The 72,089-nt window shown below is 37.5% G+C and overlaps 3 protein-coding genes across 3 annotated transcripts; 1 reads left to right on the top strand and 2 right to left on the bottom strand.

The window, feature by feature from the left end:
- Positions 1 to 24,513: 24,513 nt before the first annotated feature.
- On the top strand, positions 24,514 to 28,101 carry LOC120088655 (transferring glycosyl group transferase). The gene is made up of 3 exons (XM_039046069.2): positions 24,514 to 25,399; positions 26,684 to 26,847; positions 26,934 to 28,101. The coding sequence occupies exons 1-3, from the start codon at positions 24,796 to 24,798 to the stop codon at positions 28,020 to 28,022; spliced, it is 1,857 nt and encodes a 618-aa protein (XP_038901997.1). The 5' UTR covers positions 24,514 to 24,795; the 3' UTR covers positions 28,023 to 28,101.
- Positions 28,102 to 31,636: 3,535 nt separating this feature from the next.
- LOC120088654 (pentatricopeptide repeat-containing protein At3g16610-like) lies at positions 31,637 to 34,698 on the bottom strand. The gene has a single exon (XM_039046068.2). The coding sequence runs from the start codon at positions 34,527 to 34,529 to the stop codon at positions 32,037 to 32,039; it is 2,493 nt and encodes an 830-aa protein (XP_038901996.1). The 5' UTR covers positions 34,530 to 34,698; the 3' UTR covers positions 31,637 to 32,036.
- Positions 34,699 to 36,994: 2,296 nt separating this feature from the next.
- LOC150033050 (protein FAR1-RELATED SEQUENCE 4-like) lies at positions 36,995 to 37,378 on the bottom strand. Its single transcript, XM_090305910.1, has one exon. The coding sequence runs from the start codon at positions 37,376 to 37,378 to the stop codon at positions 36,995 to 36,997; it is 384 nt and encodes a 127-aa protein (XP_090162036.1).
- Positions 37,379 to 72,089: the final 34,711 nt, after the last annotated feature.

The following is a 72,089-nucleotide window of genomic DNA, read 5'->3' on the forward strand; positions in this document are numbered from 1 at the left end:
GGAATGGACATAGGCAGAAAAGTGGAAATGGAAATTATCAAGACATTCAATAATATTATTTAGCATCTGATACATGATTTGTGAAATGAAAAGATTACGAAAATGAAATACAGTTGATGAATAGAGTTAGAAACGAATATAAATAAACGCCAACGTCTTGGCGCCGATTTAGATGGAGATTTGCTTGCCAGCGTGGATGGATCGTGCGGAAGGATGAGCTTCCCTCTAAGGCTTACTCAACTAGTAGCACGGATCTAAGCACAGAGCTTCACGGTAGGGATTTGGCAGAATAGAACTGAGACTCACCTCTCGGCCTTGTCTCTTTTCTTCCCGAATTTCTTCCGATTAGTACTCAACTCAGCCTCTCTCTCAGTAATATAGCATCAATTAGCCCTCGTATCAAGTATATTTTCTCTGAATTCTATAAGGGTATTTATAGGTGAAAAGCTTTAACTCTTGACTTGTGGACCCCACTTATTGTTATGGAAATTCCGAATATAGAGGAATAAATATTCCTTTTGTTATGCAATCAGACCATCAAATCTGCACAACGGTTAGTTGTACACATGTCACAATCCTCCGTATTTACGTTGCTCAGCTGCATCTTTTGGTCGTGTGCTCGCATGCGATGTTGTTTTTATTACCGCATGCAGCTGAAATTCAGCTCAAGATCGACTGTCGCATTACGCCATCATTGCGTTGATCGTTTCTTCATTATGGTTTGACGGTCGCAATGTACCGGAGATGCGTTATTCAGTTTCTCGTTGAGCCTTGATCGCAAGCGGTGACTTGGTTTCCTGCAAAACATAGTAGAACTATCCTCTTCTACCATTTTGATGATGTTAGTGGGTGTAATTGCAATAATTTATATTTATTGTATTTTTGAGCTAATTTTCATACAATCGACGCATATTTTCTCTCTTTTGGCCGCAATATCTGAATAAGGCAGCATAAATAACTTGTATTTCTACAAGTTATCAGTCGTTATTACGAACAACCTGTGAAGGGTTAACTTACTAATCATGGTTATATCGAGTGGATATAATATATCTACAGTGAGGGGAGTTCAACTATGGGCTTTAATGGAGTGATCCATTAGTTAATGAATAGGGGTTAATTCGGTGTAATGAGTTTAGCCAATTAATCTCGGATCGTTGGAGCCCATGATCTGTAGGTCCACGAGATCCCCCTAATAGCTCGTAACTGGATTAGCTTTAGAGTAGCATGATAATTTGAATAACGTGATAATTTGAAACGTTCAAATTAGAATTAAAGGAATTAGTAGTTATATGAGATATAATTTCACGTTTAATTTTAAGAATTAAACAGAATAGGAGAAGTAATATTTAAATATGATTTAAATACATGAAGGTGGATTTGTGTAAAATTAATTTAATATTTGATATTAAATTAATTAGAATTAATTAAATTGTTTAAATAATTATTTATTAATTTTATTAGAAAAATTAATTTACGAAATTAATTTTGCAAAATTAATAATATTTTCAATTTTTAAAATCAAATTAGTTTTTTAAATCATTTGGTAAAAATTGAAAAAGTTTGAAAAACACAAATTGGAATTATGGTTTTTTTCCAACACCTTCAACTAGCTCACACAAAACCCACCTAAGTTTGGCTTCAATAACTCCAAACATGAGCTGCATCTCATGTAGTCATCTTCTTTACATGAAAGTCCTGCAATATATTAAGAAGATTGGAGTGGAATTGTGGCATGCATCTATAGAATTTTTGCTAAAAAAATCGGGTTGAAGAAGTTGTTCTTCAAATGGGTTGTAGCAATGAGTTATTCTCCAAGTTCCCTTCATTCAAGCTTATTTTAAGTTCCACAACTCAATCTAAAGCTCCAAGAGAATAGTGGGGAAGATCTTGAGGTGTTCACAGCAAGATTCAGAGAAGTTTACAGTTAAGAATCAAGATTTGAAGAAGTTCTACAAAGGTATGGCTTGAAACCCTCTTGTTATTGTATGAGCATGCTTTAGTTACTGCCAAAATTTATGAATTAGAGTGCTTATTGATCCTTCTTTCTTCCACTACTTGCTGATATATTCTAATATGAATATGGGCCTTCAAACTTGCCGATAATAAAACCACCTTCTTTTTGTTAAACTGGATAAATCCCAATATATATATATATATATATATATATATATATATATATATATATTATATATATATCAATCTAACCCAAAATTTATTAGATCTTCTCAAATGCTATGTGTTTAGTCCAATCTAAAATCTAAACTTCTTCTCCAAATTTGGCTTTTAAATCTTAACCACCTTAGATTATTTATCTATAAATTGAACTCAGAAGTCTCATAAAATTCACATTGAGTGAATTACCTCCATTTCATCTCTGAAAACTTCTTCATGAGTTTTTATGATTTCTTCAACTTTTTTTTATGCTTCTTGTTTTTCTTCGCTGCGTCGATGAAAACAAAGCACTCTCTCATGATCGATCTTCTCTTTTTCTTTCTTTTTTTTCTATTCTCTCATGACCGATCTTCTCTTTTTTTTTCTTTTCTAATTTCTTCAGCACGCTTTCAACCTTTCTTTTTCCTCACCTTTTTTTTAAGGCCTTTGTGGTTGATTAATGCTTGGTTTTATGAAGTGAATTATAGATGATATGTGATGGTGAAATTGCGTTGTGCACTCAAGTTTCCTCAGCGGAATCCAAGTGTAAATTCCACTAAGTTTCCTGGTAAGTCCAAGGTCGAACTCAGGGACTTGTGAAAACAGGTTGCATTGGTAATTTTTATGAAAACCTTGTGGTAACCGGATAAATAAATAAATTGTTGGAATTGTTGTTTGCGTTAATGAAAAATAAACAAATGCAGCGAATTTGAGAAAAGTCAGTTATGTGATAGATACACTGAGTATGCGGATGAATGGGTTGAGAAGATCTTTAGCTAGCGTTACTTGGGAATGCGTCAGACTATGCGATCATGCTACAACCATGCACAGCAAGTCATTTTCCAATGCAAATGTGATGCTCCTAATTCTAGGATGCATGTGTTGAATGCAAAAGTGTCCATAGAGCTTATCCCTAAGTCTCTACTCTTTTCCTATGCGATGATGCAAAATGCATAAAGGCAAGATGACCGCACACAATCATATCCTATCCTAGGATGCATGCGATGCATTAATAACAAATAGTGCTTATTCCTAAGCTTCTATCTCTTGATTATGCGTTCTAATCCGACTCTCCCGAGCCTAGATTCTAACCTGACCTTCCCAAGCCTAGATCCTGTCCTTAGACTATCCTCCCGAGTATCTCTAATGGACAAATGAAGCATACATAATACAAGATAATCGCATAGAATGAAGATGCCCTAGTTGTGCTAGCTAAATGCTTCTCAACCCATTCAACTGATTTAGCTACTCATGTGTAAATAACAGGGAGTGAATAGATATAGAGAAGTAGATTTCATTTCGATAAATAAGTGGAGTACGAAATAACAATGGAAGTTAAAGGTAGAGAGCCTGGTGGCAATTCCTTGCTGACCGAGGCTTTTACACTGTAAATCTCTATTCGGTTCCAAAGATGTTTCTGCTTCTGCAGGCGTCGGTCCTCTCTCTGTCCTTGAAGCTTCCGGCACTCTCTCAAGCTTACCGAAATGATCTGTCGGCACAACCGCCTTTCTCACGCCCGCCTTGAAGTAAAAGAAAATCTAAGAACTAGGCTAAACTTGTGAGATGGTGAACTTGTGAACTGGTGGAACCCCTTTTCTGAAGGATGCCTCTGGTATTTATAGAACATCCAAGGTAAACAACGGCTTCTCTCTCATGATTACACAGATGGGACAGCTTTAATTCCCCTGACTGATTCGCCAAATATTTGTCACCGAAAAGCTGAATGTACTTGTTATCGTTAGCGGCTGTCAACTTAATTCGGATTCGACTGTCATCAACTTTCTGCCCATCGCGATTAATTAGCCTTTCACCCAGATGTACCCACCAAGTTGCGTTGACCAGGTTGCGGCAATCCTTCTTGAACAAATGTTAGTGAGCACAATCATCGCAAAGACCTTGCAGTGAAGTTGCGGCAACTGTTCTAATGCGATGAACGCATGCGACCGCAATATTATGAATCTGATGCTTTTTAGATGCAATTTAACATGTTTCATCAACGCAATCCAACATTGTTTAAGAACTTAGCACTATGATAACGTACATTTCTGTCCGTTATCACACCCCCAAATTTAAACAATACTTGTCCTCAAGCATAAGCTAAAGATTTTCTTTAGCAAGTCAACCGCATTGTTCTTTTCCTAGATTTCTCAAGGACACTTTATTCAAATCCTATATACCAAAGTTTCCTTAGATAATGTTCAAGTCTTCTCTCAAAATATTTCTAAGACCTAGGGACCACAAGATTGACCTTCAAAAAGACTTTACTAACTTCTGGAACATCGCATGATTTATTTCAAAAAGAAACAAAATTTTTCACCAGGGTGTCAAATGATTTTATCCTTGCATATTTCTTGTCATTATTATTTTTTTCTAACCTTGCGCTGATCCAAGCGCCTTGCCTTCGTTTTGGCTTGCCCCCACGGGTGTCATGTGGACATCAAACTACGAACAATGCACTCTTTCTCAGACTATACTCATACCTACTTGGTAGTGGAGTTGCGGTCATTTATTTATGCGTTACACCTGGTGACTTACTTTCATTTTGGCTTGCCCCCACGTGTGTCATGCAGACATCCAACTACAGGTAAGTGCCTTTCAAAACTTAACTCTTATCAACATGGGTTTCCTATTGTGTTGACAGCGAAGTTGTTATTCTTAAATTTTTTTTCTCTTTTTCTCTCTTTTTTTCTTTTCTTTTTTTTCCTTTCAAAATAGCAATGTCGAAAATAAATACCTCACCCCCAAATTTAAAATGTGGCAATGTCCTCATTGCCAAAAGAATGGAATAAGTCATGCGATGTTCTTAGAAAGCTTTGTAAAGAGAGTTTGAAAGAAAGCTAGCAAACCCCTAACTTCTAGAAATATTTCATGAGGTGACTATCTTAAAGTTAAGTTGACTTTAGTATATATGAAAGAAATAAAAGCATATTTTTCATCATTGAAGTCATAATTGGCAAAGAGACAGCATGCGGTAACTTACTAAATTTATCCATGTCAAATGATTGCGGTAATCAAAGAGGATGCGGTGATAAAATCTTTTAAAACTAAAATGCAATGCGCTAGTGCAAAATTTGAAATAGAGATAAGGAAGAATACACCCCCAAATTTGGTGTATTGACACATCCATCTTTGTGGCAATCTATCTTCTTTGGATTGCAGTGATGAAGTAAGATAAGTGGCTTCTTCGCGTATCATCTCTGCAATCCAGCGCCTTGATCATTGCAAGAAAAATAGAGAGAGGGTCAAATGATTTTAAACAAAACAAAATTCTTTTACCGCAATTATTATATATATTTTTTAATTTTTTTAGAGAAGAATAATGAGTAAAATGCAGATAGATAATTGATGATTAAAGTGACGAAGGAATGAGAGTTCAAGAACCAAACAAAGGGTATTCCGGGTTTTTCAGCTTCACGAAGGCCTTTTCTGGCTGGAAATCACCTCTGTAATATGCCTTAACTCGCTGTCCATTAACCTTAAATGTACGGCTTCCATCCTCAGTGATCAGCTCCATAGCATCATGTGGGAATAATTCTTTAATGATGAAGGGTCTGGACTAGCGTGATTTTAATTTTCCTAGGAAGAGCTGCAGACGTGAGTTAAAGAGTAAGACCCTCTGCCCGAATTGGAGGTTCTTACTGCATATGCATTTGTCGTGCTAGTGCTTGGTGCACTCTTTGTAAACCTTCGTGTTTTCATATGTGTTAATCCTCCATTCTTCTAGCTCGACCAGTTGTATTTTTCGCGCTTCTCCTGCTTTCTTCAAATCAAAGTTCATCTTCTTTACCACCCACAATGCCTTATGTTCCAACTTCAGAGGCAAATGACATGCCTTACCAAATACCAACGCATATGGGGACATACCTATGGGTGTTTTAAATGTTGTCTAGTATGCCCATAACGCATCGTCAAGCTTTGTTGCCCAAACTGTTCGTGAAGGCCTTACTACCTTCTCAAATATCAACTTAATTTCTCGATTGGACATTTCAGCCTGACCATTCGTTTGTGGATGGTATATGGTGGCCACTTTGTGGAGAATGTTGTATTTGCGCAACAGCTCCTTGATATTATTGTTGAAAAAGTGGGACCCTTGATCACTTATGATGGCACGGGGAGTGCCAAAACGAGTGAAAATATGTTTCTTCAAGAACTGGGAGACTACCGCCGCATCAATTACAGTGCATGCTATTGCCTCACCCACTTGGATACAGAATCGATGGCTAATAAAATATAATGTTTACCATTCGAAGGGGGGAATGGTCCCATGAAATCAATTCCCCATACGTCGAATAATTCAAGCTCCAAGATGGTGTTCATTGGCATTGCATGTTTCCATGAAATGTTACTTGTGTGTTGGCACCGATCACACTTCATTGTGTAGTTAGCTGCATCCTTGAACAATGTAGGCCAAAAGAATCCACTCTGTAAAACTTTGACTGCGGTGCACTGCCCTCCAAAGTGCCCACCATATGGTGAGTCGTGACATTGCGACAATATGCACTGTTGAGCAGCATTTGGTACGCATAATCGAAAAATCTATTCTGCCCCTCTTTTATATAGATTCGGCTCATCCCAATAATAATGTCTGCATTCATGTTTGAGCTTCTTCTGTTGGTGGTAGGTGTAATCTTCAAGAAATTGCTCGCAAACCAGATAATTGACTATGTCTACATATTAGGGCAATTCTTCAATATGGAACAGCTGCTCATCCGGGAACACCGCACTCACCTCAAACTCATTGCAGTCAACCTCAGGATTTTTCAGTCTAGACAAGTGATCCGCAGCTTGGTTCTCTATCCCCTTCCGGTCAATTATTTCTATGTCAAATTCTTGAAGGAGGAGAACCCATCTGATCAACCTCGACTTTGCGTCCTTCTTTGTCATTAAGTACTTTATTGTCGAATGATCAGTATAGATGAGTACCTTTGTCCCCAGCAGATATGCTCGAAACTTTTCCAACGCAAAAATTACCGCCAGAAGCTCTTTCTCTGAGGTGGTATAATTTATCTGAGAAAGGTTTAATGTTTTACTCGCATATGCGATGGGATGCAAGATTGCTTTTCTCTTTTGTGCCAGAGCTGCTTCCATCGTATACTCATTTGCATCGCACATAATTTCAAAAGGAAGTGTCCAGTCAGGTGCAATCAACACGGGTGCGATAATCAGCGCATTCTTCAAAACTCTGACTGTGTTGAGGCAGTTGTTGTCAAACTTAAATTTTTTGTCCGCCTCTAACAACGCACTCAGTGGTCGTGCTATTTTGGAAAAGTCTTTGACAAAGCGTCTGTAGAATCTAGCATGCCTCAAGAAGCTTCGTACAGCCTTCACGCTTGTTGGAGGTGGAAGTTTTTCAATTGCTTAGATTTTTGTTTTATCCACCTCTAACCCATCCCGGGAATCCTTGTGTCTCAACACTATGCCCTCCTTCACCATGAAATGGCATTTTTCCCAATTAAGCACCAGATTCGTCTCTTCACATCTCTTCAGTATCTTCTCCAAGTTGGCTAGACATACTTCATAAGTGTTCCCATAAACAGAGAAGTCATCCATAAAGATTTCGGCAGAGTCCTCAAGATAGTCTGAAAAGATGGCCATCATGCACCTTTGGAACATGCTTGATGCATTGCAGAGGCCGAATAGCATGCGGCAAAAAGCAAAGGTCCTATATGGGTAGGTGAATGTGGTCTTGTCTTGGTCTTCTAGAGCTATCATAATTTGGTTATACCCGGCATAACCATCCAGGAAGTAGTAAAAGTCATTTCCAGCTAGACGGTCTAGCATTTGGTCAATGAATGGCAGAGGGAAATGATCTTTCTTTGTTTTCATTCGGGACTACCGTAATGCCACCCTTTTTCAACATATACTGCACGGGACTGACCCACGTGCTATCTGCTATAGGATAGATAATGTCCGCATCTAGCCATTTAATGATCTCCTTCTTGATGACCTCTTTCATCGTAAGGTTGAGTCTGCATTGATGTTCGATTGTTGCTTTGTGGTTCTCTTCAAAACGAATGCAGTGCATACAGTACGCAGGGCTAATTCCTCTAATGTCGGCGAGCATCCAGCCAATTGCTCACACATGTTTCCTTAGAATGCTCATCAATGCATTCTCTTAGTCTTTGTTGAGCTCAAAGGAAATAATAACAGGAAACTTCTCATTCTGCCCAAAAATGCGTACTTTAAATGGGTCTGTAGTGTCTTTAATTCCAGTATTGGTGGTTCTACTAGGGATGGTTGCGTTGTTTTTCTTTCTTCTTTTTTTGTTGGCTCTTCTTCTTGATTTTCTATCATTTCTTCTTCTTTGTTTGTTTTTTTTTATGATCGCATTACAAGCAGCAACGGATGCGCTGGCATCCTCTTCTTCATTCTCTTCATCAAACTTTTCTTCTTCAATCAAATTCTGTTCATCATCTGAGTCATGTAGGTCTTCTTCATTCGGAAACTTCATGGCACGAATTATGTTAAACTTGAGCTTCTATCCATTAATACTCAAAGTGATTTCCCCTTTATGCACATCAATCTGAGCACGACCTGTTGATAGAAAAGGTAGCCCCAGAATGATCGGCACATCTTTGCCGGCCTCATAGTCCAAAATGATGAAGTCGGCTGGCAGGATAAATTTGTCAATGGTTATCAGCACGTCCTTCACCTTTCCCTTTGGATGCACCAGAGATCTATCGGCCAGTTGAAGAGTCACCGTTGTGGGCACAAGTTGCCCCACATTCAGCTATCTAAAGATTGACAGAGGCATCAAATTTATGCTGGCTCCCAGGTCACACAAGGCTTGTCCGATGTACAATCCTCCTATGGAGTAAGGAATAGTAAAGCTCCCAGGATCGCTCATGGAATGATTGATTTTGAACTCTGAGTTAGCGCCACCGTGGTAAACTTACCAACTCCCCTCTTCTTAGTTACCATATCCTTCAGAAACTTTGCGTAGGTAGGCATTTCCTCAATCGCTTCACTGAAAAGAATATTAATATATAATTGCTTTAACATAGACAGGAAGCGTTGGTACTGTACCTCTTTGTTCTTTTTCTTCCTTAGTCTCTGCGGGAAAGAGGGTAACTGCACTTTCACGGTTCCTGTCTTAGTTGGCTTTGAGGTGGACGTAACCTCTGGTTCTACTGCTTCTTTTTCTCTTTCTTCTTCTTGTGTCACCGCAATTTCAAGTTCAGCTACAATGAAAGTTGTCTGACTAAGCTCCTTCTTTTCTCCCTCCACAGTCTTCTCACTTCACAATGTCACAACCTGATATTGCTCTTTACCTGATCCCCCCGGGTTGTGTGGAAGTTCAGTTGAACTCGGCAGAGCCCCTTGCAGTCTACTCTTCAGCTCACTCGCAATCTAGCCCATCTGTAATTCTAGATTATCGATGGACGTAGCCTGACTTTGAAGCACAATTTCGTTTTTCTCTATGTACTACTTCAATAGGCTTTCCAAGGAAAAGGATTGCGATGGTTGTGAGCTACTTGCTTGATTGTTTGTCAGACCGTTGTTGCGTGGGAAGAATCCTGGTGGCCCTTCTTTCTGCACCACGGGTTGGAAATTCTGTTGCTAATTCTTCCAAACAAAATTGGGGTGGTTTCTCCACCCAGGGTTGTATGTATTCGAGAAGGGATTATTCTTGACAATTAAACGGACTGTGGATTTTGCAGGCAATCTTCCATCGCATGCCCATCTCCGCAAGTTGCACACCTTGCGGTGTTTTGACTGATTGCGTTGATTTGCTCGTTTTGCGGTGTTGGGTTGCTGATCGCAATTCCCTGAATTAAGTTCATCAATGCGGTCATCTGGTTTTGTAGTGAAGCAATAGACCTCGCCCAGGCGTCGCTGAGCGATTCGTCCATGTCTTGTTCAAAATTTGTAATTAGTTTCCTTCGTCTATCATTTTCAGTAGGTGGAAAGTATTTATTCATAAACTTCTCCACAACCTGTTCCCATGAACTGATCTCTCCCGGTTCGAGAGAATACGCCCATTTCCTAGCCTAATCACATAGAGAAAATGGGAACAAAGTTAGTCGAACTTCTTCGGTAGAGATATTCGAGAACACAAAAGTATGCAGATTTCAATCAAGCTTCGAAGGTGGGCATACGGGTCCTCGCCACGCCTTCCTGCCTGCAGTCTGGATCATCTGCAGCATCACCGGTTTCATTTCGAATCTGCTTCTATCAAGGGCAGGCCTCATGATTCATGGAGAGAAATCATAGAGGTTTGGCGATGCATAGTCCCTAATGGGTCTATTGCGATCGTTTGCCAACAGGATTGGATTTGCCATGACATTATTTTCGTTTGGTGCTCCATTTCCAGGCTGCTCCGCCATCTCTTCTTTATCTGACTGTGGTTGTTATTGGTGGTCTCTCCGTCTAAACATTCTCTCAATCTCCAGGTCGTAATTTTCCAGAGATTGAGAGCCTACAAAGGAATCAGAAAAATTACCGTTAGCACACTATTTTGCCGAAGTCCCCGGCAATGGCACCAAAAACTTGATGCTTGGTTTTATGAAGTGAATTATGGATGATATGCGATGGTGAAATTGTGTTGTGCACTCAAGTTTCCTCAGTGGAATCCAAGTGTAAATTCCACTAAGTTTCCTGGTAAATCCAGGGTTGAACTCAGGGACTTGTAAAAACAAGTTGCATTGGTAATTTTTATGAAAACCTTGTGGTAACCGGATAAATAAATAAATTGTTGGGATTGTTGTTTGCGTTAATGAAAAATAAATAAATACGGTGGATTTAAGAAAAGTCAGTTGTGTGATAGATACACTGAGTATGCGGATGAACGGGTTGAGAAGATCTTTAGCTAGCGTTACTTGGGAATGTGTCAGACTATGCGATCATGCTACAACCATGCACAACAAGTCATTTTCCAATGCAAATGCGATGCTCCTAAGTCTAGGACGCATGTGTTGAATGCAAAAGCGTCCATAGGGTTTATCCCTAAGTCTCTACTCTTTTCCTATGCGATGATGCAAAATGCATAAAGGCAAGGTGACCGCACACAATCATATCCTATCTCTAGGATGCATGCGATGTGTTGATAACAATTAGTGCTTATTCCTAAGCTTTTATCTCTTGATTATGCGTTCTAATCTGACACTCCCAAGCCTAGATTCTAACCTGACCCTCCCAAGCCTAGAATTGAAAATTGATTCTATTTTTTCAATCCCGGCGATTGACTAATAATAGGTTATTATGATTTCGAGAAAGCCGCTATGGTTCTGTCCTTAGGCTACCCTCCCGAGTATCTTTAATGGACGAATGAAACATACATAATACAAGATAATCGCATAGAATGAAGATTCCAAAGTTTTGCTAGCTAAATACTTTTCAACCCATTCAACTGATTTATCTACTCATGCGTAAATAACAGGGAGTGAACAGATATAGAGAAGTAGATTTCATTTCGATAAATGAGTGAAGTACGAAATAACAATGGAATTTAAAGGTAGAGAGACTGATAACAATTCCTTGCTGGCCGAGGCTTTTACACTGTAAATCTCTATTCGATTCATGTTCTTGCTTTTGCAGGCGTCAACCCTCTCTCTGTCCTTAAAGCTTCCGGCGCTCTCCCAAGCTTACCGGAACGATCTTTCAGCACAACCGCCTCTCTTACGTCCGCCCTAAAGTAAAAGAAAATCTAAGAACTAGGCTAAACTCGTGAGATGGTGAACTCACGAACTAGTAGAACCCATTTTCTAAAGGATGCCTCTAGTATTTATAGAACATCCAAGGTGAACAACGGCTTCTCTCTCATGATTGCACAGATGGGACGGCTTTGATTCCCCTGACTGATGCGCCGAATATTTGTCACCGAAAAGCTGAATGTACTTGTTATCGTTAGCGGCTGTCAACTTAATTCGGATTCGACTGTCATCAGCTTTTTGTCCCATCGCGATTAATTAGCCTTTCACCCAGATGTGTCCACCAAGTTGCACTGACCAGGTTACGGCAATCCTTCTTGAATAAATGTTTGCAAGCACAATCATCTCAAAGTCTTGCGGTGAAGTTGCGCTCCACCAATGATTTCCTAAGATCGCAATTTTTGCCTTGCGTCAATGCATTTTCTGCACAAAAATACAAAAAATCAACTATTCTAATGTGATGAACGCATGCGACCGCAATATTATGAATCTGATGTTTTTTGGACGCAATTTAACATATTTCATCAATACAATCCAGCATTGTTTAAGAACTTAGCACGATGATAACGTGCATTTTTGCCCATTATCATTGATCATCTCCTTCGGGACCCATTAGCATTATGTTTCACTTGATGTGTGGTCACCGACGACATCGACTTTTGCTTCTACTGGATTTTTTTTACCGTCAATTTCTCATGGTGCTGAGATGATGTGTGAGAGATGAAGAGAACAGAGTCTTCTTTCTTTTCTTTTTAAATTTCTTCCTTTTACGAAAACCCATTTTCTTTTCTTAATCTTTTTTTTTCTTCCTTATTTTCCTTCACTTTCAACATTTTTTTCCTGCAAATTCTTTTACCACCATTGCTTGCAACGTCACTGTTGTCTAGCACCGTGGAGATGGAAGCCACCCGTCACGGATGATGACGGTGTGGATTCGTGTGGATTCGCTTGAGAAAAGGATAGGGCCTGCTGACATGAGCTCGAGAGGGAGTGACATAGTAGAGAGAGATTTAGTGGGAAGTGAGAGAATTTTTAGGGGGCGGTGGATGTGTAGAAGAAGAAGAAAGATTTAGTTTTTTTTTTCTAATAAATGTTTGGTTTTATCTTTTAACCAAAATTTTTTGTATTATTTTTTTACTTTTTTTCTCTTCTTAATTTCCTTTCCTTTTTTTTTATTCGGAATTTTCTTTTTATACTTTTTACTTTCATTTCTTTTGTTGGTCTTGTTTCGCATTTTTTTTGTTTTGTTCATATTACTCTTTTCTTTTCTTTTTTTTAATAAATTCTTTTTCATTTTTTTCTTTTCTTTCCTTTTTTTCTTCTTCTCTTTTATTTTTTTTTTATTTTTTTTTCCATTCTTTATTCTTTTATTTTCTTCTTTTCCTATTTTCTTTTCTTTTTTTCACATGATTTTTTATTTTCCCTTTTCTTTTCTTTTCTTTTCTTTTTTTTTTTCTTCTTCTTTTTTTACCCCTTTTTTTTACGTTTTGTTTCCACCTTTTGTTTCTTTTATTTTAGAAACAAGTCAAATTTAACCAAATTTAGACAATGAATTGAATCTTTTTTATTTTTTTCTGCAATTCTGCCCTCTCCTTTTTTTATGCTTATTTTTTTAATTCACCATGTTTTTAACAACTTGCCCTCACTTTTTTTTTTTTTACAGGAGTTAAGCTATTAGGGTGGTGAAGTAAATGAGGTGGTAACATCGAACAAAGCTTGAAGATGAGCTATTGTGAGGATGAATCAAAACCAACTACACTGGACTTTAGAGGCGGAGTGCACCGAACTTGACCGAAGCCACACTTGAATTTTGGAGATGAAGCGAAGCCACGCCACCATTTTGGAGATGAAGCGAAGTCGCACCACCATTTTGGAGATGAAGCGAAGTCGTGCCACCATTTTGGTGAAGCAAAGTCCTGCCACCATTTTGGAAAAGCAAAGTCGCGCCACCATTTTGGAGAAGCGAAGCCATGCCACCATTTTAGAGATGAAGCGAAGCCGGCCCACCATTTTGGAGATGAAGCGAAGCCGCGCCACCATTTTGGAGACGAAGCGAAGCTGTACCGACATGAATTGTGAAGATGAAGCAGAGCCACACCAGACTTGGGACATGAAGCAAGCCACACCAGACTTGGGAGATTAAGCGAGCCACGCCAGCCTTGGGAGATGAAACAAGCCCCACCAGACTTTGGAGAAGAAGCGGGCCATGACAAACTTTGAAGATGAAGCGAATCCATGCCATCATTTTTTAGATGAAGCGAAGCCGCATAATGACTTTGTAGACGGAGACATTGAAGATGGAGTCAAGCCATACACATTGACCATGAACTTGAAGATGGAACGAAGCCATGCACACCGACCTTGAACTTGAAGATGGAGTGGAGCCGCGTACATCGACCTTAAACTTGAAGATGGAGCGAAGCCAGACACATCGACCTTGAACTTGAAGATAGAAGCGGAGCCATGCACACTAATCTTAAACTTGAAGATGGAAGCGGAGCTATGCATACCAATCTTAAACTTGAAGATGGAAGCGGAGCCATGCACACCAATATTAAACTTGAAGATGGAAGCAGAGCCATGCACATCAATCTTAAACTTGAAGATGGAAACTGAGCCATGCACACCGATCTTGAACTTGAAGATGGAAGCAAAGCCATGCACACTGATCTTGAACTTGAAGATGAAAGCGGGTCATGTACGCCGATCTTGAACTTGAAGATGGAGAGACATCGACGGAGCCTTTGAACTTGAAGATGGAGGAGTATTGACGAAACCTCTAAACTTGAAGATGGAGAAGCATCGATGGAGCCTCTAAACTTAAAGATGGAGAAGCATTAATGAAGCCTTCGAATTTGTAGATGGGCATCGAAGAAGCCTTTGAACTTGAAGATAGAGGGAAATCAACGAAGTTTCTAAACTTGAAGATGGAGGGGCATGCAATCCAACCCTTAAACTTGGAGACAGAGAAGCAACAGTGTAACCATCAAATTTGGAGATCGAGAGGCATCAATGCAACCATCAAAGTTAGAGTTGTAGAAGCAATAGTGTAACCTTCAAACTTGGAGATAGGGAAGCAGCAATGCGACCATCAAATTTGGAGATGGAGAAATAGCGGTGCAACCATCAAAGCAGCAGTCTGATCCTCAAACTTGGAGATGAAGAAACAGCAGCGCCAACATCTTTGTAGAGAAGGTAGAACTACAACAACTTTTAGAGAAGGAGAGAAGCTGCAAGGAATAATATTTTTTAGGGGAAGCAGGGAATTTGCACCAAACTTGAACTTCGAAGAGAAAGAAATGCAACATCCAAATTTGACTTCAAGAGGAAGCGGTGAAGCCTTCGAACTTGACTTTGAAGAGGAAGTGAAGCGCCATTCCAACAGGGATGAACATCTTCAATCTGTCGTGTAGCGCCATACGTAGGGTGATTGTATTACCCTTTTTATGGATTGAACTTAAATTTCTTTAAGTTGCCTACATACCCTTGAAGAAAGGGATCAAGTCATGATGTAGTTTAAATGTTTTTTTTTTTTTTTTTGCTGGACTGAACTTGAAGCTTCTTTCAAGCTGCCTACGTACCCTTTACAATGACAGAGATCAAGTCATAATGTAGTTCAATGAAGATATTTTTTTGGGTTGTTCACCTTTTAAGCTCATGCGGGCCAGGAGCAACATGCAGTTTAGGCTCTTGCAATAAGGAGCTTCTACATTTAAATTTTAGAAGCTCTTATTTCATCAAGGCTTTGATCATCCTATTTATTTTTAAGATTCATCAATATGATGAGTCTTGGCTTCACTATCAAGGAAACTTTTGTATTTATATCAACAGACAATTTCCTCTTCATATGTGAAGAAACATGACTGTGAATTTTTTCGTCATTGTTTTCTTCATGAAATGATGTTGCCTTCAAAATTTTATCCTTCCTTTATGTTGATCGTTTGTTGTCTTGAGACGATCAAAAGAAGATGTTGAAGGTCGATCTTTCTTTGATGTGAATATACTCAGCCTCTTAAAAGCTGAAGTTCGAGTTGCAGTAGACATTGGACATTGGTTCCTTCTTCAATCGTGGCCATACTCAATCTTTAGAAGACTGGAGATCGAGTAGTTGAAGGCTTGATACGATCGAAGATAGAAACTATTTGCTCAATTTCTTTTGAATCATTGACTTCTTTAATATTATATGGTTGTTGTCAACTTCCACTATGCTGATAGCATGACATCTAATAACTTCTGATAGTTCCTCTGAATGATTATTGAGAAAGCTTTTTGGGAGAAATTCTCCCAAAATTACCGGCCATCGAAGTTGAGGAAAGTCTTCGTCTTCTTCCTATTGGGGTTGATACCCTAAAGTCTCGTGCCCTGTAGTTTGTAAACACATTTTGTATGGACGCTTGTGATGTATAATATATGATATTTACTTCACTTCTTGACTTTGCACATTTAAATGTTTTATTTGCTTTAACACAAACCAATAAACTTAAATCCCTGGTTGTCTTTATGTAACTTAAGCATGTATGTAGTGACATACAAGTGGATTATGTCTTAAGTGACAATCAAAATGGTCTATAGTATATAGATATAGGAGGGAAACCTTATCCTGGAAACACTACGGATGCGGCCCGCTTTGTGGAATAGTTACAAGTGTTCTGACTTATCATAGATGGTCTGATCCTGATCATTCGTGTAGGGGACATGCAAGCGGGGGCGTCCTATACAAAGAGTTTGTATAAGACCTGACAACAAAGTGTTAACGTCTTGTCATATAACTCTATTCATGATAGAGATTTCACTTCACTAGATGGCCATAGATAACATGACCTCAATCCTGAGTGAGTTGGGAACTCCTACCATTGAGGGCAGTCCTTTGATTTGCATGGCTGCGAGTGGCCAGAGCGCCAACTCAAACCTACCATTTTGGGGATTCGTCTGATTTAGGAGCTGGGAACTTAGCTTGTTCACTTCTTCCCTAAAGTAGGTGTAAGTAGATCGATTGCTCCCTTAAGGGTTGATCCCGGGACTTGAACGATGTGGCGCCACACACCTTCTCATGGCCCGAGAGGTGTTCACACATAGTAAGAGTACGTTGTATTGTTCATTAGAGGGATCAGTGGTACTTAAGGAATAAGATGTACTGGGGCAAAATGGTAAATTGGCCCAACTGTACTTACGAGCATCTGTGAAGGGTCATTGTACTGATAATTGGTTATATCCAATGGACATAGAAATATATCTATGGTAAGAAGAGTTCAGCTGTCGGTCTTTAATGGAATGCCTGGTAGTTAACGAATGGTGGATATTGTGGCTAAAGAGTTTAGTCAGTTATTCACGTACAGTTGGAGCTTTGAGCCATAAGTCCACAAGGTCCTCGTGATAGCTTGGATACAAGTTGAGAATCAGCTTTTGGGTCAGTTTTAAATGTTCAAATTGACAAGAGAGAGTTTGATTATATATGATATAATTAACTTTATGTATGAGATACATTAATTTGGAGGAAATTGAATATAAATGTGATTTATATCTAGTGGAGGAAAAATACTATGGTTAATATATGATATTTAACATAGTTTATGAATACAATGTGATTATATTTATTAATTGGACAGTTATGGGATAATTGGTCGGCGTCTCTTCTATTTTCATAATGGATGAGTAAGATGAAGAATCGATTTGAGACGCTTAAATAGCTCACGGTGTATTAAGCATTGGATGTGCGGACATAGTGTTGAAGTGTGTCATCGCTTAGTAAAATAAGAGCCTATACGATAGTGCTGAACGATCGATTACCTATACGATAGTACTAAACGATCGCTTACCTATACAATAGTACTGAACGATCGCTTAACGCTTACACTCACGTGCGCTATTTACTAAACGATCGTTTACCTTTTACTAAGCGATCATTTAGCACACGAGCTTTACTAAACGATCGTATAGACGATCACTTATCTTTTCCTATACGATTATTTAGACGATCACTTACCTTTTCCTACATGATCGTATACTTCACCTAAATGATCGAGCATTTGTCATACGATAGACGAGTCTTTCTCCCACTTACTTGATCGTTGTATACGATCTCTTTACCTCTTCCCCTCTACCAAATCTGAACAAAGCCCACTCTTTGAATTCTCACTCCGAGAATACTGATGGCTCTGAGTGGTGGTGTCATCTCTGTTTTCTTCTGTTCGTGTGGAGACTGTTCGTGGTAGACGATTGAGTTTTGCTGAACGATAACTTGTCATTCCTGCAAAAGCGAGATTTGCTGTGAAGAAAAGTCTTCAACTGGTATGATCTCTCGGTCTCTTATTTATTGATCCTTTAAGCATGCCAGTAATTTAGCGTTGTGAATGCATATCTGTATGTTTGAATGCATATGTGGAAATTTTGTCACAATGAATTGGAAAGATCCGCTTCCGCTCATAGGTACTCTTGAATAAGAGTTCCTTCACTTCCTTAGCAGACTTAGGCTGTCGTGCCTCCTTTTTCCCTTTCCTTTTATAAGTGTTGTTCCTTCTTCTATAGCTTCGATAGGAGTGCGACTCTTTTTGGGTGGAATTTGGTTGTCTTCTTTTTCGACGAGTCACAACTATCGACCCTTCATTGTCATCTTCAACAAGTTTGCTTCGAAAAACTGTTATAATCTTTTTTTTTGGAACCAAACGACTATAGGCTCAAAAGTCCCAAACTGGATGAAGCTTTCTCTTTGATCATGAGACGCAGATGGTGTTAGGACACTTGAAGTCATCACTACTGCTGCATGATTTGTTTGAGCTATTTCATCAAGCTCCAGCTCAATCTTTTTATGAGCCAACTTTAGAATCAACTCCTTCAGCATGAAGCATTTTTCAAGCTGGTGACTAATGACTCAATGATACTTGTAGTAGTTAGGATCATCTACTTTTCTTTCTTGTTTTGGTTTCTTGCATTTCGACAGTTGAATAAGTTGTTTCTCTAATAATTACTCCAACATGTCGGCAATATCAGAGTTAGGGAACAGATAAACCTTCTCGTGTCTTTCTTTGAGAGTTGGGCGATGCTTCTGGCCACCATTATGCTTTCTTTCATACTTTGTTTCTTTTCCTTTGGAGGAAAATTTTAGCGGGGTCATCTGAACGACCACAGATTCTCTTGTGGCACTACTCATGATCTTTTCAGTGTCCTTAATTTCTTCCTTATCCTTTCTTTATTTAGAGACTAGTAAATCTTTAGTTCCCCTGTTGATGTTCAGCTTCATATCATGAGCTCGTGTTGCCAACTTCTCAAATGTATGAGGCTTTATCCCTTGCAGAATGTAAAGAAGTTCCTAGTGCATGCCTTGGGTGCATATCTCCACTGCAGATAATTCATTGAGTCTATCTTTGCAATCTAAACTCAGAGCTCTCCATCGGTTGATGTAATCGATGACCAACTCTTCCTTCCGTTGTTTTGTGTTCGTTAGCTCCATCGTGCTAACAGTGCGCCTTGTGCTATAGAAGCAATTAAGGAACTCTCTTTCCAACTGTTCCCAGCTGTCAATCGCTTCCGGCTCTAGATCAGCATACCAATCGAAAGCGTTTCCTTTCAAGGTACGAACGAACTGCTTGACTAGCTAGTCTCCTCTAGTTCCTGCATTTTCACAGGTTTTAATGAAGTAAACAACATGTTGTTTCAGATTGCCCTTTCCATCGAACTACTGGAACTTTGGAGGTTGATACCCAGCTGGCATTCTCAGGTTATCGATTTTCTTAGTGTACGGCTTGGAATACATAAAGGAAGATTGCGATGGTCCTCCATACTGAGCCCTTATGGAGTTTGTAATCATATTTTGCAACTATTGAACTGACAGGGCGGCAATAAAGGTAGATTGTTGCGGCTGGTCTTCCTGCAAGACAATATTTCCTTTGTCATTGGCTTTTGTAGCTGGAGATTGACTCGATTTAGCAGTTTCTCGAGCCTGTATTTGATCTCTTAAAGTAGTGATTTCACGATCTCGCTTTTTTATAGCTTTCATGAGGAGATTTATCTTTCTCTCCATCTCTGCCATGGCTGACTCAACCGGTACGTCAGTCATCATGACAGACACTACATCAAAGTGAGATTCTTTATCTGATGGATCAGTAGCAAAAGCATAGTTGTCAAACAAGGGATTTTCTTTGATGGCGTCCCGCCTTTAGGAGATTCCATCAGCTGTTCCCAGATTTTTTCCATGATGATAGAGTTAATGTAAGTGTCACTTGCGATGATAGCTTTGGATGCAAATTTCTTTAGTGCCATATGTAGATTTGTTGATTTAAATGACGAGAGAGAGATGAGAGGTAGAGAGGTCCCACCAAGCGTGCCAATTTGTTCACACGAGATTTCAAGAGAAATTTATTTCGTGGAACTTGAACTTTGTATTTGTATTAATTTTGTGGAAAGTGAGCACAATCTCTAATATATAATACTTTGATGCTTTCAAAATAAATTATAGTCTTTAAGCTGGTTAATCTTCTTGGATGATCAGCCTTTGGCTTGTTGATCTTCTTAGATGATCAGTCTTTGGGCTTGTTGATCTTCTTGAATGATCAACCTTTGGGCTTATTGATCTTCTTAGATGATCGTCCTTTGGGCTTGATGATCTTTTAGGACGATCGACCTTTAGGCTTGTTGATCTTCTTGGATGATCGGCCTTTGGGCTTAATGATGTTCTTGGACGATTGGCCTTTGGGCTTGTTGATCTACTTGTATGATCAGCCTTTGGGCTTAATGGTTTTCTTGGACGATCGGCCTTTGGGCTTGTTGATCTTCTTGGATGATTAGTGCTCGCACGAGGCTTCCGGAGAAACTTGTTTTGTGGAGATAAACTTGAGTTGGAGTTGATGTTGATTTGTTGCGATGTGGTTCGATCTCTAGTACTTGATCCTCCGATCTCTCTCGATTGAATGCGTACGCTTGATGTATTGAAGCGAGGTGTGTGAATGTTTTTAAGCTTCGAGTCTTGGAAGAATACTTGTATCTTCAAAGGACTTGGGCCTTCAATCTGTTGGGATTGGTGCCCTAATTCTCCCGAAGTCTCGTTGTTTGTAATGATACACATTGTTTATGAATAAAATCCAATAAACAAAACTCCATGGTTATCTTATGTAAACATAAGCACGTATATGTGATATATAAGTGGATCATGCCTTAAGTGATAACCTAAATAGGTCTGTAGTATAAGGATTAAGGTGGGATACCTGATCCTGGTGACACTATGGATACGGCCCTGCTTTGTAAAGGTTTGCAAGTGTGGAGACGTGCGAGCGGGGGTGTCCTATACAAAGAGTTTGTATAAGACCGGACCACGAGATGACTAAACTCTATATATAATGTCGTTGATACTAGAGACTTACATCTCACCTAAACGACCATGGTGACACAACCTCAATCCTGAGTGTTTTGGGAACTCTTGCCTTTGAGAGTGGTCCTTTAATTAGTATGGGTGAGGGTGGCCAGATTGCCAACTCAACATGCCTACCTTTTTGGGGACTTGTCTGATTTAGAAGTTGGGAACTCAATTACATAAGATGGAATTCACTCCTTAAGTACCACTGATCCCTCTAATGAACATAAGTCATAGTCGTACTATGACTTATGTTCATTAGAGGGATCAGTGGTACTTAAGGAGTTATATGTAACTACAGAGGCATAACGATTATTGGCCAAACTGTACTTACGAGTGATCTGTGAAGGGTTGTCGCACTGCTGATTGGTTAAATGGACACATATTATATCTATGATAAGGATAGTTCAGTTGTCGGTCTTTAGTGGAATGCCAGACAGTTAACGGATGGTAGATCCCGTGACTCAAGAGTTTAGTCAGTTATTCACGTACTGTTGGAGCTTCGAGCTACAGGTCCATAAGGTCCCCTTAATTGCTCAATGGATTCAGTTGAGGATTAGTTCTTAGTGTTGATTTGAAATGTTCAAATTGACAAGAGGTAATTTGATTATATATGATATAATCGGTATAATGTATCATATACATCTAATGGAGGATTAATGTAAATGAAATTTACATTAAGTACCATGGAATAGAAAAAGAGCTATGGTTTATATGTTTCATGAGATGAAATATTAAAACTATAGGTTATAAATATATTATGGTAAGTTAGTTATCATTTATATTTATAATAATATTAATTATTGTATAATTATTTCTTTTTCTCTAATAACCAATTGAGTGGAAAGTTATTGGTGGTTTCATGGTAACCGTGAGATAAAAAGGAAAAATGTTTCCCTAATTTGAGTAAGAAAGATTTTGTAATGTTGAAAATTGTTGTTTTGAGATTTCCAATCTCGAAAAATTCTCATAGAAATTGTCAAGTAAATTGGATTTATTAAGCGACAACTTGGAGCTAGCTAAACGATTGTGGAGTGTTAATAGGTGACAGGCACTCAGCTAAGTGATGAGCTAAACGATCGCATAGCTTTTGCTAAACGATCGCTTAGTTTTTCCTAAACGAATAGGCATCGACCTATATGAAAGGTTCTTTCCATCTCCCACTTGCTCAATCGTTTACATGATTGTGTTTCCTTCCTCTTCTGCCTCAAACTAATTCCACACAGAGCCCACCCTCTGGATTCTCACATCGAGAATACCAAGGTAGCCTTCTTGGTGGTGTCATACTCAACTCGAAACTGCCGAGGTTCTGTGAAGGTCGTTCGTGTTGTTCGGGATGTTCGTGACCAAGGCGATCGCTTAGTTCGAGTATGCGGTGTTCGTGCAGTGTAGCAGTCATGTGGACGAGCATTCGTGTGTTGCTGAGTAGCTGTGACTGAGCATTCGTGATCAAGGAGCTTTGTGATGAGTCGACAAAAGTGTGTTACTCTTGTCTTTGATCTGTTGTTGAACATGTTGTAATTTCTGTTTTTAATACAAAACCGTATGTTTTTGTTTGTGACTGTAATTGTAAAGTGCATTTGTAGATGGAGTTGATGAATGTTTTCGGGTTTAATTACCTTTATATAAAGATTTCTTCAATTACAAAGTGTTAATTTGTAAAGGCCCCTATGTTTTTGGGCATAATTAACTTGCAATCGAATCTGTAATTCAAAGAGTTTGAGTTTGTCAAGTCATTCGTGATGAAGTTTCGAAGCATAGAGATGCGGTTCTCAACAAGGAAGAAGACCAAGAGCTGGTCGTATCGTGTAGCCTAAGGTATACGATTGTTGGGATTTATCTAAATGATCGTGTAGATTTTTCTATACGATCATGTAATATTTACTAAGCGATCGTTTAGCTAGGGTAAATCGTACGCATAGTGTTGGTTGCCCGATCGTGTAGGCGCTGGAGGTAGAAGATCGTAGTGGGAGCATGTGATGCTCATCATTTAGTAAAAAGCGCGCACTAGACGATGTGTAGTTAGCACAAGCATGGTTAGAATGCTTATACGTTCAAGAACTTCGATCTTTAGAATGCTTGTATCTCCAAAGGACTTCAATCTTCAAGCATGATTAGCTTTAGGAGTCAAGGAGTCTTCTGATTGTAGAGGATTCCCTCTAATTTTGGAGTGTAGAATTGCTGACCCATTTGGAGTAGTCTTAGGCCTGTTGATCACTTTGGATCTGCCTATGGGCTTTTCCTTGAATTTGAGAAGATTGAATCTTTAGCTTGTAGGTTGTGAAGATACAATCAGTTTGTTGAAGTCTTCTAATCTTCAAACCTGCAAATAGTTTAGATCTTTAGTTCTTTAGAATTTGAGTGTTTTAGTCTTCAAAACTTTGAGAAGCTTCAGTCTTCAGCACTTAAGAGCTCGAGAGAGTTGGTTTTCAAGAATTAGGTGCTTTAGTACTTGGATCTTGGGAGCGTTAGTTTTCAAGAATTAAGAGCTTCGGTACTTGGATCTTAAGCGCATTGATTTTCAAGAATTGGGAGCTTCAGTATTTGAATCTTGGGAGCTTAAATCTTCAAAGCTTTAATATGCCTTCTGATCTTCACAACTTTGATATATCTTCTGATCTTCAGAGTTTTGAAGGATTGTCTTCAGATCCTCACAGCTTCAGGACTTCAAATCTTCAGAGAGCTTTGAAGGAGTTGTGTTCTTCAGATCGTCAGATCTTCAGAGAGATTTGACCTTTAATTCTTCCAATCTCCTCCTAAATGAAGAGATAATGCCTCAATTTATAGAGGTTTCTCATAGGCTTACATGGGTTTGGGCCAATATTGGGTTTGGGCTAAAGTTGGGCTTGGGCCCATTTGTTGTTGGGCTGAAATACTGGGCTTGACCTTAATCTTTAGTTTAGCCCAAAATTTCACCACGGGTTTGAATTGGGTTGGGCCCGAGTGACTTTAATTACTCGACCCAATCCAACTTATAATTTTTCCAATAGGCTCGGGCTTTCATTGATGATGTGACGACTCGTGATTCGCCGAAATTTCACAGTGTCAAAACATCCTAACTAAGGATACATTTGGATTGACTTAAGAAAAAAAATGTTTTTCAAAAAATTTATTTTTATTTAAACACTTATGATAAAAACTGATTAAATTACAGTTGAAACATTTATTTTGAATGGTTGCTAAACCGTTCAATTTCTTCCAAAATGATTTATTTTTTTAATTAATCACTTGAAAATATATTCTAAACCCATCCTAGATGGTTGACCAAATTGGATAGTAAAAACTAAATTCTTAACGACTCAAATTTTTTGCTAAGTTACCAAAAAGTGTTTTTAATAAAAATAAAATAATGATAATAATAAATAACGTATTTTTCTTTTCTTTTTCTCAATTTTGTAGACAACCGAATTTCCATTTTTCTCACACCTTCAGGCTTCATGCCGCACCTCAAGTAGCGTATATAATCACCCGACTAAACTGTTGAGTTCATTTCACTCTCAGAATCGAGACTTGAGAGTATCTCGACCCTCACTTTCCGGCGAGCTGACGCCTGATCCTTCATCATCGTCTCCGTCGCCGGCGATATCAGGCCGGTAACCACCACTTTATCATCAATGATTCTGTAATTGCTCTCTATAAATCTCTCTAACGATGGTCGGTTACAGGAGGCATTTTCTTCCTCTCTTCCTCCTCGTCTCTGTTTCAATCCTCTTCTTCTTCACTTACTTCTACTCCTCCATTCCCCCTTCCTTCCCTTCTAACCCTAACCCTGATTTCGCCCTCACCGGGAGAATCTCCGATCCTAAAACCTCTGCTTTCACTCTAATCGTGAAGGTTCTTGCTTACAATCGCCTCGAGTCTGTGTCCCGCTGCCTTCGGTCTATCGCCAATGCGGATTACCTCTCCGACCGCGTCCATCTCCATGTCTACATTGATCATTTTCCTCATGATGATGCTCATATCAAGCTCAACGAGTCGCATCGGATCTTGCAATTCGTTGATCAATTTGTTTGGAATTTTGGGGAGAAGCTAGTTCATTATCGGACTGGGAATGTGGGATTGCAAGCGCAGTGGTTGGAGGCTTGGTGGCCGAGCTCTGACAATGAGTTTGCATTCGTTGTGGAGGATGATTTGGAGTTGTCGCCGCTTTATTATAAGTTCCTGAGGAGTTTAATTCTGAATTATTATTATAATACTTCGAATTATGCTCCTTCGATCTACGGGGCTTCACTGCAGCGACCAAGGTTTGTTCCAGGTACCACTTTCTTTTGGATGTGCGATAACTGAACACTAAATCTCAAAGATGCTGTTTATGGATCTGTAGAATATGTGTAGATATGATTGCGTTGTACTTGTCTGTCCCTTTTCTTTGCTGATTTAAAATGACGGGGGTGGAAAGTTCTTGGCTGATTGAAGTTTCAAGCTTTCTTGCTATTAATGTCCATAGCTGCAAATAATGCGTTCTGAGATTAGTACATTTCACCGGTTAATTTTTGTAAGAATATGTGCTTCCTTAGATATTATTTTTCAGGAGACAACAGTAGGACTCGCCTGGATATAGCTTATTCGTTTGTACATATTGAAATTCGTTCGAATGGCACTTTTTCATAGAACATATGTTGCTGCTACGATAGTTCATTTAAATAAGTGATCAAATTTTTTAGTAATTAACATGTACGAACGAACATCAGATTAAGGTTTTCGCCTAATTATAGAAGTTTGTTGGTTATATCATAATTGTCTCTTTCAGAAATGCATTGTGCCTTGTGTATGCATTGTTGATCCTAATATCTTGTGGGTCGAATGGGATATCCTGCTTGAAAGATGCGAGGGTAACAAGATGATGGTTCCTAATCACTTATGGATTTGGATTTGTAGCAAAACTGAACTTTGGATGGGTGGATTTCTGCTTAATTACCAATCTTTTGTTCACACGCTTAGATTACAGGATTCTTCTTCTTTTTTCTTCAAAGTCCAACATAGTTACTTGCTTATAAAATCTGTGTAGATGGGCGGCTAAGGGACTGCAAACTTCACAACTGTAACCATTGCTTTCTGGATCCTTAGTGGTTCCTGAATGAATTGCATAATTGTAATTTTTGTCTCCAACTTCTAAACAATCTACCGGACCCTGATTCCATTGTGATCCTTAGAATTGGATTGCTCAATTTTATACTGATAAGACTTCTGAATGCTTGGATTTTTTTTCCTTTTTTATTTTCTGAAAGCAGTTTCATAGTTTAATTATTTATTTTTATGAGTGCACTTCATAGGTTTATGCAAATAGCATTTTAGTGATCTTACAAATTTGTATGAGGTCTAACAAAATAAGTTATTTCTCATTTTACATGTCATCAGTTTTTATCTTTCTTAATCAAATTGTTCTTCCAATATTCAACTGTTCAGAATGAGGTTTAGAAGTTCAGTAGAAGTGAGGAAATGTTTTTTTCTTTCTGCACAAATGGTTGGAAGTTCCTGAAAGAGTTGTTCAGCTTCTCTCCTTTGAACCTAAGCCATGCCCAATGTTTTCTGGTAACAGGCAAACATGGTAATAAAATAAGGCTAGATGAAGGAACCAGAATTTTTTTGTACCAAATAGTTGGTACATGGGGTCAGCTTCTCTTTCCCAGGCCTTGGAAGGAGTTTAGATTGTGGTATGATGAGCACAAAGCGATGGGCATCAAGCCAATACTTGATGGCATGGTATTTAAAATAGTGATTGCTTTTATTAGGTGACCTTTTGTTCTTAATTTATTCTTTATTCAAGTCTGTTCGTGGATCACTTGTAGGTGACGACAGGATGGTACAAAAAGCTGGGTGAAAAAATATGGACTCCTTGGTTTATTAAATTTATCCATTCTCGCGGCTATTTCAATATCTACACCAATTTCTTACATGAAAGAGCACTGAGTACTTCTCACAGGGATGCTGGTGTAAATTATGGGAAAACAGCTGGTCCTGATTCACACTTACTGGATGAAAGTTCACTCGATTTCAATCTCCTAGAGATGAAGCCTCTAACCAATCTGAAGTGGTATAATTTCTGCTTTAGAGAAGTTATTCCTCAAAGAATTGTTAAAAACAAGAGTGAGCTTGTTTCTGTTCTTCACTCTGTTCAGAAACACAAAAACATAATCATTGTGAGCATATTTGGGGTTTCAGAGTCCACGATAAGGAATTTCCTTTGTCACTTTGAGAGGTTGAACAAAAAGAACTATATTTTGTTGGGCCACGAATCTGAGTTACTCAATGACCTAACAAGAAGAGGACACCCAGTGATTTATGCAGACCCGTTTCTGAAGACTCTCAAAACTTTCAAATTTACAGCTTTTGAAGGCACCACTACAGAACTTATGAAGTTAGTTCTAGCAAAGTTCTACATTATTAAGTCATGCTTAGAACTTGGGTACAATCCTGGGTTGGTAGATGGAAACATGCTTTTTGTCAATGGTGATCCATTCGCAGACTCAAGTCTTGCTGGCAATGTCGTTTCCGGGCAGAGCTTTGAACTTTTCTTCATTAAAAGCTCATCCTCTGCTCAAAAGATGTGGACTAGTCATATGGTCGCCGAGGCTGAAGCCATGGTAGAGTCTTTGATGAGTAGAGGTTCCTCGTCAAGAGATAGCATTAGTTTTGTGGGCATAGCAACTAAATTATTAGAAAAACATGGCGTTGAGTTCAAGATAGCTGAGGAGATGAGCTTTGGTGTGAATATTGGTAACAGTCCTAGCAACACATCATTAGGTGATGGAAAAAGGTTGGTGTTTTGGCCAGTTGACATGGATATGAATGACGTACAGAAACGGCTTGAGGAGTTGGGCTTTTGGATTATTGATGGTGATCTTTCTTGCAAAGGTGTTTACTGTAATGGATTGTAGCGTTCTATCTTTAGTAATGCCCAATCAATATTCATGAATTCTATACACGTTCGATAATTATTTAGATCTCATTTAGTAATCATTTTATTTTTTTATTTATTTTTTAATTAAGTCTATTTACACTATTACTTTCAAACTTCTTATTTTATCATCTACTTTTCACCAATTTAAAAAACCAAGTCAAACTTTGAGGACAAAAAAAAAAAAATGTAGTTTTCAAAAAGTTAGTTTTTATTTTTAGAATTTGGCTCAGAAAGATTTAAGTCATCGTAAGAAATGTGGTAATTACTAAATGGAGTTCTAGTTTTTAGTTTTTAGAAATTAAGTTCATAAACATCTCTTTTACTTTTAAATTTTTTGCTTTGTTCTTTATTTTCTATTAAGAATCCAAGTTACTCATGTCGTGATCCTCTATGTCTCTAGTTTTTATGTGTCTTCATCTAGCTTATGTTCCTCATGTAACATTCAAATTAAATGACTATAATTCTTCCACATATTATGGATAATGTAGAACATCTTCATTTTGTTTCTTGGCAATCTTTAGAATTACTAATTCTTTCACATATTATGGTTAACGTAGAACATCTCTATTTTATTTTTTGGTAATCCTTAGAATTACTATTGCTTAGCTTTCAATTTGTTTCTAACCATCTATCTATAAGAGAAGATTTTTTCTCTTCCCTTTTTGCCCTAAAGCTTCTCAGAATTCCTATTTTGCCCTCACAACCATTCATAATGTTTGTAATAATTCCTTAAACAAACACATTTTTTAAGAAAGGATATCACACTTTTTCGACTTGATGCATCACTTCACATAATAAATAAATTTCATATAGGCACATCCCTTCACATTATAACTACGAATTTTATAGACATCCATTCACATCGTAATTACCAATCTTTAATAGTATAAATACAAACTTTTTTATTATTTTTTTTCTTGCCCTATTTCTATTTTCAAAATGTCCTATGATAGAAAGAATTTTAGAATAACAGTATTAAAGCTTTCATTCTCCATTTCAACATGGTCGTAATCCTCCTTCGTATCTTCATTCTATTGGCTGTTTTCTTGTCGTAGATTTTTATTGCCACCGCTACTCAAGCCTCTATCTAGACGGTGAAGTTTCCTACGGGAACTCTCTAGGACTCTTCCATTCATAAGGGAAACCGATGAATCTATTCTCTCTAAACTTTTTTTTTTTAAAGAAAAAAGAAAGAAAATAGAGGATGTTAAGTAAAAAAAGATTGAAAAGATTTGAGGAGATATTTTATGTATATTACTCCACCAAAATTGAAGACGGCTAATATAAAGAAGCATAGATACAAAGATTTAAAATACAAAAGAGAATATACACGTTTCAAGATGACACTGGACAATTATTAACCAACAAACAAATAAAAGAAATCAAATAATACATAGTTAACCACAAATAGAGTAGAAAGGCAATTTAATACTATGATTTAACATTGGATCAATAAGTTTCGTAGGGTGGGGGTTAAATAAATTTCTACTGTTTTTTTTTTTAAAAAAAAAAAAATTGAGTGATATACTAATATATAAAAGGTCATGAGAAAGCGCGAAAATCTTTTATCTTCCTACTTTGTTATTCATTTTAAAATAAATATGTATTATATACTCAATTTTAATTATTTGTACTCTTTTTTCTTATAATTATGTGTTAATTTACCCCTTTTATTTTACATGTATTCTCTTTAAGAAGAAAAGAGAACAAAAGGGGTATCCTTGGACAGCAAAGAGAGGAGAGGAAAAAAACAAGGTACAATATCACCCACAGTAATTAAAAAAAAAAAAAAAAAAAACAAACAAACAAACAAACAAACTATATGTAAACTTTTTTGTAAATTTTATTTTTTTCCTTCCAGATTAATAAATTTAATTGTTAACTTGTGCACACTTTTTTAATCAATTTTATAAACTATATACTTTTTTCTATTTTTAGAAATCACTCTATTTCAAGATGTACACGGCATTTTATAATGCGGAGATGAGTATATTTTGTAAGGATAAAAGTTATATAAAAGTCTCTTTGGTGAAGAAACTTTTCAAAACTTAACATTGCATCTGATTTCGAAGTGAAATCAGAATGCACACATGTGGTTGTACTTTATTACTCATCCTAACTTTCTTCTAAATGTGATCATATACTTTATGCACCATTATGTATAAGTAACTTTTTTAAAATATAAAATGAAAAAAGAAATATATAGAACATAGAAATAAATGTGACTAATGTAAACAAATAAGATCGAATAATGAGTTCTATTTTATGTATTTTTTTTATCAATTTTATTTTACGGATTTCATTTCAATTATGACAGATATTATAATTTTATTCATCTCATTTACTTTATAATTTTTTTTCCCTTTCTTTACTTTTATTCATGTCAAATATTTAAAATTTAAACTCATCTACAAGTGTATTCATTCAAAAATCTTTTTTCTGCATTAAAAATTATGTCTCAAAATTTTCTACCACAATTTTGTTATTTCTATTTTGATTTGAATGAAGAAAAAGTAGATATATTTAATTTTCAATTTTAATCTTTGTTTTAAAATGTAGAATCATTATTAAATCATGGTTATTATACAAATTAGATTATTTTGGTTGTTTCCAACTTTCAATTTTATTGAACCAATGATTCAAAATTATTTAATTTTTAATTTAAAATAAAATTCTTGAAAAATCCAAAATTACATGATATAATTCTTAATAAATATATTCTATATAGTTTTACAATCGCAATAAATATATAGTTTTAAATACTTTTTTTTTCATTTGATGATAATTATTTATTTATTGAACTAAAAAAAACTAAATTTACAATCAAAATTTAAATTTTATCATAAAAATTATGTCAAAAACATTATAAATATTTTGTATTATAAACATCATAAACATTACTAGTCAAATGACATATGAATAATTTGTCCTCCCTTTGAAGTAAAGGTTACTTCTTGTTTTGTTGATGCTTGAAACAATTTAGTCTTCTCCATATTATCTATAGAGTCAACAATTTTATATGAAGAACTACTGTACTCAATCATTTGACGTTGAACTCTTCAAAAATCAAGTCAAGTTTTGAAAACCTAAAGGCTTCATTTGATAACTATTTCATATTTGATTTTTTATTTCGGCTTATTTTCACCCAATTTCTTACAACGATTTGCATATTTTTAAGTACAGTGGTTGAATTTTTAGTCAAAATTCAAAAACAAAAACAAATTTTTAAAAGTTACTTATTTAGTTTTTCAAATTTGACTTGGTTTTTTAAACCATTGATAAAAAATAGATAATAAAGAAAAAATTTGGAAATAGAAGTAGTGTTTATAAGCTTAATTTTAAAAAAAAAATCAAATTTTACTAAATGAGACCTAAGAAATTAGTTTTTAAAAATTAATTTTTTTTTAGAATTTGATTAAAAAATCAACTCTTTTACTTCAGAAAAATATAGACTTAATTTTTAAAAACCAAATGGGGCGTAGAAATTTGTTTTTGTTTGGTCAAATTTGCATGAACTTCTCTCTGTGCTTTCATCCTTGACCTTATTTCCCATACAAAGTTTGTCTCCAACCATGTACTTCAAAATGCCTCTAGACTCTCAAGTTATTTTTCTATTAGAATATAAGATTACAAATAAATAGAAGGGGATTCGACAGCAAATAATAGACATTTATGTTTGTTTTACCACTTTGAACCAACTTAGATTGACAGTGATGAGATTAGATTCTAGTACATAGCTTCTTTCGAGCTGTTGAGTTCTCGACCTCTGTTTATGTGTGTGTTTCAGTACGAAGAAGTAATGAGATGAACTTGACCGTGTTAAAGTGAAAGTTGCAATTTGAGAAGTTATCGACTTCCATGACCTTACTTTGAATAGGATCTGTTTTATAGGTTGTACTAATACGTCCTTGATTTCTAAGAATTGCCTCTCATCATTCTTAATCTTTTTGAATTGTTAATTGTGAAATCGTCGTTCAAATAACTTATCAGATCAAACGGATTCTGCCAGCCAACCACCTGATTCAAATCCCTCTGCTCTCTCTTCAGCCACAAAAGCATGCAGTTGGTCATAAATCTGAACCCAACTACAGCCAGGGTTCTTTTTCGCTCCCCTAGACTTCATCAGTTCCCTAATTCTGTTTACCTCATCCCACCTTCCTGTTTCTGCATATATATTTGAAAGAAGAATATAGTATCCACAATGCTGAGGCTTTAGCTCAAATAAATGTTCTGCTGCCCTACAACCTAGCTTGACATTTCCATAAATTCGGCACGCACCAAGCAAAGCTCCCCAAATATTTGCATCAGGTGCTATGGGAAGTTGCTGAATAAGCTCTGCTGCCTCTTCTACGAAACCAGCACGGCCGAGTAGATCGACCAAACATGTATAGTGCATTTCGGTTGGTTCAAGATGTTGAGCAAGCATCTCACTGAAGTATTGCCAACCACGTTCAACTAGTCCTCCATGACTACAAGCTGACAGAACTGCAATATATGAAACTAAATCATATTGCACTGTATCATTTCTCATGGCTTCAAACATGCTAATTGCAGTTTCCAACTCTCCTATCATTCCATATCCTAAAATCATAGTATTCCAAGAGGCTACATCTTTGAATAGAATTTGGTTGAAGACCTTACAAGCAAGATCAATTCTTCCACATTTTGTGTAAAAGTCCAAAAGGGAATTTGAGACAAAGAGATGAGAGTAAAGAAGATTTCTTAATGCTACACCATGAATCTCTTTTCCTTGCTTGACTGCAGCTAGATTTGCACAAGCTGATATGACACCCACAAAGGAAACAACATCAGGCTTCTTACCAAGCAGCCTCATTTCTGAGAACAAATTCAGAGACTCCAAGCAATCGTTAGATTCAGAATATCCTATAATCAATATGTTATATGAAACTTCATCTTTATGAGAGGTGTTAAAGACATTGCGAGCAGAATGGAGGCAGCCACATTTTGCATACATGTCTGTCAGAGCATTTGAAACAAACAAATCAGATGTTGGTCCTAAACGAACTGCCATGGCATGTATTTCTTTACCAGGACCAAGTAAACCCAAACGTGCACAAGCAGGAAGAACATTAGTGAAGGTCACTGCATTGGGACGTTCTCCAGTCTCTTGCATTAGAATTATAAATCTTATTGCTTCCAACGCAAGTCCATTAAGAGCATAATTAGCAATCATAGCATTCCAAGAAACAATGTTCCTTCTACCCATGTTGTGGAATATGCTAGATGCCTCAGTTGAACGACCAGACTTCGCATACATGTCGATCAGTGAATTTGCAATGAAAATATCAGTTTCTGTTCCCATTCTCATACTGAACCCATGAATTTCTTTTCCTGCTTTGAAACATTCCAGTTCAACCAACACAGGTAGAATGCTCGAAACGGTGATGGAGTTTGGTTTAGCTCCTGCATCGATCATCATCTTGAAAACATTCAAGGCATCCCAGCAACGACCCTTACAAGCTAGACCATTGATCATTGCATTCCATGAAACTTCATTCCTCTCAAATATCTCATCGAAAACTTGCCATAAAGCTTTCACATTCCCACATTTCCCATATGCATCCACAAGTGCATTGCAAATAGTGACATGAGAATCCAAACCAACTTTCACAGTGTAACAATGAATTCGTCTTGTCATCTCCTCATCTTCAAGGCCAGCAGAAATCGGTAACAGAGTAATGACACTAACCAAATTTGGTTTAATCCCAGACCTCAAATTCATCCAAAAGTAATAGTTACGCGCCTCCCTATAATCCCCATTAACCGAAAAGAGCCCAATAATCGTATTCCATGAGACGACATCTCTCTCCGGCATTTCATCGAACACCCTTCGCGCATCATTTAAGAACCGGCAATTCCCATACAACATCAACAGCGTATTGCCAACATAGACATCAGTGTCAAAACCCAACTTAAACACAACCCCATGGACCTCCATACCTTTCCAAATATCAAACGAATCAGAACACAACTTGAGAAGAAAAGGAAACGTATGGTCATCGAGTTGAACACCAACTCGAACCATTCTGTTGTACGTCTCGAACCCATCACGCGTCCCATTCCCAGCAATGGAGTGAGCCCGAATCAAGGTATTCCACAGAAATGCAGTGCGGCAATTCTGGACAGTTTGATGAAAAAGAGAACAGAAGGATTCTGGGTGTTGAAACTTTGCGTAATTGAGGATGAGGGAAGAACAGAGTGAGACGCTACGGGGGAGCAAGCCATTGAGAAGGCAAAGGGCGTGGAGTTGTTTGGTTTGAGGAAGAGATTGGGCGTTAGAGCACAGGGTCAGGAGGTTGATGTGAATGGAAGAATTTGGCTCTGTACTTCGAGGAAGAGGAAATGGGGATTGTAAAGCGGAAACGAAAATGGGTTGATGGAAGTGTCTGTACTGGAATCGAGTGATTTGAGAAATGAATGGGAATGGTGAGACGATTGAGCTTCGAATGCAAAACTGTAACATTAAGGTGGGAAATATGGTGGAATCATGAGACCAAGAGAGCTTGCGGCTGTTTGCTGGAACATAGGGAGTTTCGTCCTTTCCTATTTAGAAAATTTTTAGTACTCCTTTAGTGCCATTTTCCCATATTCCTTTGTACCATATTCGATGTGGAGCGGCTCACGTCCCTCTTAAAATAAGGAAGGAAACAATTAATAAAGTTCATAAAATGTGATGGGTAAGGGACAAAAATAACCTTTTTTAAGTTTTGATTTTGATTTTTGGACCATTTTTAAAAAGTTTATTTTTTTTATATCCACAATTTTAAAAATTAATAAAAATTACCCTAGTACCCTTCACATTTCAAAATTCACTCAAACCCTCCATACTCTCACTTTTCTTTTCTATTTTCACTCTTCTCTATTTCAAAAGTCCTCAATCTCACTTCATTTCACTCTTCTCATTCTACATTTCTTTGTCATTCTCCTTTTCATTAAAGATCCTTTGGGATTTTTCAACGAAGATATGGATTTTCATTTTTTTTCACTCAATGTGTTAGTTTATGTTTGGTGTTCTTGTGTGAATATTTGAAACCTATATTAGATCTATGTTGAATGTTTATTTTTTTCCTAAAAAAATCATGTTCCGCATTTTCTGAATAAGTTTGAGCCTAAAATGCGTTTCTGGAAATCGATCTTACCCGGCCGGGCTTCATACCATTGTGACCGGGTATGTGACCGGACGGGCAAGTTTAAGGTTACTTTGAGATAGATTTGGGGAAGATTGTGCCCAGTGGTAGACCGGCCAGGCCGTTATTTCGACCAGGTATGAGCGGGAAAGAGAGGAAAGGACGAGGGGGAAGGGGGCAAAACCGGGTAGGAGTAGGTGGCGCCCGACCGAGCTTCAAAGCACTTGAACCGGGTACGTGACCAACCCGTGTAAGTGGATATTCTGGAATTTGGCCTGGTCCCGGCCGAGCCGGGTAGGGGGAGGACACCAGGTAGAGAAGGGGCGCGCGTGGAAGTATTAGGAATTCGGCCCGATCCCAGCCCCATCGGGTATTGGACAGAGTAAGGGGAGGGAACCGGGTAGAGGGGGCGGGTCGAGCGGGGGCGTGTGTGTGGAACTTTCGGGAATTCGGCCTGACCGGGTATTGGACCGAGTAGGGGGAAGGGACCGGTAGAGGGGGACTGGCTATGCGTGTGGAACTTTCAGGAATTTAGCCTGGTCCCGGCCCAGCCGAGTATTGGACCAGGTAAGGGAAGGGGACCAGGTAGGGGGGGCAGGCCATGTAGGGAATGTTTCGGGAATTTGGCCGGGTCCGGCCCGGCCGGGTATTAGACCAGGTAAGGGTATTCTGTTTTTTCGCCCGGTGCCATACCCGGCCGGGTATGGGTCGGGCCATTTTTTTATTTATATTATATATAATTTTTTATTTTTTTTAAATATGCATTGATGATCATGATGTGTTGCTTTCTAATTTATCTATTTCATGAAAAATATAGGTTATAATGGAACTAGATATGAAGGTTCATCCTAATGGCCATTTTCCTGCAACCCTTTCATATTATTCCCACATAAGAAAGGCTATCCCTAAAATTAAGAAAAAATTATCTCCGATACAATTAGTCATGTCTAGACAAACATGTTTTGGTCCTCTCCTTGACACAAACATCTTCTTCAATAGACCACTAATTCATTATATTTTTCTTCGTGAAATAAAGGAACCTAGGAGAGATGTTATTAGCTTTAATCTTATGGGAATGTGAAGGGAGAAAATTCTTTTGTTAGACTTAGAGCTAAGTATCACAGGACTAAAACATCAAACTAGAAATGTGAAGGGAGAAAATTCTTTTGTTAGAGTTAGAGCTAAGTATCTAAACAATAATGAGGGCATGAAGGCATACGAGTTGGACTCTATTTTTCCAAGTCTTGAGTTTGAAAACGATTTTGATGTAGTGAAAATTGCATTGTTTTATTTTATTGAGTTTGCTATGATGGGTAGAGAGAGGAAAAAGCAAATGGATTTTGAAAATTTAGCGATCATAGACGATTGGAATAGATTTTGTAATGAGGATTGGAGCAAGAAAATTTTTGCCAATACAATTAAACGATTCAAACAAGGATTGAAAGATAAAGCACGGGCTTATAAAGGTAATGCAAATGGAAAACAACAGACGTAAAACCTTTACTGGTTTTCCTATGCTTTCCAAGTAACTTAATTAGTTTGATTTAATGAATATTTATAAAAGTACACCACTGATATACACTTACATTTTATATAGGTATGGGCATATGAAATGATTTCATCATTATTCGGATACATTGCAAACAGATTGAATGATAATGCGATACCATGCATTTTGAGATGGTCGTGCTCACATAAATTACATTTCAAATGATGGATGCAGATACCATGAAATGCTTCTGGGAAGACCGTGATAATTGTCTTTTTTATGCTAGGGTGTCTATCTGATATGATAACCAAATCATGAACTTCCAATTGCACATCTTAATTGTTGAAGGAACCACACCCAAGATTCATCAGTTTCTCCACCAGATATACCGAATTCAACCGGGTATATTTGATTATTTCCATCAACCCCGATCGCAAGAAGGAGTTTATCACTATATTTACCCCTTAAATGTGTTCCATCTATAATTAAAACAGGGCGAATGCACTTCAGAAACCCCTTAATGGAAGCACCAAGAGACATCAAGACGTGCTTGAAATATTTATCTTCTTGCAGATCATATTTAAAGGCTGAACCAGGATTTTCAATTTGTAAGGCTTCACCAAATTTAGGTAACTTCTTGTACGATTCTTCTGGTGACCCCCAAATAAGCACTACGCTTCTTCCCTTGCCCTCCATGTCTTGTCATAACTTAAACTCACACCGTACTCTTGTTTATATCCTTCACAATGTCTTTCGGTCTATATGAACGACTAACATTTTCAAACTTCGACGAAATTGAATGTCCGAGAACCCAACTAGAAGCTTTTCTATGATCGTTAGTCAATATTTTATTTCAACATGTGTGGAAATTGTCATACTTAGAGATCTTAAATATTTCACAATTTTTCAATTTAACGGAACTAGAAGCTTTTCTATGATCGTTAGTCAATATTTTATTTCAACATGTGTGGAAATTGTCATACTTAGAGATCTTAAATATTTCACAATTTTTCAATTTAACGGCTCGAAGTCTCCATTTGCAACCTTCAACTAAGCATATAACTTTGTATAATGTTGTGGTTGACTTCTTCACCCTAAACTGAAAGTTACCTGTAATTGCTAACATAGATAACCACATATTTAAATCCTTCTTAGATATAAATATGTCACCAACTTGCACATCTTTAGAAGAATAAGACTGACCTAGCATAGTGATTGTGCTACTAGAAGGATGTGACAAGTCACAACCCTTCGTATGTGACGAGCCTCCGTAGTCTTTGATTCTTCGTTCTTCTGCATGAGGTGTTTGGTAGGTGTTAATCTTGGGTTCCTCTTCATCGTCCTTCTCCCTCCAAGACCAATCATTAAAATATTGACCTTGGTCTACATCATCCCCTAAGTTATGAGTCGCCAAATTACTGGGCGACGAAGTAAGTGGTGGGTTAAAATATGTGGGGGAAAATTGACTATCTGATTCCATCTTCCATTGTACTGGTCTAGATGTTGAAGGGATTTCTTCTGTTCGTCGGACATATGAATTTATGAAATACTTGGTTTGTTGAATACTTTGGAAGCGTGGATACGTAAAGAGGTATTACTGAGACCTCTTCCCATGTAAGGATTATGTGTAGATCTTCATCATTCCGAATTACAAATACAGGGGCTTTGGATCTCAATTGAAGTATACATCTTATAACAAGATTATACTTATCCGACATTATACCACTTATCCTATAAATTTCAGTCAGGAATTCATTATAGGTCGTGCTCAACTCAATGTCAAACCCCCACAACTCTCCTCCATTATAATCCTTTTCCCTTTCATTCCAAACGCCACCAAAACAAATCGTGAAATATTGAGAATACATATAAAAATGAAATACATACCTTCTTATGACGGAGTGTACAACAATTACAGCTTCGTGAAATACAAGTTTTGGACTTGGCGAATTTCCTTCTAGAAACAATTTGATGAAGAGAACTTTTTGTGGGATTGTAAAGAAAAATTTGATGGAGAATTTTTGAATTTTTGGTGAGAAAAATTTTTGGTTAATGGTTTTTGGATAAATTAATTTTAGGTGGAGAATATGAATTAATTTGGTAGGTTGGTGGTTGAAATTGAAGGTGGAAATTTAATAAGGGGCACAAATCGCTCCAAAAACCCTTTGAGGCTGGACCGGATTGGACCTTGAGAAAGCCGGTCGAACCGGCTGCTCTCGATCCAACCTCAAAGTCTTGCTAAGGCCGATCGTATAGCACTAAAGGCTATCGTCTAGTGTTTGTTGAAGCTAAAGGATTGCTTAGTTATGATCGCTTAGTACCATCGCCTAGCTATCGCTTAGCTCTATCGCATAAAACTACACGATCGCTTAACATCATCGCCTAACGCTTTCATATCATCACGTAGTATCCACCGCAACTAAAATATTGCTTAGCTCCATCGTATAGAACATCATCGCGTCGCTTAGCAATTCATCTATACGATCGTTTAGCTCTGCATCTAAACGATCGTTCAGCACTATCGCGTAGCACTTCATCACATCGCCTAACGCGCGTCGTAGCTAAACGACCGTGTAGTGCCATCGTTTAGCAAATCCAACGTATCGTTTAGTTCCCACGCCACGATCGCTTAGCTCTACATCTAAATGATCGCTCAGCGCTATCACGTAGCACTTCATCACATCGCTTAGCGTGCATCGTAGCTAAACGATCGTGTAGTGCCATCGTTTAGCAAATCCAACGTATCGTTTAGTTCCTACGCCAAAGCTAAACGATCGCGTAGTGCTATTGTATAGCATTTAAACGCATCACTTAGCTCCTGCAGGTACACGATCCTTTAGCGTTCAACATCACAACGATCAGCGCCCATTGCTATACAATCGTCTAACTTTTCTTCACATCGTATAACATCTTGAACTAAACGATCGCTTAGCAACTAAACCTCAAAATGGGAAGCTTCGATGAATATTCGGTAAAGCCCGACCAAGTATCTTAAAAAAAATTACTATTTTTTCATTTTTTTTAATATAAATATCAAATGCAAAGCATTATGAAAAAAAAAACAATCAACAAAGTAAACATAAATCAAACTCCAAAAAGGTCATTTATTTTTATCTAAACATAAATCAAACTCCAAAAAGGTCATTTATTTTTATCAACATTTTCAGAAATTATCGAATTATTGAATACATACAAAATGAAATACATACTTTCTTATGGAATGTACAAAATTACAACTTCGTGAAATACAAGTTTTAGACTTGACGAAAGACTTTTCATTCGGTAAATAATTTGGTGAAGAGAATTTTTTGTGGGGTTGTAAACAAATTAAATTTGATGGAGAATTTTTTGTGTGGGAATATGAAAATTCTTTTGTCAATTAATTTTGGATAAAATAATTTTTTGTGAGTAAATTTTTGAGGTGGAGAATTTTGTGTGAATTAATTTAGTAGATGGATTGTTGAAATTGAAATTGAGAATTTAATAAGGGGCATAAGAGTAATTGTATAACCAATATTTTCCATGTTTACCTCATTTTCATCATCAATGGGTCAAAAAAACTTGTTTTTCAAAAATAGGTCAAAAATACAAAATCAAACTCCAATAGGCCATTTTTATCAAATTTCCAAATATTATTTTGTTTTCTTTAAAATGCATTTTAGAAATAAGACATAAATTAATACTTATGAGTGACATTATTTTGGATTCTCAAAATAATTTTCCACAATTCAAGAATAATACAACATCAAACTTTGATGTTTCTAATCTTCGTCGTTGATATCGGGTGAGAATATCATGCATTTAAGGAACTTAATAAAGTCCAAAAATAGACCGTTCACTCTCACTTTTAATTAGAATATTATCATTGATTATTGAAATTCAAATTGTTAAGTATATGAAAATAATTTCAAATTTAGAATTTTAAATTGGAAAAAAAAATCTTGTATTTATGGAATTTTAACAATAAAACCTGATGTTTGGAGACACATTAAAGACCTATGAAGCACAGATACTTCATGTGAGGCAAAAAATCTGTATCAGACACGTATCATATATTGATACTTCCAGATACTTTCCAAATACGTATTTGACACACGATTTGACTTATCTATTTCTACGCGTACTTTTTTTAAAGAAAAACACAAGCAACTCATCTAATCTTTCTCAATCTAAAACTAGGCAACCTATTTAAAAAGCTCACTACTTTAGTCGAAAACTAAAAAGAAAAAAATAAATAAAAGCCAAACCCTAGAATCGTCTAATCTCCATCTTCACATTTGAGTCTCCACAAAGTCCACCAAAATATAAACAATTTGGATATCTTCAACAATTCAATGAAGAAGTTATTTGTTTATCGTCATATTTCTCTCTCTAATCTTCTTCTTCTTTGTAACATGAGTCATTTTTTTATTGCATTTTATTAACTATTATACTTCAACATCTTAGATGTTGCTTTTTTTGTATTGTATTTAAGTGTTTGTATTCTATTTTGTGCTATTATTATCAACTTGTATGCTAAATTTATTTATATTCTATATTTTTTAAGAAAAAGAAAATATATCTTCAAGTATCAATATCCTCGTTTTTTAGAAATATATATATATTAAAAAAATATATAAAGAATGACATATCCTTAGACGTATCCATATCTTAGTTTTTTAGAAATTGACGGATCGTCATATCCGATCATATCCATATCGTGTAACCGTATCTGTGTCTGTACTTCATAGCTAAAGATACACTACTTTTTTCAAATTTATTTTTCTAAAAAAATATATTTTATCTGCTGGAGAACTCATATATTTATGAATTAGAATAATTCACATGGATAATACTACTAATTCTCAAATTTTATTTTAGTTAAACATTTCATGTATTTATGGTATTTTGACAAAATCCCATGAAGAGAATACTACTCCCCTTAAAACCAAACATTAATTTACTTCAACTTTAATTTTAACAAAGAAATAGTGAATGATTTAGTTTTATATATATTAAAAAAATTTATTCACAATGGTTAATTGATGATATGGTACCTATATCACAATCAGCAGATCTAATATAAAATTCAAACTAATAATATTAATACATACACTGCAAATATAGAGGGTTGCACTCATTGTAGACAAACAAATCTTCAAGATAAATATAGAATTAATCTCTCATGCTCAATATCAATTCATTCAAAATTTGATGAACTTTTTTTTAAAAAAATTAATGTTTTTTTAATAAATAATGACAAAAATAGGGTTGGGGGAAAGTATTCCCAAAAATAGATGTTTAAATCGTGTACGGGGTCACGATTACACCTAAATCATGTACCGGGTACACGATAAGGCCTAAATCGTGTACCAGGTACATGAGTACCTGGCCACCTGGCACGCCCAGTCTGACGTGGCAGTCATGCAGGTTTAACTGAGGGAATCGTGTACTGGATACACAATTACCCTAAGTCGTGTACCGGGTACACGACTTCCACGCTTTAAAACCTCCGCCCGAACCCTTCTTCTTCCTCACCGAAACGGCTATTCTTCTTCCTCACCGTTGCTTATAATCATTTTCCCTCAACGAGACCATCGATTCCTCCCTTCTACTTATCAAAATCTCGTTGATTTTCTTCACCGAGACCAATGATCCACACCGAATCCTCCATTGTAGCGATCGTGTTGCTCGATTTTCCTACATTTTTGGCTGCCAAATTTTTCTTGGAATATTTCTTTCTCTAGTTGGGTTGATCTGTATTTATATGTATGTTTTTGCAAGTTTTTGGACTGAATTTTGCTTAGTATATTCCTATATTTTTGTATAGTTTATGTATAGTTTATATATGTATAGTTTATGTATGTATAGTTTATGTATAGTGTATTATATAGTTTGTGTATAGTTTATGTTGTATAGTTGTGTATGATTTAGTTTATATATATTTTGTGAATGTATAGTTTGTGTATGTATAGTTTATGTATGTATAGTTTATGTATAGTGTATTATATAGTTTATGTATAGTTTGTATAGTTTTGTGTATGATTTGGTTTATGTATAGTTTATGTATAGTTTATGTATAGTTTATGTATGATTTTGTTTATGTATTATTTAGTTTATGTATGATTTAGCTTATGTGTGATTTAGTTTATGTACGTTTTTGGGTTGATCTTACATTTTTTTTATTTGTTTGGATTGATTTAAACTTAGAAATCTTATATGTATAGCTTATGTATGATTTAGTTTATGTATGATTGAGTTAAACTTAGAAAACATAGAAAACTTAGAAATTAGAGTTTGTTGGGTTGACATATTAACATATTTTTTGTCAACTATAACAGTTCAAAAAAACATAATAAATATGTCGATGCGTCCTGAAGATTAAGTAATTCTTGAACCTGAAAATGATGGAGATAGTGACATCGACGTTGAAGTTGATGAATTATTTGAAAACGAGGTAGTGGTGAGCAAGATCTTGAGTTGGTACCATCGGAAATGTTCAACCAAATAGATTGGGAAATGACAAATTCAATGTGTGAACTAGGATCTACTTTGGAAGAAAGGAATGTAGGAGTGGATAACTGTAGTCTAATACAAAAGGGAATGTTGTTTAATACCAAAGAAGATTTACAGCTTCTATAAAAAAAATATTATGTGACAAAACACTACGAAATTATCGTAGTAGAATCAAATCAGGATCTTTGGTATGTTAAATGTAAATCCTGGAGTGACGGTTGTGCTTGGAGGCTACGGGCATGTCGGTGCAAAACTCATGGGATGTTCAAAATCACAAAACTTCAAGGAGAACACTCATATTTGTTTTTAGAGTTGACACAGGATCATTCACAGCTGGATTCAAATTTCATGAGTATCGAAATTCAAAATTTGGTTAGAGCGGATCCTGGAATACCTGTGGCTCTACTTCAAGAATCCATTAAAAGATAATATGGCTATAATGTCAATTATAGACGAGTGTGGCAAACCAAGAGCAAAGGCTGTGTTTGGCGATTGGGAGAAATCATATTCGAAGCTTCCATATTGGCTGACTGCTGTTGTTCATTACAATCCAGGAACACGAACAGACTGGTTTTTCCTTCCCTCTGATGTGCCAGGTACGACTATTTTTGGACGAGTTTTTTGTCTTTTGGTCCTGCAAGAGAAGGGTTCAACCATTGTAGGCCATTAGTCACGATTGATGGAACTCATCTATACAAAAAGTATAAGGGAAAATTATTGACAGCCTTATCTATTGATGCAAACGATCATATATTTTCCCTTGCTTTTGCTATCGTAGAAGGTGAGAATTCGTCCAGTTGGTCATGGTTTTTGTGGGTTTTGCGTGAATATGTTACCCAAAGAGAGAGTATTTGCTTGATTTCTGACATACATAAGAGTATTCTTGCTGCAATTAATAATGAAAAAATTGGTTGGAGTGAACCCAGAGCGTACCACCGATATTGTCTTCGCCATGTTGCCAATAATTTCAATACAAAATACAAATCGAAGCAACTAAAAAATTTGATGTTTAAGGCCGAAAATCACACCAAAGGCGTAAGTTCATTCGGTGCATGAAAGAATTGAAACAATTGCACCCTGAATGTCTTGAATTTTTTACAGACATTGACTTAGAAAAATGGACATAGTCACATGATGATGGGTACCGCTATGGGTGGATGACCAGCAATGCAGCTAAATGCATGAACGACGTCTTTAAAGGTGCTAGAATGTTACCCATTACTTCTTTAGTTAGGCTAACATTCTATCACACAATATTGTATTTTGAACACAAAAGATAAGAAATCATTGAAGCACTCGATCGTGGGGACATATATACAGAATATGCCCTAAAGAAACTGAAGAGGTGGGAAAAACGAGCATCAGTACATACAGTGACATCCATTGATAGAGAAAGTTAAACTTTCGAAGTACAAAATGGCATAAGTATGATTTATTCCTACAAAGGACAGCACACCCAAGTTTTAAGCTTGAAAGAAGGGACATGTTCAGTGGAAATCATTCAAGATTCCATGCTCTCATATAATTGCAGTTTGTAATTACATGCATATGGCATACCTACCACTTATTGATGGATGCTACAAATTGTCCAATTTCAAGCGTTGTTATGAAGGCCGCTTCCATCCAATTCAACACCCAGATTATTGGCCAGAATTATCATTTACAGAAGTTCGTCCAAATGCGAACTTACTCAGAGAACAAGGTCGACCAAAAAGTACGCGAATTCATAATGAAATGGATTGGAGAGAAGAAAGCCAAAAAATGTGATTTACAATTTGTAAAAGAGAAGGACATAATAGACGCACTTGTCCAGACCGTACACTGGGTGCTTCGTCGTCTTCGGGTCATTAGGATTTTTATTTTTATTTTTTTACTTATATATTTCATGTATTTGCATTCTTTATGTATTTATAATTTTCATGTAATTATATATTTCATGTATTTGTATTCTTTATGTATTTACAATTTTCATGTAATTATATATTTCATGTATTTGTATTCTTTATGTATTTATAATGAATTTATGTAATGAATTTATTTAATAAACTTATTTTATGTAATTGTATTTTCTTATGTACTTTTTATGTATCTTTTATGTTATCGATTCTATTATGTAATATAATTTGAACTTTTTAGGTAATGGAGTCTGGTTCTTCTAATCCTATACAATTGTACCAACAAAACACGCATCGTTCACAAACAGTATAAGATAGTTCACTATAGTGTTGAGTTGTCGGAGGAGGGAGGCGGCTACACAACATATTATCCCATTTGATCACCGCATTATTCCATATGTTCAGGAGGCAGGTTTTTTTGGGGTTGCACAGATTGGTTTCATCCAGCTTGATTGGCACCTGATTACTGCTCTAGTTGAGCGCTGGAGACCAAAGACCCACACATTTCACATGCTCTGTGGGGAATGCACTATTATGTTGTAGGATGTTGCCGTACAATTTGGGTTAAGAGTGGACGGGCAACCATTGACAGGCTCACTACAGTATGACTGAAAGAAAGTTTGTGAGGAGCTCTTAGGCATTCTACCAGAGGATCTGAAGGGATCAAGATTGAGTATCTCTTGATTGGTGTCCCAGTTTCCCGAATTACCTCCCGATGCCGACGACATCAACGTACGTAGGTACGCACGAGCATACATCCTACAGCTTATTGGCGGATTTTTATTTGCCAACAAGTCAAATACTCTGGTGCATCTCATGTTCCTCCCATTATTGTCTGATTTCAAGCGCGCTAGTATGTACTTGTGGGGTGGTGCATGTCTTGTATGGTTGTACAGAGAACTTTGTCGGGCTTTCAATGCACAAGCGTTGGAAATAGCAGGGCCACTGATACTATCACAAGTATGGGCTTATAATCGATTTCCAATTGTAGCACCACAAGTCCAACTACAGGCCTCAGAACATCGTCCACTTAGTGTCAGGTATTATTTTATTTATATATTTATTTCATTATCATTTTATGTAAGAATATAAATTAATTGTATTTTTTATAATTTTAGATGGAGTGGTGTATTAGCTGCCACTGAACAGTCAGCAAATATGTTGCTCGTGTATAGAAAAATATTCGACATACTGACACCCAATCAGGTAGTAAATATGTATATAAATGAATATTTAAAAAATTTTATATGTATGCTTATTATTATTTTTTTTTTTTATCAGGTTATTTGGACACCATACTCACAGATTTGGTCATCCTTACCTAATTATTGTCATGATGGTGAAGACATCTGGTTGACCGTTAGCCCTCTTATATGCTTCCATATAGTAGAGTGGCATCATGCAGATCGTGTGTTGAGACAATTTGGTATGCAACAGACGATACCTTCGTTATCCTATACACTCTAAAAAACTACACCAGATCGATTTAAGAGGTAAGCATGACCAAGACTAGCGTCAAATCCATGCGGAGTATTTATCCTACTGGCATGGACGACGTGATCGTTGTGCACAGGGAGAATTAACAGATGGGCCAACTGTATCATATGACTACTTTCCCTGGTACAATTCGATCACGAGACGATTTATCTCACCAGATGACGCTTACTATTACTGCATGGTAAGAGATTTAAAATCAGACATTTTCCATATATATAATATGAATATTGTTTAATATTTTTTTTATTCTACAGAATAATTTTATCGGCGATGTTCAACAATATTCAATGCAGAACAACCTACCAGAATTGGGTTCAGTGTGTCAGCAAACATTGATCAACGTAAAAAGTATTATTCAACAAACAAGACGATTCAATGTTGCTGACACCGATCGAAGACGTATTCGTCGTACACGATAGTAACAACGGGGTGAACCTAATTTAGAGGGACATGAAGATAACCCCATGAGGAGTAAGGGCCAGGGAGTCGTTTTTAAATCCCACATTGTATCATTTTCAAATTGGAAATCTCAAAAGAACTAATTGTAAATATTCTTTAATATCATGGTATTTTTTTTAATATAAGTGTAAGATGTTTTCATTGTAGATTAAATATATAATTAAGTTTAATAATAAAAGAATTAAGTTTACTAATTAAGTCTAACAATTAAAAAAAAAATTATAAGCAATAATGAAGGAATTAAGTTAAGTTTAACAATTAACTTTAAAAAAAAAAAGAAAAAACAAATTTATAAGCGAATCGTGTACCGAGTACACGAGTTCGCTTGACCGGTCAACCACGTCAGTTGACTGGATTAAATGGTACTCGTGTACCAGTACACGAGTATGCGACATGGAAATCGTATACCGAGTACACGATTCCACTACCCTAAATCTGTCAATACTTTCTCAAAACATCTATTTTTTAAAATACTTCCCCCCAATCCTATTTTTGTCATTATTTATTAAAAAAAAATATTATTTAAAAAAAATCAAATTTGATATGAAATAAGATTAGGAAAAAAAAGATAATATAATAAAATATCAGAATTCAAACCTGAAATGTAGGGCGCAAAAGATTGTCCATTACCAAGGCCTAATTGGGTGAAAAGTGTATAAAAGAAGATTTTGGTTCTAAAATCAAATTGGAGACAAACAATATCTTTTTCCCTCTAGGAAAAGTGGGAGGGAAATTGAGAGAGAATTGAGAAAGTTAAGGAATAAAGGAGGAGTTGAGAGAAGTCTGTTATGGGTGAAAACGTAATAGTGGAGAAAGTGTGCGTGAGAAAATAAGAAAATGAGAGATTGAGTAAACTTCTTTGAAAAAAAATTAATTTTCTTAAATATCTTTGATTTAAATTTTATTGTTTTTATTTTTCTTCTATATTTTATTAAAGGAATTTATACTAGACAAAATAATTGAGATAATACATAAAAAATTTAAAAAGAAAAAAGTCAAACAAAATATGGTATCTACAGTTTATTTCCTTTGTACTATTGAGGTTGATACCCTAAGTCTCGTGTCTTATAATTTGTAAACAGTTTGTATGAACGCTTGTATTGTTAATATATGATATTTACTTTACATTTTGATATTTTGCTCAGTTACTTGTTTTATTTGCCTTACCACAAACCAATAAACATAAAAATCACTAGTTATCTGTATGTGACTCAAGCATGTATGTGGTGGTATACAAGTAGATCATGTCTTGAGTGATAACCAAATTGGTCGGCAGTATATACATATAGGAGGGAAACCTTATCCTGGTAACGCTACGGATACGGCCCACTTTGTGGAATGGTCACAAGTATTGTGACTTGTCACAGATGGTCTGATCATGATCATTCGTGTTGGGGACATGCAAGCGGGGGCGTCCTATACAAAGAGTTTATATAAGACCTGACCACGAAGTGTTAACGTCTCGTTATATAACACCGTTCATGACAAAGACTTCATTTCACTAGGATGCCTATAAGTAACATGACCTCAATCTTAAGTGAGTTGGGAACTCCTGCCATTGAGGGCGGTCCTTTGATTTGTATGGGTGCAAATGGGCAGGTCGTCGATTCAAACCTACCATTTTGGGGATTCGTCTGATTTGGGAGCTGGGAACTCAGCTACACAAGATGGAATTCACTCCTTCCCCGAGGTAGGGGTAACTAGATAGATAGCTCCCATAAGGGTTGATTTCAGGGCTTGAACGATGTGGCGCCACACACCTTCTCTTGGCCCGAGAGGTGTTCACACATAGTTGGACTATGTTGTATTGCTCATTAGAGGAATCAATGGTACTTGAGGAGTGAGATGTAACTACAGGGGTAAAATGGTAATTTGGCCCAACTGTACTTACGAGCATCTGTGAAAATAAGAATAAAGGCTTATGTGTAGGTCCTAACATTAGAAGCCGTAGCATTCGCATCGAGAGATGGTTTACTATTGTATATGTGTTGCATGAACGCATCCTAAGAAGTGTTAGCCGAAACCCTTCTCAACCCTTTCACTGCATACTCGTCGCATCTTCCATTTTATCAACTCTTTTCAAACTCCGCCGCATTTGTTTATTTTTGTTACCACAATAAACAAAACCAATAACTATTTGAGTTACCAGTTACCACAAAGTCTTCCTAAAAATTACCACCGCAACCTGTTTTCCCAAGTCCCTGAGTTCGACTCTAGACTTACCAGGAAACTCAGTGGGATTTACACTTGGATTCTGCTGAGAAAACTAGAGTGCTCAACGCATTTTTATCATCACATTTCATCCATAATTCCACATCATAAAACAAGCATCAAATTTTTGGCGCTGTTGCCAGGGACTTCGGCAAAATCAGTGTGCTAACAATAATTTTTCTGATTTCTTTGCAGACTCTCAATCTCTGGCGAATTACGACCTGGAGATTAAGAGAACATTTCGATGCAGACTAAGAGACAACTGCCAACAACAAGAGAGAACACCAAGAATGGCGGAATAACCGGAAGCAAGGGTCGCAAATGCGAACAATATAATGGCCAACCCCATCCTTCTGGCGAATGACCGCAATAGACCCATTCGGGACTATGCGTTGCCCAATCTCTATGATTTCTCTCCAGGAATCATGAGACCAGCGTTAGATGGATCAAGGTTTGAAATGAAGTCGATAATATTGCAGATGATCTAAGCTGCTGGGCAATTTGAAGGGAGGCGTGGCGAAGACCCGCACGTCTACCTCTGGAGCTTCATAGAAATCTACAACACTTTTGTGTTCCCGAATATCTCCACCAAGGAAGTTCGACTCACTCTGTTCTCATTTTCCTTATGCGATCAAGCAAGAAAATGTGCATATTCTCTCGAACCGGGGGAGATAACCTCGTGGGAACAGGTCTTCGAAAAATTCATGAAGAAATACTTCCCAGCTACCGAGAATGCCAGGAGAAGGAAATTAATAACAAATTTTGAACAAGAAAATGAGAAATCGCGCAGCGATGCTTGGGTGAAGTTAGCGGCTGGTAAGAGACTGTTCACATAATGGCTTACCAGACAGCCTACAAATGGAGATTTTTTACCAAGGACTGAATCCCTCTCCGCATACCACTGCCAATGCGGTAGCCGCAAAACATATAAGGAGGAAAAGAGTATACTTGATCGCATTTCCAAAAATCATGAGGATTGGCGGAAAGCGATAAGAGATTAAGAATAAAAGATAATGACGCAAACAACGAGGCCATCGCATCCCTACAAAATCAAATGACTGCGATGATGAGTTTGATACAAGGCATCGCAATTAATAACACGGGAGCGAAGAAAGGGCAGGTCAATGCAATTCTCAAACGACCACAAGCTGTGTCATTTGTGGAGATGCTCATTCGATGGAAGAATGCCCAGAAAACCCGCAGTCAGTATGCTTCATAAAGAATAATCCCTATTCCGATATATATAACCCCGGGTGGAGAAGCCACCCAAAATTTTCATGAAAAAATCAACAACAAAGCTTCCAACCAGTGGTGCAAGAAAGAGGGCCACCTGGATTTTTTCCCGCAAAACAACGGTCCAAAGCATAGTCAAGCTAGCAGCTCGCAAACACCGCAATCTTCATCCTTAGAGAGCTTGTTGAAGCAGTACATTGAGAAAAATGAATCAGTGCTTCAGAATCAAGAAACATCCATTCGAAATCTAGAAATTCATCTAGGACAAATTGCAGGCGAGATGAAAAATATACTGCAAGAAGCGTTGTCGAGCTCAACTTAGCTCCCTCGCAATGCTGGGGGTTGATGCTTTGTTTTATGAAGTGGAAATATGGATGATATGCGTTGATGAAATTACGTTGTGCACTCAAATTTCCCCAGCGGAATCCAAGTGTAAATTCCTCTGAGTTTCCTGGTAAGTCCAGGGTCGAACACAGGAACTTGTGAAAACAGATTGCGTTGGTAATTTTTATGAAAACCTTGCGGTAACCAAGTAAATAAATTGTTGGTTTGTTGTTGATTGCATTAATGTGAAAATAAACAAATGCGGTGGATTTAAGCAAAGGCAGCTGTGTGATAGATGCAATGAGTATGCGATGAACGGGTTGAGAAGATCTTTAGCTAGTGTTACTTGGGAATGCGTTAGACTATGCGATCATATAACCACCATACACCGCAAGTCATTTTCCAATGCAAATGCGATGTTCCTAAATCTAGGACACATGTGTTGAATACAAAAGTGTTCATAGAGCTTATTCCTAAGTCTCTACTCTTGTCCGATGCGATGATGCAAAATGCATGAAAGCAAGATGACCGCATACAATCATATCGTATCTCTAGGATGCATGTGATGCGTTAATAACAAATAGTGCTCATTCCTAAGCTCCTATCTCTCGATTATACGTTCTAATCTGGATCTTCTGAGCCTAGATTCTAACCTGACCTTCCCAAGTCTAGATCCTGTCCTTAGACTATCCTCCCGAGTATTTCTAATGGACGAATGAAGCATACATAATACAAGATAATCGCAAAGAATGAAGATTCCCTAGGTTTGCTAACTAAATGCTTCTCAACCCATTCAACTGATTTAGCTACTCATGCGTAAATAACAGAGAGCGAACATATATAGAGAAGGAAATTCCATTTTTATAAATGAGTTTAAGAACAAAATAACAATGGAACTTAGAGGTAGAGAGCCTGGTAGCAATTCTTAGCTGACAGAGGCTTTTACACTGAAATCTCTATTCGGTTATAAAGATGTTCCTGCTCCCATAGGCGTCAGTCTTCTCTCTGCCCTTAAATCTTCCGGCTCTCAAGCTTACCGAAACAATCTACCGGCATAACCTCCTTCCTCGCTTCTGCCTTAAAATGAAAGAAAGCAAAGAACAAAGATGTATGAACTAAAGAATGGTGACTGATCAACTCGTCAACCCCTTTTCTAAAGAATTCCTTTAGTATTTATAGAGCGTCCATGGTGAAAGGCGGCTTCTCTCTCATGGTTGTAAAGATGGGATGACTTTAATTCCGAATTGATGCGTCGAATAATTATCACCGAAAACCTGAATATACTTTGTGACCGTTATCGGCTATCAACATAATTTGGATTCGACTGTCATCAGCTTCCTGTCCCATCGCGATTGATTAGCCTCTCACATAGATGCGCCCAACATGTTGCACTGACCAAGTTGAGGCGATCCTTCTTGGGCGAATGTTTGCAAACGCAATCATCGCAAAGCCTTGGGATGAAGTTGCACTCGACCAGTGATTTCCTATGATCGACATTCTTACATTGCATCAACGCATATTCTACACAAAAATACAAAAATCAACTGTTTTAATGCGTTGAACGCATGCGACCGCAATATTATGAAATTAATGCTTAATGGATGCAAATTAACATATTTCATCAACGCAATCCAACATTGTTTAAGAACTTAGTACTATGATAACGTACATTTCTACCCGTTATCACCAAGAAACATCCATTCGATATCTAGAAATTCAACATGGACAAATTACAGGCTTGCTGAAAAATAGACCGCAAGGAGCTTTGCCTAGCTCAACTAAGCTCCCTCACTATGCTGGGGGTACTGGGAAGGAACAATGCTTAGCAGTCTTCTTGCTAAGTGACAACATGACTACGGAAGTAGGGGAGGAGCCCATTGCAACTAACTTGAATGTGCTGACAACCGAAGACCCGTTGACCTATAGTTCGGAAAAGCTAGAGAAAATGAACCCCGAACGTGCGTCCACCCTCAAGCCTTTAGAACATGAGATAGAAGAAGTCCTGCTACCACCATCTCTGCAAAGATTGAAAGAAAAACAAAATGATGAAGAAAAGATCACAACAGTGGCCGCAACGCAAAACGTTATGATCCCACCAAAAATGGGCGACCCAGGAATCTTCATGATACCATGCTCTATTGGAGGGGTCTACAGTGGCCAAGCGATCTGCGATCTTGGGGCAAGCATAAACATAATGCCATTATCAATCTTCAAACGATTGAGTATTAGCACACTCATGTTCACAACAGAGACTCTCCTGCTTGCGGACAGATCCTGAATACATCCTGAAGGAGAGTTGAAAAATGTCGCAATCTCAATTTATAAGTTCATCTTACCGGCATACTTCCTCATTTTGGATTATAAAGCAGACAAAGATGCACCCATAATATTGGGACAACCATTCCTTTCTACCGGTCACGCTCAAATTGATGTGTGCAACGGTGAGATTGTAATGAACATTCAGGGGAAAAGCTCCGGATTAAGGCAGTCAAGATCCTAGAGGACAAAGAAAAGAGGGAGAAGCCACCGTGGACATGAAAAGACCAGCTCGAGAATAAGCAGTCCCTGAGTTACTATATAACTCAACCTCATCAGGGACGCAAGTTTTAGGAGTCATGGAATCTTCAACTTTTCTCTACTACTCTGAATTTTCATTCCACTATATCTTTTCAGCTCATTATCTATTCTTATTCTACCAAGAAAAAAATGGAGATTGCGGTAAAAGAAATTTGTTTTCTTTAAAATCATTTGACCCTCTCGATGTTTTTCTTGCATAAGATCGAGGCAAACAATTGCGGAGGCACCACACGAAGAAGCAACTTATCTTATTCCATCACCGCAATTCAAAGAAGATAGATCGCCACAAAGAATGATGCATTAACACACAATGCGGGCAACAACGCAAATTTAGGGGTTGTATTCTTCCTTAACCTTATTTCAAATTTTGCGCTATCGGATCACATTTCGATTTTCAAAGTTTTATCACCGCATCCTCTTTGATTACCGCAATCATTTAACATTGATAAGTTTAGTAAGTCACCGCATGACTTCTTTGCCAATTATGATTTTAATGATGAAAAACATGCTTTTATCTCTTTCGTATATATTAGAGTCAACTTAATCTTAAGATAGTCACCTTATGAAATATTTCTAGAAGTTAGTGGTCTGCTAGCTTTCTTTCAAACTCTCTTTACCAAACTTCCTAAGAACATCGCATGACTTCCTTCAATCTTTTGGCAATAGGGACATTGCCGCATTTTAAATTTGGGGGTGAGCTATTTATTTTCGACCTTGCTATTTTTAGCTTGATGAAAAAAAAAATTTTTTTTTGAGAATAACAACTCCACTGTTCTACCTTCCTACTTTTACCCGTAGTTTGATGTCCGCATGACACACGTGGGGGCAAGCCAAAGTGAAAGGCATAATTAATCACGATAAGACAGAAAGTTGATGACGGTCGAATCCAAATTAAGTTGACAGCCGCTAACGATAACAAATACATTCAGCTTTTCGGTGACAAATACTTGGCACATCAGTCGGGGAATTAAAGCCATCCCATCTGTGCAATCATAAGAGAGAAGTCGCCCTTCACCCCGGAGCTCTATAAATACCAAAGGCATCCTTCAGAAAAGGGGTTAACCAGTTCACCTGTTTTCTTTTATTTTTAAGGTGGAGAAAGGGAAAAGTAGAGACACCGGAAGATCACTCAGGGCAACTTGAGAGAGAACCCAGAGGCATAAAAGCAGAGAGCGGGCCAACCCTCGTGAGAGCGAGATTATCTTTTGAACACGAGTAGAAAAGACAGTGTAAAAGCCTGGGAAGCAAGAGATTGCTACCAAGCACTTTATTCTATTCTTGCATTGTTATTTTGTACTTCATCTTTATGATTATACAATGGAAGTCCTTATTCTACATCTGTTCACTCTCTTAGAGTGCATGAGTAGCTAAACTTATCGCATGGGTTGAGAAGAACTGAGTTAACATGACCTAGGATCTTCATTGCTTGCAATTATCTTGTGTTATGTTGTGCCACACATCCCTTTAGAGCTACTCGAGAGAGAGTATAAAGAAAGAACCTAAGACTTGAGAGAGCTAGGTTAGAATCTAGACTCGAGAGAGCAAGATTTGAATTGCATAAACAAGAGATAGGGAACTTAGAGATAAGCTCTATTTTCCAACCTGCATCACACGCATCCTAGAGATAGGAATGATATTATGTGGTGCCATATTTGTGTGTGTGTCATTTTGTCATCGCACAAATAAGAATAAAGGCTTATGTGTAGGTCCTAACATTAGAAGCCATAGCATTCGCATCGAGAGATGGTTTACTATTGTATGTGTGTTGCATGATCGCATAGCATGAATACATCCTAGGAAGTGTTAGCCGAAACCCTTCTCAACCCTTTCACCGCATACTCGTCGCATCTTCCGTTTTATCAACTCTTTTCGAACTCTGCCGCATTTGTTTATTTTCATAAATGCAACAAACAAAACCAACAACTATTTGAGTTACAAGTTACCGCAAAGTCTTCCTAAACATTACCACCACAACCTATTTTCCCAAGTCCCTGAGTTCGACTCTGAACTTACCAGGAAACTCAGTGGGATTTACACTTGGATTCCACTGAGAAAACTTGAGTGTTCAACGCATTTTCATCATCAAATTGTATCCATAATTCCACATCATAAAACAACGCATCACAACCGTAGATACGAAAATGACGTAAATTGACTTTGCGACCATTCCATAACTCCAAAGGTGTTCTGAAAACACTCTTGGAGGGAACACAGTTCAGGATATAAGTTGCAGTCTCTACTGCAATACCCCAAAACGAGTCAGGCAAGGCAGCGTAACTCATCATCAATCGAACCATGTACAATAGGGTTCGATTTCTTCTTTCTGATACACCATTTTGCTGAGGTGTACCAAGTGCTGAGAGTTGGGAAACTATTCCATGTTCTATCATATAGTTCTGGAATTCTGAATCCAGAAACTCTGAACATCGATTAGATCGAAGTGTCTTAATCGTTCTATTTAATGCAATTTCAACTTCAGCCTTGAACTATAAGAACTTTTCAAAAGACTCGGACTTATTGCCAGGGATCATCTACCCAACGCTTGACGAGACAATGTTTGAGATGAAATCAGTGATGCTCCAAATGCTACAGACAGCAGGGCAATTTGAAGGTACCCACAACAAGAGTCCCCATGCTCAAATGAAATGCTTCTTAGAAACCTGAAACTCATTTATGATTCCTAAAATCACACCAAAAGCTATCAGACTATCTATGTTCTTCTACTCACTCCGTGATGATGCCAAACAATGTGCAAGCTCTTTATAGCCAGGTGAGATAACAACATGGGATAAGTTGGTGAAGAAATTCATGTAGAAATATTTTTCTCTCACTAACAACATAAGAAGCCCTCGGGAGATCACGAATTTCAAGCAAGAAGAGTTTGAAACACTAAGCGTTGTATGGGAGAGATTTAAAGGGTTGGTAAAGAAGTGTCCCAACCATGGACTACCATTGATTATTCAAATGGAAACTTTCTATGAACGATTAAACAAACCGTCCCAAATGGCAGCAGACGTAGCCGTAGTACGCAACATCATGGATAAATCTTATAATGAAGCCAAGGAAATTTTATGTCGAATTACCAAGCATAACATGGAATGGGTTGATGATGCCTACGACTCTAGAACAGGCAGTAGAAGGCGTTTATAGAATATGATTGGCACCAACGCAGTGGCCACTTTTTCTGTACAAGTGGCTACGATGACAAATATGCTGAAAAATTTATCGATGAGCAATGGAGCACAAATGCAGAATGTACAACAGATGGATGCATTCACACAACCCATGGTCAACTATGTGGGTTGTGGGGAGCCACACTCCTATAATGACTACCCACAAAACCCGCAGTCTGTCTGTGACATAAAAAAATAATCCATTTTCAAACATCAATAATTCTTGATGCAAAAACCATCCTAATTTTTCTTAGGGGAGATCACCAACAAGATCAACATTACACTAGAACGCATTAGCAGCATAGGCAGGGATCACTGCCTGGATTCCAGCCTACGCAACAACAACTGCAACATCAAAACTTTCATAGAGGGGGCAACTCGTTGAGCTCATCATCTCCACTTGGAAACATGCAAAAGGAATATATAGTTTAGAATGATATGTTGCTGAAAAGCCAAGCGTCATCAATCAGGGACTTGGAGATGCAAGTTGAGAAGATTGCAAGCGAGCTGAAGAATTGACCACATAGAGCATTTCCTAGTAATACTGAAGCGCCAAGAAATAATAACGGCAAGGAGCAATGTCACGCGGTAACATTGCGAAGTGGCAAACCTTTGGTAGAAAAGAAGAAAAGCCTAAGAAATGATACGCAACCTTCAACATCTGAGAACACAACGCAAGCAAATAAGGCATTTGAGAGAGAGTAACAAGAAAGAGCACATGGCTCTGTCATTCTCAACCGAGCACTTCTAAGGTAGGGGAACCTGAGGTGCGTTTGAATGCACCATTTCCCCTATGCCTATAGAGAAAGAATGACAAGAAGCAGTTCAAATGTTTCCTTTAGATTTTTAAACAATTACATATCGACATCCCTCTAATCGAGGCGTTGTCGCAAATGCCTAGTTATGTAAAGTTCTTGAAGGATGTTTCGACAATAAGGGAAAGATTAGCGAGCTTCAAACCATGGAATTAACATAGGAATGTGACGAATTGATCCACAATAAAGTTCCTGAAAAATGGAGAGATACAGACAGTTTCAGTATCCCTTCCTCGATAGGTGGAATAGACGTGGGGCAAGCGTTGTGTGATTTATGAGCAAGTATCAATCTCATGCCCCTCTTTATTTTTAAGAAACTTAGAATCGATGAAGTTAAGCTCGCTAATAGATCAATCACGTATCCAGAAGGAAATATTGAGGATGTTTTAATGAACGTTGACAAGTTCATATTGTTGGGGTTGATGCCCTAAAGTCTTGTGTTCTATAGTTTGTAAACAGTTTGTACGAACACTTGTGTTGTTAATATATGATATTTACTTCACATCTTGTATTTCTGCTCAGTTACTTGTTTTATTTGCTTTACCACAAACCAATAAACATAAAATTTCTAGTTATCTGTATGTGACTCAAGCATGTATGTGGTGACATAAAAGTGGATCATGTCTTGAATGATAACAAAAAAGGTCTGTAGTATATGCATATAGGAGGGAGACCTTATCTTGGTAACGCTACGGATACGGCCCCTTTGTGGAATGGTCACAAGTTGTGACTTGTCACAAATGGTCTGATCCTGATCATTCGTGTTGGGCACATACGAGCGGGGGCGTGCTATACAAAGAGTTTGTAGAAGACCTGACTACGAAGTGTTAACGTCTCGTTATATAACACCGTTCATGACAGAGACTTCACTTCACTCGGATGACCATAGGTAACATGAGTGAGTTCGAAACTCCTGCCATTGAGGGCGATCCTTTGATTTGTATGGGTATGACTAGCCAAGACGCTAATTCAAACCTACCATTTTGGAGATTCGTCTGATTTAAGAGCTGGGAACTCGGCTACAAAAGATGGAATTCACTCCTTTCTCGAGGCAGGGGTAAGTAGATAGATAGTTCCCTTAAAGGCTGATTTTAGGGCTTGAACAATGTGGCGCCACAAACCTTCTCTTGGCCTGAGAGTTGTTCACACATAGTTGGACTATGTTGTATTGTTCATTAGAGGAATCAGTGGTACTTAAGAAGTGAGATGTAACTATAGGGGCATAAGGGTAATTTGGCCCAACTGTACTCACGAGCATATATGAAAGGTCATCGTACTCATGATTGGTTATATCAGATGGACACAGAAATATATCTGTGGTAAGAAGAGTTTAGCTGTTGGTCTTTAGTGGAATGCCTGACAGTTAACGGATGGTGGATCTCGTGGCTAAAGAGTTTAGTCAGCTATTCACGGATCGTTGGAGCTCGATGCAAGTGGGGGAATCGTATACAAAGATTTTGTATAAGACCTGACCACGAAGTGTTAACGTCTCATTATATAACACCGTTCATGACAGAGACTTCACTTAACTAGGATGCCTATAGGTAACATGACCTCAATCCTGAGTGAGTTGGGAACTCCTGCCATTGAGGGCGGTCCTTTGATTTGTATGGGTGCGAATGGGCAGGTCGTTAATTCAAACCTACCATTTTGGGGATTCTTCTGATTTGGGAGCTGGAAGCTCAGCTACACAAGATGGAATTCACTCCTTCCCCGAGGCAGGGGTAAGTAGATAGGTAGCTCCCATAAGGGCTGATTCCGGGGCTTGAACGATGTGGCGCCACACACCTTCTCTTGGCCCGAGAGGTGCTCACACATAGTTGGACTATGTTGTATTGTTCATTAGAGGAATCAGTGGTACTTAAGGATTGAAATGTAACTACAGGGGAAAAATGGTAATTTAGCCCAACTGTACTTACGAACATCTGTGAAAAGTCTTCGTACTCATGATTGGTTATATCTGATGGACATCGAAATATATTTGTGGTAAGAAGAGTTTAGCTGTTGGTCTTTAGTAGAATGTCTAACAATTAACGAATGGTGGATCTCGTAGCTAAAGAGTTTAATCAGCTATTCATGGACCGTTGGAGCTTTGAGCCACATGTGTATTAGGTTCTCTGGATAGCTTGGATAAAGTCAAGAACCAGTATTTGGGTTAATTTTAAATGTTCAAATTGATAAGAGGAAGTTCAATTATATATGATATAATTGGACTGGTTAATTATATATGATATAATTGGCTAAATGTATGAGATACATTATTTTGGAGGAAATTAGATATAAATATGATTTATATCAAGTAGAGGAGAAAATACTATGGTAGGTATGTGATATCAAACTATAGGATAAAAATATAATATGATTATATTTATTAATTAATTAGTTAATTAATTATATGATAATTAATCCAAAAATCACATTTGGACGTGGGTTGGTTTTCCATCAGTTATTGTAACTGATGAGTTAAAATGAAAAATGTTTTCATTTTGAATCGCTCGGAGTTCAATCGAAATCCCAGAAGAGAAACCGTGCAAGCGCGCGTTGGAGAATTCTAAATTACGCTTAAGAAAATCGAGAGCCTATATGATAGCACTCTCCGCCTAAACGATCGTTTTCCTCGGGCCTAAACGATCGCACGCTATTTCCAACACGATCGCATAGCTTCTTTAAACGATCGTATAGTGTGGCAATTTTACTAAACGACCGTGTACCTTTTCCTGAACGATCGTTTAGTAAATCCTACATGATCGTGTAGCTCCTCCTAAACGATAAGCAATTCTGCTATGCGATAGCATTTTTCCCCTCCCATTTGCTTATTGCCAACACGATTCGTGTTTCCTCCTTCCTCTACCAAATTCACCAAAGGCCACCCTTTGGGTTCTCACTCCGAGAATACTCAGGGCTCTTTAGTGGTGGTGTCGTCCCCACGACGTTCGTATTCACGTTTGTTCGTGCTGCTGTTGTTGATGCTACTGTTGGATGTTGGTAGATCACGTGGAGGTTTTCCGCTGCATGGAGTTCTGAAGTTTGAAGAACATTTTATACTGGTATGGAACTCGTTCCCTTGTTATTTTCTTGTTCTGAGCATGCCGTTAATTAAGATTTATTTGCATAACTGTATGTTGAATGTATATTGTTGTATTTCGGTCATGGTGAGATCGGAGTGATCCGAACGTGCACATGGAACTCTTAGATATGAGATCCTTCACAAATTTTCGGCAAATTTCATTATTTTAGATTGTGAAGCTGATAGGGATGTCCCAATCATTCTTGGACGCCAATTTCTAGAAATCAAAAAAGTTTTGATTGATGTGAAAAAGAGGGAACTCAAGATGTGTGTGGACAACCAAGTTAAATGCAACATGGCATTGGAGTTCCCAAATGATACAGAACCCTGTCAACCTATGAATCAACTGCCAAGGTAGAGGAACAAAAAGTGGACCAAGTCTGTGAGGTCCATGCATTGAGCAAAAATACACGGAGGTTCAAGTCGTTAAGTTTGGATGAGCGGCAGACCAAACCAACACTCCCATCTCTGGAGGAGCCGCCAACGCTTAAGCTCAAATGTCTTCCAAATCACTTAAAATATGTTTTTCTTGGAAACAATAATACTTTACCTGTCATAATTTCAACTTCACTTTTTGAGTCTAACGAACACCATTTTGTGTAGATATTGAAAAAGCATACACGAGCAATGGAATGGATGCTAGCTAGTATTCAAGGAATCAACCCAACTTATTGTATGCAGAAAATCATATTGGAGGAAGGGAAGACTGAATCGATTGAGTGCCAATGCAGGCTCAATCCCATAGTGAAAGAAGTGGTAAAGAAGGAAATAATTAAATGACTTGATGCATGGGTGATTACCCTATTTCTGACAGTAGTTGGGTGAGCCGAATTCAATGCATGCCAAAGAAAGGTGGCAACTGTAGTATTCAACAGTAACAACGAACTAATCCCATCCAAATCTGTTATTGAATGGCGTATTTGCATGGATTTAGGAAGCTGAATGCGTCGACAAAGAAACACCACTTCCCACTTTCCTTCATTGATTAGATGCTGAATAAATTAGTTGGAAAAGAGTCTTATTGCTTCTTGGATGGGTATTTTGGCTACAATCAAATCTTAATCCCCCTAAAGACCAAGAGAAGACTACTTTTACATGGCCCTTTGGAACTTTAGCGTTCCAACTCATGCCTTTTGGGCTATGCAACGCACCTGGAATATTTAAGACATGCATGATGGCTATATTTTCTGACTTTCTTGAACACTCTGTTGAAGTTTTTATTGATGACTTTTCAGTTTCTAGAGAGTCCTGCCAGTCCTGCCTCAATAACTTAAAAGCAGTCCTCACTAGATGCGAGGAAACCAACTTGATACTTAATTGGAAAAATGTCACTTCATGGTGACAGAAGGCATTATTCTTGAGCATAAGGTGTCTAAAAGGATTGGAGGTGGATGAAGTTGTTGGGTTATGTGTCCTAAAACTCGTAGTTTGTATAGTTAAACATAATCTATTATCAATAAAGATGTAATTCAACATTTCTTCAATAAAGTTGTTATTGAATCTATTAATTGTATACATAATGTCTAAATCCAATAAACCAAGATCCATGGCTATTATATGAATACTTGAAATTTATGTAGAAACATAAAAATGGATCAAGTTCAAGAAAATAAGCCAAAACGGCCTATAGTATATGACTAAGCTTGGGTACCTTATTCTGGTAACACTATCGGATGCGGCCTACTCTGTAGCTGTTACAAGTTGTTGTAAAGATACTACAAATAAAGTGATCCAGATTCGTTCATGTATTGACATGAGAAGTGGTGGCATCCTATGCAATGAGTTTGGATAAGATTGGACAAAGAAATAAGTCACTCTTACTATAAAACATTGTTTACTGTTTAAGACTGACTATTTCGCTTAGATGACCTTGGTAACTCGATCTTAATCCTGAGCTAACTATGAACTCCTGTTTATTCGATATTATCCTTAGATTTGCATCAGTTACGGTTGGCTCAATAGCACTGACTCAATAAGCCTCCGAATTCAGGGGTAAGACTGGGTAGATAGTTGGGGACATAGGGTGCGAGATGGAATTCACATCTACCTAATTTAGGGGTACGAGAAAGGTTGTTCTCTTAAGTACTATATCCAGGTCTTGAACCACCCTCTCACTGGCCCGAGAGGGATTCGATTTAGTGATTACAGTATAAACTAATGGTTTTTTAGAGGATCAGTTGGAACTTAAGGAACAAGATGTAATATCGGGGAAAAAACAACATATTGACCCAACCATTATTAGGAACAACCTGTGAAGGGTCGACTTACTGGTATGGTTAAATCATGTAGACAAAAATATATCTACAGTGAGGAGAGTGCAACTATCGGGCTATAGTGGTGTGACTTGATAGTTAACGAATACTGATTAATTTGGTCTGAAAAGTTTTAGCCAATTAATCTTAAATCGTTGGAGCTCATGATCTGTAGGTCCATAACGTCACTCTACTAGCTCGTAAAGCATGAACATCTTCAATTATTAAATTGAGTGAATTTGGAATGATATAAATTTGAATTGGTCAAATTCAATTTTAATTTGAAAATATTCAAATTGAAATTAGGGTTTGAATTTGAATAAGTTCAAATTCAAATTAAGGTTTGTATCATTATATTCGATATAACTAAACGTTTAATTTGCTGAAATTAAACAGAATTTAAGAGTTTATAAAATTTAAATGTTGATTTAAATATTAATTACATGAATAGGATTCATGTTTAGAATTTAGTGTGTGATTAATTTAATCTTTGATATTAAATTAATTAATTAAATAAATATGTTTAATTAATTAAAAATCAAATTAAATTCCAATTTTAAATTAAATTTAAGAAATTGGATTGTGTAATTTTAGATTTGATTACTGAGATTTAATTAAATCAAATTTTGATTAATTATAAAATTAATTTAAAAAAATCAATTTGAAATTTGGAAAATTAAAAATTAGATGTTTAGTGGGGGTTTTTCCCACAAACATCCAAGCATGAGGTGTGAATCATGCAAATCACACACTGAATTCCACTTGAAATTTTCAAGCAGCTGCTAGTTGTGGATGCTAAAGAGTGCTTGCATGGTGGGATTGAATAAAAACTCCTGAATTTTGGAAGAGGATGAGAGTTCTGAAGCTGGAAAATAAGTTTTCTGTTACTTCTTCTTCCTCTTCAAACCCACAAAAACACCTTCACAAATTCACTCAAATCTGAGTTCCACCACTCAAATTCAAGGCTGAGAATAGTAGAGAAGATCTCTTGGTAGTTCGCGATTAATTTGGAGCTAGATTAACATGAAGAGCAGTTTGGAATTGGAAGCAATCATCAAAGGTATGTTCATCTTGAAACCCTCTTCAATTTTTCGCAAATGCATGCTTTTAGAACTCAAATTAAATGTACTTAGAGTGCTTATTGATTCTGTTTGCTTCCGATCCATGCTTGTGTTTTCCATCAGAAGCTAAAATTGATGTCATTTCAAAATTGCCCACACCTGCGAACGTCAAAGACCTGAGGAGCTTTCTAGGCCATGCAGGCTTCTACAATAGATTTTTAAAAGGATTTTCCTAAATTGCGTGTCCACTGAGCGCATTCCCAGAGTTGAACAGGCCTTACATATTTGATGAAGATTGTCACCAAGTGCTTGAAACCTTAAGTTATGCGTTAAGCACACCGTCGGTATTAATAGCTTCGAACTGGACGCAACCTTTCATTTTAATGTGCGATTCAAGCAATGTGGCAGTTGGAGCTATGTTGGGCCAAAAGAATACATCCCATTTTTTACATGTCAAAGATACTTATAGAATCTTAAGAACATTGTACAACCATTGTACTGAAAAGGAAATGCTAGTGGTAGTGTTTGCTATCAAGAATTTAGGCCTTACTTGGTTGGTGCATCAGTAACCATTTACACCGATGACTCTGCTATAAAGTTCTTGATGGACAAAATGGACGTGAAACCCAGGCTCTTTCACTAGGTAATGCTACTACAAGAATTTGATCTAGAAATTAAAGATAGAAAAGGTACTGAAAAGCAGGTGGCTGACCACCTATCGAGATTGGAGAATAAATAGATGCAGCTGGGCCAAGAGAAAATTGAAGACACATTTGCTAATGACTGCCTACTCAAAGCTGAAGATAAGGAGTCGTGATATGCTGACATTGTCAATTACGTAACCACAATACAGTTCCCTGAAGACTTCAACACTCAGCAAAGGAAACGTCTTGTACATGATTACAAGTTCTACTTTTGGGATGAACTGTTTCTCTACAAGCAAAACCTAGATTCCATTATGCTTGGTGTGTCCCCGAGGTCAAAGTGAAACGCAACTTATATGAATGCCATAATTCTCCGTACGGAGGACATTTCGGAGGACAGAGGACAGCTACACAAGTCCTCCAAAGTGGTTACTTTTGGCCCACTCTATTTAAAGACACAAGGGAATATGTTCTTAAATGTGACCCATGCCTATGCACGAGCAACATCTCAACAAAGGGACGCAATACCCCTCAAGAATATACTCGAGGTTGAACTTTTTGATTTTTGAGGCATTGACTTCATGGGGCCTTTTCCTCCATCTTGTGGTCAGCAGTACATTCTAGTAGAAGTGGGTTACGTGTCTAAGTGGGTAGAGGCGATAGTCTGTGCGAAAAATGATGCGACAACTGTTTCTAAATGTCTTACCAAGTACATTTTCACGTGTTTTGAGACACCAAGAGCATTGATAAGTGATGAAGGTACGTATTTTATTAACCACATCATTTCTAAATTGCTTGCTATGTATAATGTCGGCTACCGCATACCACCCACTGACAAATGGGTAAGCAAAAATCTCTAACAAAGAGATCAAGTAAATTTTGGGGAAAGTTGTCAAGGCATCCAGGAGGGACTGGGCACAGAAGTTGGATGAAGCTCTTTTTTGCATACAGAACTGCATTTAAAGCACCCATAGGTATGTCTCTTTATGCCTTCGTATTTAGGAAAACCTGTCACTTACCCTTGGAATTTGAGGATAAGGCAATTTGAACAGTGAAAAAGCTACATTTGAATCTGGATGTTGCAGGGAAAAATTGAAAGTTACAACCCAACGAACTCGATGAGTGGCGGCTGAATGCATACGAGAACACAAAAATTTACAAAGAAAAGACCAAGCATTGTCATGACCAAAGCATCGGCAAGAAAGAATTCTTCATTGGTCAAAAGGTCTTACTCTTTAACTCACATTTGAGACCGTTTCCAGGGAAGCTTAAGTCCAAATGGTCAGGGCCATTTGTTATCAAAACGATCTTTCCTCATGGAGTCGTGGAGCTCACTCAAGAAGATGGAACTAACGCCTTTAAGGTAAATGAGTAGAGGGTAAAGCCATACTTTGAAGGACATATGGATCATAACAAGACATCCATCGAGCTATGTGAGACTGCCTAAGGCTTACATCAAAGCGTTCTTGCATGCAGACAGGCATATATTCTAGGGACGCTTCCTCTTTCCTGCTTTACTTTTTTCTTTTGTATACCATACGTTTGCTTCTGATTCTTTGTTTGAATTCTTATTGGAATTTGAAATTTTAAGATTGTTTCATATTTATCGACCTTTCATGCTTTTGAATGATAGTTTAAAAAAAAAAAGAAAAAAGAAAAGAACAACTTTGTGGATTTCAAAATTTGGGTAGTGTACTAAAGTAGAGGCATTAGAATTTGGCCAATGCATACCCATGCGTTGGAAGAGGAAAAGACATTATGGGAAGCTGAACCATTCGAGTGTTTGGGTGGCCTAAGGTGCGTCTCTTCAAATTTGCATTTAATGAACAACCCAAATGTCACCAATTAATGACACCTATTAACTTTGTCTTCCACTTTCTCTCTCCCCTATGTTTCCCCTATAAAAAGGTTCAAAAACCACCTTCATATTCTTCTTTCTTCTTCTTCTCCAAGCTTTAGCTTCCAAAATTCTCAAACTCTCTCATCGTCCGATCATTCGTCCAAGCTTTCAAACCTTTCATCAGAAGCACAATGTTGGAAACTTCAGACAGTCAAAATGCTTCCCTGAGTTACGCCAGAGACTCACCCATAAATTCCTTCTCCTTCTCCTTTATTTGTCATCACCCTCATCCTTGTCATCCCCTCCATCAAAGCCCATTGCTTCATTCAAACCATCAGTCGCTCTATCTTCCTCCCAAAAAACCACCATCCAGACCAAACCTACCACCCAATTGAGGCCATCCACACAACAAGCTCTGACAAAGCCAACCCAACGACCGTCCAGTTCCTCAAAAACCCTCGCAAAACCCCAATCTTCAGTCTCCTCATCTGCCAGAATTATCAAGTCATCAACCTCTTATAAACCAACGTCGTAACTTGCTTCCAAAGGCCCTACAAAATCGACTACTACAAAGCCCTATAAGAAACTAGCCTTTTCATCAACCATCCCAACCGTCACACCATACATTCCGATGCATGACCCAATTCCTGACTATCTCCGAATCGCTCCATCCGTGCCATGCGTCTAGCAGTCCCCTTAGCCATTGAACCTCTAGCCACTATCTTTCTCATCGAAGTGGCCTAACTTTCCATTATTTCTTCACTAGGCTCGAGACATACACCCACCAACACCCCACCTGTTACACCACTTCAGCCATTTGATGAGCCTCCAAGTTCCAATAGTTCTACGTTGGAACCTACTATACAACCCACGGACCCAAATGAGCTAGCTCGCAGAGATGAGCAAGAGGTCTTTTGTTCTATTCTAGCTAGCCTAGACCAAAGGAAAGTTGTTGAAATGGACCAGATGATGTGTCCAGACATCACTAACGCATTAGTTGAAGAAGAATCTGACCATCAGAGGGTCACAAGCGCCTCGAGTCTAGTGAAGGAAGAGATGGACGAGGCTGATAGATATGCAACGATGTTGGAAGAGGAATTAGAGAAGAAGAGAGAATGAGAGAAGTAAGCCCCGACGCATCACTATCACGAATATCTAATCTGCATGAAGAGCCATCAGAATAGGCGTCACAAAGGAAGAGGCGTCATATAATTGAAGAGAATGAAGAAGAAGAAAATTAAGTTACAACCAGACCTATGGTTGTAACGCAGGAAAGGAACTCCTCAGATTCGAATGAGTTGGAATGTAGGTTGGAGGAATATAGACCTATATGTCAAGGATAAAGGAAATCTGATTTACAAAGAGAGCTTGAGGAAGAAGCAAGGATGTTGGCCCATGAGGAAAGAAGGCATAAGGAACGTGCCAAGGGAAAGAAGATGGCAGTTGCATCACAAAAAAAAAAAAAAAAAAAAAAAATAGAGGAAGAAAACGAAAATTCAACGACATTCTCGTCGAAAAAGGCTTCTTTCTCGAATGCAACTCATTGTCAGAGTACATCACTGACACGATCGACGCAATGGGCTGGCGTAGCTCTGTGAAGGCCCAAATATAATTTGGCCCCACCTAGTCTGCACCTTTTACGGAAGTGAGTTTGGTGAAAAGAAAGATGCAACATTGGTAGAGGATGTAGTGATTCGTTTTTCTTCCAGAATCATCCACGAAGTGCTCGACGCAGAAAAAAAACCCTGACGTAGAGGGTAACCGCATCCTTGAGTAGCCAACGCTAGACCAACTAGAGGATGCGGAAGAGTGACGGCTAAGCCTGGGAGTTCATGGAAAATATCTCAGATGGGCATCACGATGATGGCTCCTAGGAATTTTCTCCTAAATGCCAACCTGTGGCTTTATCTGATCAAGAATCGCATCATGCCCATAATGCATGATGAAACTGTTTCAAGGGAGCAAGTCTTAACATCTACTGCATCATGCAGTGCATCCCCTTTGACGTAGGCAAAATCATTGTGGACCACATCAAAACGGTCAAAGGGAAGCCATGTAGGCAGTTTTATTTTTCGTGGCTAGTATGTGCATTGTATAAATGCGCGGGCATCCCTTTAGGGGATGCCTTAGAAGAAGTTGAAGGTTTAATGGATATTAAGCTGATCAGGCATCTATTTCAAGGCTCACCTAATCAACTACCTCTGCCTTCCAAACCTAAGGCATCAAAACCTCAACCTTTAAAACGTGTGGTGAAAAAAAGATGTGTTGAGCCTTCCGACAATGGACCAAGCGATGCCGCTTCACAAGAGCAAGAGTCTGAAGTTGAGATGGCGTTAGAGTACGAGGACACCACTATCATTTACCTCAACTTACCTCTCCTTTCCTTAACCTTAACCCCTGTTGATGACCCAATCGATGCAACACCCCAAGATGAAATGCATAGAGATCAGATTGGCAAGACTCAAAGTCTTTAGCAATCTTCTCTTTGCTTACCCATACTTTCTTTCTTTAATCCTGCCACAACCGTCTATGAGCCAATTGGGTTGGGAACCAGCAACGCCCAAACCACTGAGAACCCAACCTCTCTAAACCAACGTACACATACCTCCTATATCTCAAGCAAACATGGATGAACCTAAAAAATTCATCCAAGCTCAAATCAGACAACTGATCGCATCCATGGAAGTGTTTCATTTACAACTGGAAATGCTACAATGCAAAAACGTAGTTCTGAGGGATTATCTGCGCCAACAAATGCAAAAGTCTCATGACCAAATCAACTTCACAACGCAAAACATCAACCAGGTCTTGATGAGAATGTTTGTCCTTCCTCTTCTGCCTCAACACTTAACAAATCGACTTAGATTCATGGATGAAGACCCCACATCTGAATGCGGAGACGACGCACCAGCATCATAGAAAATTTTGGGGTGTTGGCCTGTTGATTTCAATTATATTTTAAACTTTTGTATGTGTTTGTACTTGTTTGAATTCCATATAAAATTCATTATTAATGAATGAAAAATCATTTTCAATCTTTGTGTTGGTCGGTAAGAATTCCTTTCTGATTCCATTACTCATATCTTTTGTGCATTACGTCAAGCTATGATACCTCAATGATATTATTAATGTTTGATAAGTTACATGTTTAGTTAGGCGTTGGAAATATAACAATAGAACCTCACTGAATGAAACATATTTTTCATTTCCCATGTGTGTAAGCCTCAACTCAAACCTCCTTTTGAAATTTCAAAGGCATTTCTATAGTTTTTTTTTTTCAGTTTTGAGAACCTTGTTGATCTAAAAAATTTAGGGGTGAGGGAGGTCCGAGTTGATGCGTTCTACTTATAAAATTTTCATAATTTCATTTAATTTATTCCACTTCATCCTATGAACTATACCTGATATAAAGGCATTCTACCATACACGAGATAGATCTTCCAAAGAACAAGAATTTTTTTGAATAAGCCACTTCATTTGGGATCTTGCAGATCCACTCTTTTTTCTAATCAAAGATCAGCCTGAAGAAGAAGAATTCCTTGTTATTGCAAAGCCTGACTCCATAATTCTCAAGTGAGAAGACTTAGCCGCATTAACAGCGGATATGCTACTAATAAGTAAGAACCCGTATGCGACAACATAAGTAATATATATGGTAAAACCTCCAGTTCCTCTTCTAATAAAAATCATTCAATATATTGAAGTGCTTGTCTTAAAGAAAGAGAATGAGAATCTTTATTAGGCATCCCAAGTAATTTAGTCATATGGTTCTTCATTATCTGCATATGGCCTGTTTTTCCTAGGTGCTCATTTTGTATGTGCTTTTAGTTTAATGTTTCTATTTAGTGGGCGTAGTTATTGGCTCACTTATTGAATCCATCGTTTGGGCTTATAATAAATTAAAAGTTGCTTTTGCTACCCAGCCTAGACCCTTCAGTATTGTCCAAAGACATGTTGTAGGAGTAACCCATTACCTTCTAGGAGGAATTGCCACAACATGGACACTCTTCTTAGCAAGAAACCAGATTCTAGAGCAAGATTTAATAAGTAATAGTCAACCAAATTGGAATTTATTTATCAACATATTTTTTCTTCCATTTGAATTCATTTCGATCATTTTTTTCCCTGCCAAAGTTTCTCTCCCGCTTATTTCTTAGGTCGAGCTTAATTAAATCGACCCTTCCTCTTGGCTGCGCTCATGCGCCAACCTTTTTTAATATTAGTAAATCAATCTTAAAGACTAAAGAAATGAATAAAAAAGGGGGGGACTTCTGCAACGGGCTATGCCACCCAAACCAACTGAGGGAAGTCACATCCTAAAAAAAAAATTAATAATTTCATACGCAATAAGAAAACTCCATTGCCAAAGCAAGGGGAAAATGAAGGAACTCTAATTAAAAAGGACCAATAAGAAAACTCCATTGCCAAAGCAAGGGGAAAATGAAGGAACTCTAATTAAAAAGGACCTATGAGCGGAAGCGGATCGTCTAAACTCCATTGTGAAAGAACACATACATTCACAGTCATACTAAACAAATTATGCATTAAAAAATAAATTACAACATGCTTTGAATTAAATAGAAAGGATGAGAAACAATACCCTTGAAAAACACTTCTACAAGATAATCCTCAATCGAACACGAATGCAACGAGCAACGAGCAACTCCCTCGAACAGCAATGAGTATTAGCTTGATCCTCGAACAGATCCAGACACAACAACTAGATTACCTTGGTATTATCGGTGTTAGAATCCAGGAATGGTGGGCTCTGGCTTATTTTGGTTGGAGGGAAGAGTTAGAGTTTAGGAGGAAGACGATTGAGTTGAGAACAACACTATCTTATAGACAATAAAGTCTATCGCATAGACTATACTCGATCGTTTAGGCTCTATGAAGCTATTGTCTAGTAAACTCGATGATATCGTGTAGTCACTCGATAGTGAATCTGATAACTCGTGGGAACATTAGAAAACTATTTTCATTTTATTTCTCAATTGCAATAAAACTGTATAACCACCCACTAAGGTTGGTTATTGTCAAAAAGATTTTTAATTATCAAATAATTAATAAATTTAAATAAATATGATAACTAACTTATCATATTACAATTATAATCTATAGTTTTAATATTGCATCATATACAACATATAAACCATAGTTCTTTTTCTCTTTTATGGCATTTAATATAAATCATATTTATATTAAATTTAATAACTATGAATCTAATTCATAGAAATTATATTTAAATCATATTCAAATATTAGTTCCTCCAATCAAACAATAATGTATCAAATACATTATATCAATTCTATCATATATAGTTGAATTAATTTAATTGTATCATATATAATCAAATTCCCTCTTATTAATTTGAACATTTCAAATTAACCCAAAAACTGATTTTCAACTTAAATCCATTGAGCTATCAAGGGGACCTTATGAACCTGTAGCTTGAAGCTCCAATGGTACATGAATAACTGACTAAATACTTTAATCACGTTATCCACCATCTGTTAACTGCCGGACACTCCATTAAAGTGTTGGGGTTTGTGCCCTAAAGTCTCGTGTCCTGTAGTTTGTAAACAACTTTGTACGAACACTTGTGATGTATAATATAAATGATATTTACTTCACTACTTGACTTTGCACATTTAGATGTTTTTTATTTTACCACAACCAATAAACTTAATATTCCTGGTTGTCTTTATGTAACTTAACCATGTATGTAGTGACATAAGAGTGGATCATGTCTTAAGTGACAACAAAAATAGTCTGTAGTATATGGATATAGGACGGAAACCTTATCCTGGTAACACTACAAACGCGGCCCGCTTTGTAGAATTGTTAAAATTGGTGCTGATAAC

The sequence above is a fragment of the Benincasa hispida genome, chromosome 10 (genome assembly GCF_027475165.1).
Source record: "Benincasa hispida cultivar pf3 chromosome 10, pf3_genome.v1.1, whole genome shotgun sequence".
Classification (NCBI taxonomy): domain Eukaryota; kingdom Viridiplantae; phylum Streptophyta; class Magnoliopsida; order Cucurbitales; family Cucurbitaceae; genus Benincasa; species Benincasa hispida.

Coding starts and splice junctions, on each gene's coding strand:
- LOC120088655 (XM_039046069.2), top strand. CDS start 24,796: ATGGTCGGTTACAGGAGGCATTTTCTTCCTCTCTTCCTCCTCGTCTCT. Junction 25,400..26,683: donor GCGACCAAGGTTTGTTCCAG/GTACCACTTTCT, acceptor TTCTGGTAACAG/GCAAACATGGTAATAAAATA. Junction 26,848..26,933: donor AGCCAATACTTGATGGCATG/GTATTTAAAATA, acceptor GATCACTTGTAG/GTGACGACAGGATGGTACAA.
- LOC120088654 (XM_039046068.2), bottom strand. CDS start 34,529: ATGTTACAGTTTTGCATTCGAAGCTCAATCGTCTCACCATTCCCATTC.
- LOC150033050 (XM_090305910.1), bottom strand. CDS start 37,378: ATGGAGGGCAAGGGAAGAAGCGTAGTGCTTATTTGGGGGTCACCAGAA.